This window comes from Labrus mixtus, chromosome 3, assembly GCF_963584025.1.
Source record: "Labrus mixtus chromosome 3, fLabMix1.1, whole genome shotgun sequence".
NCBI classification, from domain to species: Eukaryota; Metazoa; Chordata; class Actinopteri; order Labriformes; family Labridae; genus Labrus; species Labrus mixtus.
The window spans coordinates 24,624,198-24,694,968 of NC_083614.1; the positions used below are offsets into that span (position 1 = coordinate 24,624,198).

Here is a 70,771-nt window from a genome sequence, read left to right on the forward strand (position 1 = left end):
GGGTGTCAGAAAGAGTGATTAACAGCACGTTGCATGTTTCGGTGCATGCTGGGCTTTTGTAAAAATGACAGTCAAGTTAATCTGTAGCTGTAGGTGGTAATGTAATTTTAACTTCACGTATAGGGTATAGGGTCTCTCTTTTGTGTCTCTTCTCTTGGTATATGTGACCTGATCAGCCCACACGTGCTTGCTTTCTGTTTCTGTCTCCTGATAGCTTCACCTCTCTTTCTCTATACTCTAGGTTTGTTCAGTTTCATTTCAATTAAAGTCCAAATCTTCTTCAGAAATATGTCTTCCTTAAAACATCTTCATAAAAGTGTATGACACAGTTAACGTTAAAAAAAAAAAAGGAGGTGTTTCCACGTTTATCCTTTGAAGGGGAAAGTTTCTCTCTAGTCACATTGTTTTTAGGACAACTAAACAGACAAGCAGGATTTTGTGACATCCTGACGAGGTAATAACAGGTGTGACATAGAAAGTATAGAGGCATGTATACTGCCTGCAAACTGAAAATAGACTACATTCACACAGTAGTCATTTTCCCTCAGGGTTGGAAGCTCCGCTAGTTATGTCATAACACAGCTGTGTTTTTGTAAAAGAATATTATGAATCCAGAGAAATATCAGGACATATTTCAAATTAGAGCAACACAATATCTCATATTAAGCTACCTTCAGACAACAGCTACGCTAGCTCCAGCTACGCTAGCTCCAGCTACTTTCTATTAATCAGTCAAACAAACTGTAACTTTGTAAAGCACCTTTCTGACTAATTCAATTGTAAAGTGCTTTACAAGGAAGCAGACAAGTGATTGACGAAGCAAATATATTCTTGTGAGTTTGGAAGAAACTGAATACAAATTCAATAGGAATGGGCTAATGTGAGCTGTTGTCAGATGGTAGCTATAGGGGAATAAAAATGTGGCTTTAACTTAAAAATGTTCCCCCGAGGTCCTCTAGATTTTCAACATAACATTGTATTTTGAGTTAATGATCAATTATGAAGTCAACTATTTGTCCTGCTAGTGATAAGGAATTTAAAACCAGGAAAACAATAGTTCAACATACTATATATACTTTGACCTTTCACCCTGAGCTGGAAGCCAGAGAGCCATGGCTGCAATGTGAATATGGTGAATGTACAGATTTCCATTGGCCTGACTTGAATCAGAACTATCAGAAAGAGAATCAAGAGTAATTTGCATTGCCAATTGGTCTTTTAATGGGACGGAGGACATTTATCGTCCATCTGTTTAACTGTTAAAACAAACAACATCTGTATAATCACAGGCTCTGGATTCTACTGTGAAGGAGAACATTCAGACCGTTTATTAATTTCTGTCTTACATATTTAATTTGTTTTCTCTGAGGCAGGTCATGTTTTGACCAGCAGGTTTCTTTGCACAAATCAGAAATAAACCATCTGATGACATTCTAAATATATTGTAACGTGTGGCAGTATTTTAACTACAAGAGGAATCAAAACTGAGCTTTGGAAGATTTTTTTGTTGCATCATGCTACAATGAAGATCTTTAATGCTGCTGTTCGTTCACAGAGAACACATGCTGTCGATACTCTACTTGGCAGTAGTTATATTTGCACTATACCACTGTAATGATCACCACTCCTATATACATTTTCCATTGTTTTGTCAGTAAGTCTTTTATTTTTCTTTGCTTTTAGGAAATGTTCTTCATTATCTACTGTTGGTTAAATGTCTGAGTGGTTCTTCTTAGTCCTGCATCTTCTTCAATAAACCAGCATATTGTATTGCTTTTGTGACATCAGATCAGACATCTCCAAACATAACATGGTTGTGAGAACTTTCTTCAAGGACTCAAACACATCAGATACAGATCATACACATGTACTAACACACACAGTGAACGCAGCTGATGTAATTCTTGCTTAAGGGCTACTTCCTGATTTCAAGAATCTTTATTCTCAGAAGTGGAAATAGCCAAATACCCTGTGTTTCACAGGTCTGGGAGGAAATCCATATATATATATTAATTCTTAAAATATGCGCGATTTTATCGGAAAAACTTTATGTTGCTAAGTTTCCACTTCAAACTTGTTTCCAAATGAATACGGAAACAGTTTTGTAAACTGTTGTATCTCTTCAGAATAAATACAATGCTTTAAAAATGTTTAACTTGATCGATGTGTTCTTGACCCAAATTCATAGACTATATACAGAGTCACATGTTATTCTCATCCTACCAAACAAACTCTATTGTTGTTTTAACTGCTTTAAAATGGTTGTAGTAGCCTCTACAGGCTCAGTTTCTAACCTTTCCAAACTGTCAAAACACAAACTCACTCACAACTCTGCTTAGTTTTCTGTTTTATTTTCTTATTACTGCATGAAACAGCTGAGTGTGTTTTCATCCAGATCCACATCAGCTCACCACCCAGAGTGTGAGTCTCACTCCCCAGAGAGTCTCTCCACTCCTCTCCTTCCTCTTTTATCCCCCATTTTCTTGTGTATGTAAACAGGAGTAAAGCATTTTTGAGCTCCGAGGCAGAGCACGATGATCAAACAGTGTGCACGATCAATGACTTTGAAGAGATCTAACATCCCCTTATAAATGAATTTCACACAGAAGGAACAGCAGAAATGAAGAAACTCACTTCTGGAGCCAGTGGCCACATGTTTTCTCTCTCCTTAGACTAAAAGAGTGACGAATAAAAAAACAGAGTACAAAGTTTAAGAAAGGAAAGACTGCATCTTTTTTTCTCGCACATTGCAGTGTTCGCCCTTCTTTTTTTTCTATGGCCCAGCGACTGCCGGCCTGCTAGCTTTAGAGCAGGGAAGAGTCAGTGAGAAAGAAGTTGGGGATCTTAGAAGTCTCACTGGCGTACCTCTCTCATCTTGTGTGTCAATTGTCTCACGTAGCGTTGTTAAAACAGTTTAACAGAAGCAAACAAAACAGAAAACTACAGTTGAAGGCCTCAACATGTATTGACATGATAACTGATCAGTTTGGGGTCTGTTAAACTTTGAATTTAAGAGCAGCAATGTATCTAAAGGCCTTACATAATAAAAATCTAAAAAATAAATGTTCCTTGTCTAAAACTGAACTTCATCGTTTTTTTTTAAATAAGTCTGTGGGTTTTCACACTTGAGCAAAAGCACGAGAACATTGGATGAGCGAAGACTTCCTGTTCTTGGTGGCATAGCTGAAATGAAACTTCCTGTCTCTGAGGCATTAAGGTAGTGGCAGGCTTCTTTTTTTTTTTTTTTTGGTGTGACATCACCGCCACTTGCTTGACTTGACACCAGAGGCGAGGTTTCAGGGTTTGGGGAACAAGTCCAGGAAGCTGCGTCAACCGATAAGACAGAAAAACGTATGTAGCTTTAGAAAAAAAAACAAAGTTTTTGACATATTTCTCCTTTAGAGTTAGTTATTAGGGAAAAAAACAGCAGGACTGATCTGTATGGTGTGTGGCTGTACACACCCTAACTCCTGGACATGGCAGGTCTTTTTGGTCTGAAGATCCTGCTTCTCTGGGCTGGTATCATCGGTTTGGCAAACTGTAAGTAATAAATGTAATCTTAATGAAAATAATGGGGAGAGGAAATGGTGTTTTGTGAAGTTTTCTCCTCGTGACTGTTATCTGAAAGTCTTCAAGAAGACAAGAAATCTGTTTAGAATGCATAATATGAAAAATAATAACCAACTGTAGGTGATTAGGTCTCTTAATCTAAACTCTTAACTGTTTTTGAAGTTGTAGCAATCTGGTTGTTGAACATATGATCATGTTAAGGGAGAAAAAAGTGAAGCACCTGAAGTAGAGAGATTCAGATTGGGATAGAGATGTGAATCCGTCAGCTCAGAAAACCATAAATGTAATCATTTCAAGTAAAAGCTGAGGGCAGAAACGACAAGCTACAGTATATCATGTCTTTGAGCCGTACCGACTTCATGTTTCTTAAACTTTCCAAAGCCAAGAACACAAGACATTAGAGCGCACAGCAGTGATGTGAAGAGCTACAGAAGTGACAGCTTTGTGAGGCCCTTTGGCAAAAGAATAAACACTTATGTTCAATCAAAGACGTCTGTTAATAACAAGACGCTCTTTAAAACGGATCCTTTCATTTGTTTCACAGCTATGGGAATTTTTGCAATCATGTTTCTGTTCTGCTTTGACATCGTGTGTGTGTGTGTGTGTGTGTGTGTGTGTGTGTGTGTGTGTGTGTGTGTGTGTGCTTGTGATGTGATGGTGCAAGTGAATATGTGTTCGTGCCTGTCAGAGATGAGAAAATTAGTCGGGGTGTGTCGCTGCGAGCGCTTTGCATCAACCCTTGTGGCTGTGTGTGTCTTGTATTTGATACATGTGTGTGTGTGTGTGTGTGTGTGTGTGTGTGTGTGTGTGTGTGTGTGTGTGTGTGTGTGTGTGTGTGTGTGTGTGCCTGGGTGCATGCTTTTGTGTATGTGTGTTAAGCCAGACCCACCTTGCTGCCTCTTACATCATTCAGAGTTCTGCTGCCGATCAGAACATCAAATCATTTCTGTTACTTTCAGCTCAGATGTCTCTATATATCTTGAAATAAACCCTCCTCTCTATTTATACCACTCCCCAGTCAGGGTCAGTATTTGTCATTAGTTTCTTTTATTGAGTATTTCTCGGCGAGTGTGCAAGGTGATCACTTTGGTGCACCACAGCAACAGACAGTCCTCATTTATATCACACCATCAACATGAAGAGTGTTCTTTAAGTAGCAACCATCTGAAATCTATGAGCCTTTGTTTTTCATTTTAGAACAATTCACTTTTCTTATACAGTAAATAAAAAGCATTTCATCCGAGGTAATAAACATCCCTGTCAAGTACTCACAGGTACTGAACTTTAGTATTCTAGTGTTATATAGTACATCGCACTTAAACGCCATTATTCCAGAGGCAAATATTGTACATAATATAAAATCCCATTCTTGAAAAATAAACCCTAAACACATAGAATACAGCACATTGTTATATAGTATTTGAACCACCAGGCAAACAGATAACACCAACAATCAGCTTCACATCAAAACTCAGTGTAAATGTAAATCCCCAAATGTAACATCCTTAAATAAATAATAATAAATAATAAAAAAAGTAATATCTCTGATAGATTTTTGTAAAAAACTTCAGTACTTTCACCTTCACTTCAGGTGAAGTTGATTGATTCAAGCTTCTACTAAAGAGACTTTGTTGCTGCCTGTCTTAGCCAGGACACTCTTCACACTTCAAAATAGATTTGAAATTTCAACCAAGACTTTTAAGTAAAATTGATGTAGGGACTAAAAGATTGAAAAGTGTTGCAGAGAACATAAGTTGGTGTGAGCCCTGACTCGTTTGTTACCAAATCACATCAAGGTCCATATAAGTTCTAAACGTTTATTCAACAAAACGACAAAAATGATTGTAATGATGGTTATAATGACAAAGACGATAATCACGACGACCCACTCATCTTCTTTGTCTCCCTCCCGCCACACAACTTAGCAGGTCAAAAAAAGGTTAAGAAAGACACGCCCAAGTGCTAATGAACAGAAATATCACTCCCATTGAAGGAACAAATAATCAACACAGCTAAAATACACATTAAGACTCCTGCAATAGTCAGTCTGCTATTTCTACCCAACATGGTTAGAAATTCCATGTTATTCGGGGCGGCAGTAGCCCAGTCTGCAGGGACTTGGGTTGGTAACCTGAGGGTTGCCGGTTCCAAAATATGGAAGTTGGACTGGTGAAGTTGGACTGAGCAAGGCACCAAACCCCCAACAGCTCTGGTGCGCTCCCTGCATATAGTGTAGCAGCCCCACTCTGACATCTGTCCACTAATGCCAACCTGTTAGCAGGTCCTGGTTGTGCATGTGTGTACTTTGGGCCTACGTGTGTGAGAAGCATGTCTCTCAATAACAGAGGATAAACTAGAATTCCCCTCAGGGATTAAAAAAGTATGTAAAAAAATAGAAAGAAAGAAAATTCAGGTACTCTAGTTATGCAAAAGTTAAAATACAACAGTATGAAACATACTCATGTCTTAGAAACATACTCGTGTCTTAGAAACATACTCATGTATTAGAAACATACTCGTGTCTTAGAAACATACTCGTGTCTTAGAAACATACTCATGAATTAGAAACATACTCATGTCTTAGAAACATACTCGTCTTAGAAACATACTTGTGTCTTAGAAACATACTCATGTCTTAGAAACATACTTGTGTCTTAGAAACATACTCATGTCTTAGAAACATACTCATGTCTTAGAAACATACTCATGTCTTAGAAACATACTCATGTCTTAGAAACATACTTGTGTCTTAGAAACATACTCATGTCTTAGAAACATACTCATGTCTTAGAAACATACTCATGTCTTAGAAACATACTCATGTCTTAGAAACATACTCATGTCTTAGAAACATACTCATGTCTTAGAAACATACTCATGTCTTAGAAACATACTCATGTCTTAGAAACATACTTGTGTCTTAGAAACATACTCATGAATTAGAAACATACTCATGTCTTAGAAACATACTCATGTCTTAGAAACATACTTGTGTCTTAGAAACATACTCATGTCTTAGAAACATACTTGTGTCTTAGAAACATACTCATGTCTTAGAAACATACTCATGTCTTAGAAACATACTCATGTCTTAGAAACATACTTGTGTCTTAGAAACATACTCATGTCTTAGAAACATACTTGTGTCTTAGAAACATACTCATGTCTTAGAAACATACTCATGTCTTAGAAACATACTCATGTCTTAGAAACATACTCATGTCTTAGAAACATACTCATGTCTTAGAAACATACTCATGTCTTAGAAACATACTCATGTCTTAGAAACATACTCATGTCTTAGAAACATACTTGTGTCTTAGAAACATACTCATGAATTAGAAACATACTCATGTCTTAGAAACATACTCATGTCTTAGAAACATACTTGTGTCTTAGAAACATACTTGTGTCTTAGAAACATACTCATGAATTAGAAACATACTCATGTCTTAGAAACATACTTGTGTCTTAGAAACATACTCATGTACAGTATTTGTCCTACATTCAGTAAATTTAGTTACAGTGTAGTCACCGTTCAGCAGATTAAAGGGCTCCTGTGACATATATATCAAAACCCCAAATAATGTGCTATGAAAGAAATGTTTGTCCTCTACATCCTGCTACTGTGCTTTTGAAATAATTTATATTTGTACTACGAGTATGTATATGTTTCTTTTCTCTTTATACCAAATAGAAAGTTGAATCCTAAGAAAAACTCGACCCTGCTTGTTTGTCTTGAAATCATTTTTAAAGAGGTTAAGTGAATATATGATCAAATTATCCCTACACGCCAGAGATCATGTTAGATTTGGATTTTGCTATGCAGCTATAGCAACTATGTCTCCATTTAGATGCAAATAACGAACTCTCTTCAACTGCAGCAGCACACAGTTGTTTGATCTGAACATCGACCACTTCCGCGTTTCATTCTGAGTTTCCTTCATTTCCTGTCAGAGGCGAGCAGAGTGCTGTGGGCAGAGCACGCTGAGACAGAGCATGTAAATGCCCTGAGAATTCATGATATATAAAAAGGGGAAGTGCAGTGTCTAAAATGAAGAAGTGGGGTCAGAAATGTTCAGAATGCTGCACGAATACCGCCTTCTCCGGGGAGGTGGGGGCGTCGCACAGAGCAAGGGACGGTACCGTGTGATGAATGCAAAATTTGAGGGAATAAGGAAGAAGAGGCAGATTTAAAAATATATCTTTTAATCTGTTGAACACTGATGAAGAGAAACTGATGGATAAGAGACAGCTGTGTTGCAAGATGATAGTGTTGTGAGGGGTTTGAGGGAATTGGTTCTGTAATTGTAACATACCATAAAACTTCAAATAAAAACCGTCCAAATTTAAGGCCCAGTTCCTTTTACCAGCCTAACAAACGAAGAACTAAGGCAGGTCCCAATTATAGGCCCTGATGCATTAAGTGTTGAAATAGTTTGTCCAAGAGAGACACAATAATGTTAGTATGTGATTCATATGTGAGTGTGTGCGTCCACACAGTGTGAGCGCAGCCTCTCATCGAGAGTCTGCTGCATGACGATCTGGAAAAAGGCTAAAGAAATGTCCACCTCATTGAGTGACCAGAGGGACAGGGACGACTCTGCTGCTTGTGCTGGCTTGAAAGAAGGAATTAGTCTTGACATTTTGAAAACAAACATTTTTTTCATCGCTCCTGAAATTTGAACACCATATCATGTACTGTGAACAACTACAGACATTCTGACATGTTCACACAGATCCACAGGCCCGCACAGCACTCGTTAGTGATTGTATTAACAGGAGTCCCTCTCTCTCTCTCTCTCTCTCTCTTTCTCTCTCTTTCTCTCTCTTTCTCTCTCTCACAGTGCAACAGGTTGACATTGATGGGCTTTCAAAGCAAAATCAAACAAGTGATTAGTGATTAAATTTGTTAACAATATCCTGATTTTGTACGCAGTTAAATATTCTTTCTGGATTAAATTTAGAATGTTAAAGTCTTTCTTATCTTTGCTATGCATTGTTAGTTTTGTTTGACTCATCTTGTATTGACTCCTGTTTTGTGATACTGTAAACGGTCTCCCGTCCTCTACCTGTACGTCTCCCTCAATTCTTCTTCTCTTCCACTTAAGACCTTAAACAGGCTCATATAGCAGTTTAAACTTGACACCATCATTTCACACTTTGCCCTGAAGACATTGAAAAAGGAAGTATAACTGGGTTAAACTATACACACGTTTTTTTTTTTTTACTTGCTTCTTGTTATAAGGGTGTGGCTTCAGCTTAAAATAAAGTGAGATTGGAAGCAGTTTGTGATCAGTTATTAAATCTTATTAATCTCTAGAGAGAGAGAGAGAGAGAGAGAGAGAGAGAGAGAGAGAGAGAGAGAGAGAGAGAGAGAGCGGGCGAGCAGCTCAGCTCAGTTTAGTAAAACAAAAGTGCAAAAAACCACATCCTGAGACTCACTGTTTCACTATCCTCTACCTCATCGCTCCGTGAACACCACTGTTCCAATAATAGGACCAATGGTCTAAAGTAATGTCACATTTAAAAGAAAATAGTTTTTATAGAGACAGAACGGTCAGTTCCAATGAGAGCCGGCAGGCTGTCCAAACTGAAACAACTTTTCTAAGTACAGGGAGGTTTTAGGTTTCAGTGCAAAGCAGGAAATAGTGGTTTGCCTTTTAAAATAGCAAGGCCGCATTGTCATGGCAACCAGGTTGCACAGTGTTGCTTCTAACAGAAGTTCGGATCAAAATGGCCGCTTTTTCCTCTTTGTGACCTGATAATGCCTCAGCCCTGCAGGAACAGTTTCATTAGTCTGATCATCAGCAGTTATCCTTCATGAACACACGCTGAAATGGTTCTAATGTTTTTTTTTCTTTTGTAATTCCAGGTCAAAATGACGCTGGTAAGTAGAAATGAACACAATAACACTTCAACATTCAAATACATCATAACTGTTTGATGAAAGAAATGTTTTATTTCACTTCACTCTGTCTTTATGCTGCTTCATTTCTCTGCTGTCATCGTTATATCATCATATCTCATGATATAAGCATGCTCACCAAGTGAAAATATGATATTCTGTGCACAGTGAGAGACAAGATTTCATCAATCTTTTAAAGAAGTTAGGTTGACATTAGACTCCATTTTGATTTCCTCCCCTTCCAGGTTTTAATATCAGAAACAGAAGGAAACAACATGCAGAAACATGACAGATAGCTGCATGATAAGCAGACAAGACTGGTGTGAACCTGTTACCACTTTCAACATGTTTAGGTTTGCCTTTAATCTTTTGAAATGGATGCTGGGACTGCATTTATTCTTACCTACACAGAGTCCTTGGCTTTTTCGCCCAGCTTAAGCAAACTTACCTTCACTGCAGGCTTTATACCTAAATTCTGTTCTCTGATATGAGGGTACATAGTGTTCAGACATATTCATTTGTGTTAATGTGTTAAACGTCAATTTAGTTTTTATTCCAATGTGACCTCGGCCCTTTGCTGCATGCCATCCTCCACTCACTCCTCCCAATATTTCCCGTTTCAATTTAGTTGTCCTATCCGATAAAGCCAAAAAGGCCCCAAAAAAATGTACAAAGGGTTGATGATTTTTATTACTATTGTATTGAAGTTGGCATTGGTTATAAATGGACTTCAGTTCATCGACAGGAGCTGAGAGAGTTGTTTAAATGACACTTCCTAGTTAGGCTAGTTTTAATTATATTTTTATTTCTAGTCAGTTAAAGGTTTTAATAAAACAGAATATAATTTAATTTTTGAGAAGATAAGCTAGGTAGCTATTGATACAACATTATGCGAACAACTGATACAATCTTTAACTTCGTAATGTTCAAGCTGAATCAGGTTTCACAACCAGGAACTATTTGAACTCAGTTACATGTAATGCTCAATTCATTTTATTGTATTTTAGCCCCGTGCTGCTAAAGCCAACACTGTGAGTGGGACATTGGCCAAGAACCTATTAGTGTTGTAGGAGCTGTGATAGTGATTGTATGTGTGGCTTGACTAATGTTTTCTTGTAATGCAGATGTTTCATCCCCCATACTTCCAAACACCACAAACACTGCTGCCCCTTTGGTCACCAGCTTGTCAGGCAACTCCTCGCCTCCACACACCGTGACAGTAGCTCCTGTCATGTCTTCAGACACCTCAATCACTGCCACCCAAACCTCCACTCACTCTTCACTTATTACAGCCACCATGTCTGGTAATGTATTAAGACCCTGCTCTGTGTACAGCTTCAGAACAAATATAAGCATGGAAATCAGCCTAATATTCTTCTCCTGAAATATGAAATAGATATTATATCAGGTAAGACTCTTGTAAGTAAAGTGATTCTACTTGAAGATGACTCCTCCTGCTCTCCATCTTACAGCCACTACCTCTCCTGCAAGCACCTTACCCCCACCCACAACCAATTCAACCAGCGAGAAAACAAACCCTCAAACAACCACATCTCAAAACCAGATCTCAAATGCAAACACCACCTCCAGCACAGTGGCTCCGCCCACCGCAGGTTGGAATTTTCTCATTAAAAAGTTCCATGTTTGTTCTTGTACAGGACTGTGGTAAGATTGTTATATCCTTTGATACGATAACTAACTCTGAAAAGATGAATCCAAACACAAGCTCCCTTCCAAGCTGCTTTGGAAAAGTACTTTAATTTTTCATAATCATGCATTAATATTTTGATGTTGTATTTTCTTTTCTCATGTGAATCTTCTCCAGCCACCACAAAAACACCTCCACTATGTAAGTAGCTTAGTTCTTTTTTCTAAATCGAATAAAATACCTATTTAGTGGTAATAATAATAACTATAATTATAATAATAGCTTGAATTAATATAGCACCTTTCAATGGACCCAAGGATACTTTATGTCAGAACACACAAACAAAGGCAACACAATTATTGTAGCTGAGTTGAACACGTTGGTTACAAGAGTTTTTTTAAATCCTCAACTCAGAGCTGTGTTGTTTTAGCAGCCTCTGCCATTAATGTGTGAATGGGTGTGAATGATTAGGTCTGACCTGCGGTGTAAAAGAACTTTGAGTAGTCAGAACAGAAGACTAGAAAAGTGCTACACAAGCTCAAGACCACCAAATGTGTCCGTGCCTGAAGTGACTTTTTTTTTTAATGAAAGATGGTGCTGGAGTGGAGCAAGAGGTTGGCAAATGTTAAGTTATCAAAGCTAAATGGTCAGTGTGGTTGATTTATTAGCTGGTGAATTGGCTCGCTTACCCTGCAGAGAGTGAGACTCTGCGTTGTTGGTGGCTGAGCACAGCTTTTAAGACTAAAGAAGCAAAGAATGGACTCGTGTATCTCTGGTGATAGAGAGGCTTGTGACCAACACATATCATGGGCCTTCAAATATCTGTCTTCTCGTCACTACTGTACGCCAAAATCTCTCCAGAGAAAGCCCACAACAATCCTGACTCCTCTCCACTTGCTGATAAATAAATAAATGTAAAGTGCATACCTGGTCAAAGCATTAAATATCAATATAATAAAACAATAACTCATTAGAAAAGCTTGAGTCCAACATGATGGCCAGTTAAAGTCATAAACCACACAGATAGCCATATTGTTTGTGGATGAAAGATCCGACCAATGACATCAACGCAGCTAGGAGGTAAAGGTTAGTGACTGAATGAAAGCCAGCATGCCCCACCCAACTCTCACAGATCCATGCCCCATTGATTTAAAACTTACCATCAAAATGGAGAGTCATATAATAATGAATCCCCTGCAAGTTTTTATAAATACAAAAATGAGCTACAAAGACCAGAACGTGCTTTCACCCAGCCAGGATGTAAACATTTATTTCCGCTGTAAAAAGGGTATTTTAAACGGGATCCTATCATGAGATTGTTATTCGTTGTAATGTAATCCTGGATCCTCCTATCAGCTATTATCTGACAAACTTTTAACTTAAATCTCTTAAAACAGACATCTGTAGCAGTGCAGCTAACAATCTGGTTTTTAGACTCTCTCAACCCAAATTTCATTCTCCCCTCTCAAGTTACCAATTGGATTGTAAAAATTCTCACATAGAAAATAGTCTTGGCTGGATGTCCTTTATGGCTACCAATAAGTTTGCTGTTGCTCCCAGAGGTTTTACGACTGTATGACGATGGGTTTAAAAACTACTGTAGATTACAACTCCAGTAGATTTATACAGTGAGTGCAATCGACTCTGTTCATATCATGTGCAGGTTCTTACGCTGTCTCAACCATCAAGTTTGGCTTCAAGATAACCATAACAAGCTCTACCAATGGTATCTACGCCATAAAGATCAACGAAGAGGCCAAGCCTGAGACCAGAGTGTTCCACTCCAACCAAACCTCATCACATGAGATCAAACAGCTGAAGCCCTGTACTCAATACGAACATGCTGTGGAATTTAACAACAGTGCTGGCAACATGACGCTCTGTAGCTACACTGGAAATGAACCTTCTGAACTCACAACTCAACAAATGGGTGAGTGTAAATAACTACTATCTAATAGCATCTTTTTTATTTGTAGTTAAGCACTGAGTTTGGAGAGACATTTGTGCATCACTTTTTTGTTTCAGAACTGAAAGACATTGAAGACGGTAGCTGCATCCCAGGATATGTTTGTTACAGGAGTGATTGGAACATTGGCTCTTCAATGTCAGCATCTAATAATGTTGCAGTAGAGCGATGCCTCACTGACTCTACACAGTTTTGTATCAAACCTGCTATCAATGACATTTGCACAAACTTGACCACAACCTTCACTTCAGGAAAGTGTATGAACTCAACCTTCAAAATCATCAAAAGCATCCCTGTTGGTATGTATAGTAGCGTCCTACCATATTTATAGAATAACATCAATCCGTCGATCGTGTTGCATCATGTATAATATTTTGATTATTTGACTTTACAGAGTATTTGAATGCAAATGAATTACAACAGGAAATACCAACTGAACTTCCTGTAGATACAATACAAACAAGATTACCTCAAAACTGCAGTAATCTCGACATTGTATACACGTGTCTGGGTAAGTGAGATGAAACTATGTCTGCCATCATTATGAATTGATTTACATTGAAACAGACAATTTGCTATTGAATACTTACACTGTAGTAAGAAAGAGTTGAAAAGGAATTACAGCTTCAAGTAAAACTGAAGCAATCTGAAATGTAGGAGCAGGTGGAGATATTGTTGTTCTAAATCCTAAAGAGAAATGCTTACAGGCACTAAGGCACAAACAGCAGTGGTTGAAGAAATGTTGTCATTCTTTTGTTTCCTCAGATATGGATGAAAACAGTGAGCCCAAGCCATTGACTGAGCTGGAGCCCTTCACAAACTACAACTGTACGGGTCAGATCAAGGAAAACAATGTTTCCTTAAAGAACACAACTGCTATCAAGTTCAACATAGACTGTGGTATGTTTACTCTACTTCAGTTTAATCAGAGCAACAATCAGCTTGATGATGATTTCATTCTTACAGATGTCTAACGTTTCCTTACAGATCTTACAACTACAATCACAAAGACGTCTGTGACCAACACTTCTGTTACGTTGAGTTGGACTACAACCAGTCAGAAATGTAAAGATGTCTTAACCAAGTCTCCAAAGTTGACTTTTCTCTGCAGTTGTGTCCCTCATCATTCCACACATAAACGCAGTAAGTAAAGCTACTCTCCCCAATTTTCTTATTAAGTCAACATGAATGTAGTTTTTGTTTTTTTTGCAGGTTCTTTTAATGGTCAGTTCACCTGAATAGTTAAATATGATTTGGAAATGTAAATGATGCTACATGCTAACACTTTAGCATCCTGAGTGATAAAAGATGTTTGTTACCTGAGTTGACAGGTCGAATCAAAGTGTGTTGAAGATAAATCCTGAAGTTAAATGTCAAGTCGTGATTTTAAATATCATTAAAATTATAAAGTTTGGATAGTAATCTCGAAGAAGAATTTCCATTGAACAAATGTCTGTTCATTTTTCACGTATCATCAGATGAGTGACACAATGGTAAATTAGCCAATGGGTGCTCAGATAGAAGCTCTTGTATTTGCTGAAGGAACTAACTGGGTGTTAAGTCAAAATCTCAAGCTATGCACATTTTGTGACATGTTCTTGATCCGCCAGCAGTAGTTGGTCCCCAAAGAGGGTAAATAGAGCTAACACTAGTGTTTTACTATCCTTATAAATCCTCACAGTGAACAGGATGACTTTGAACATCAAATAAAGAGTGAGGATGTGACCGACAAATCAGTGACCTCACAGAAGCGCCACTGTTTGGACTTTGGCGTTTTACCGTCGAACACATTATAACTTTATACAATATATAGTAAAATGTCAAACATATTGATATTTGCAGCTTAAAACTGAGTCAGTAAATGACTGGTTGTTCACTTAACAAGCCAAAAAAATCATGAACTTTGATGAGTTAACTATAAGTTTGTCATGGGGTGTAAAGATATGAACTGGACCCAAAGTGCAGAAACCAAAAAAATATTTATTTTAACGAAAAGGCAAACTCAAAAACTTAAATTCAAATCCAAAACGGTCAAAAACTGGTAAGCACAGGTAATGAGACACTGGCAAACAACTGACATCCAACAATGATCTGACACAGAAGGGAAGGAACAATGGGTGAATCCAAATTGCAAAGTGCCTACACAATCTTTCAGTAGTCAGTAGACAGTAGGCGCGCACAGTAGGCAGATATTTGTTCCTACTTGGGTCTGATTCATTCAGTACGGAAGTGGCGTCATTTGCGTTACCCGAACCGGCCGCATCCATCCTCTTTTTTTATTTGTATTTCTTTAGCTTTATTCAAGAAGAGTAATGCACATATAGGCTACAGTCAGTTAAACGAAAAACAGTATCGCAATGTAAATCAAGTAAAAGACATTTGTTACAGTTTTTGTTAATTAAAGTAGTGATTTCAGACCGGACTTTAACTCTAGATTAGAAATGTATTCAATTAATCCATGCTCTTTTGTTTTGATTTGGAGGCGCACGTGAAGTGACGATTTACGTTTAATTTCGCACAGCATTGTGGGTGATAAAATACAATTCATTTCCTGAAAGGATGCATCCAGTCCATACTGCATAAAAACCAGAAGTTAGTATCCATGCTGAAATGTTCAGTCTACTGAGGTGCACCCAAAAAATGTCTACTGAATGACCACAAAGGTTCAGTCTACTGAAACAAGGGAAACAAGCAACACTAGGATAGACAGGATAAATCACAACAAGGAAACCTGAACTTTGAAATAGACAAAAATACCAAACTAACTAAGACCAGTACCATAACTAGTGAATATTAAGGGGCTTTGGTTTGCAGTGCTAGATCTGATGAACTTCCACTGACAAATAAAGATTGATTTGTTGATTGACAGACTGATTGGTCTTAGATGCCTTATTGTTCAGTCAGATGTTAATGATGAATCAATAATCGATTAATAACGGTTTAGAATTTCTGAAAAGAAGAAAATCTCTTTTCTTTACAAATTTACCAGCGTTCACATGTAATAGGCTTCCATTTAATAAACATATATGGAGATTAATGTATTTTATATGCTCACAACTCATGCTCACACATTTTCTCAAATAGTCAAACCAGGAGGATTCTGTGTATTGTGAAGAGGGTCGATGGTTTTATAACACTTTATGTTGATTTTAAAAAGGTGTTTCATTTGGTCGGCCTTATTAGTTTAGAAACGGCGGTAGGGCCACGTTTGGCTTTGTGTTGTTACGCAGCGCCGTTGAATAAGGACAGTTAAACTCTAAAAATAGCGTTGTTTTCAAGAGAGAGCCTTGTTTTTTATTTATTTAAATAGTTTGTATTTAATGAATTCATGTTTCATGTAACTGTCGTGATAGTATAATGGTGTCAATTAAACAAACTGAGGAAAATATGTGTGTTTTGTAGCTCATTAATTATTAATGATTTATCGATTATTGATTGTTAACATGTTCAACTATTGGTTAAGAGAAATGACGAAGATGAAATTTGAAACCCTACAGTTACAGGCGAACCTTCAAGCAGAGGAACATGTTTAATTAAAAAACTGGAACCGTACACCATCTATACATGTGATGTTGAACCCCACTACAAGAACAAAGATTTGGACAAAAGAACTTCAATAAAAGATGTTGAGACTGACGTTGGCAGTAAGTTTAAAAAAGTTTATTTTGGAGTCAACATGTTGATTAGAGTCAACATGTGTAAAATAATAACAGACTATCCGGGTATGTATAAAGGTCATGTATTGCACGTGTTGTTGAATATTAAGTTAAGACAAATGTTCATCAGTCAAAGTGAATGTCTTTCTGAAAGTCATAATTCTTTAAAGAGAAGACTCAAACTGTGACAAACTATACTTCATTTACTCAGTCTGGTTATAAAACAGACTTATATTTATACTGAAGCCTCTTTATGAGCTACAAAGCAAAAGAGTCCACCTGCAAGAAGAAGATTTCAATGAAGTGATTTTCTATTCCTGTAAACACTGCTGTTGTGAAGGTGTCAGATGATTAGACCATTGACTACATCCAGCCACCAAAACAGCCTTTTTTTTCTTCTTCTCATTCTTAAGAGAAAAGGTTTCACAGTGAGTGATACTGTTAAAAGACAGCAGGATGAGATTAAATGTAGCGTTACATCCAAAAAGGTCGCAAAAGTTGACACAAACAGAAAATTCCTCACAGGAGCTATAAGCTGTAATGGAAATTACAATGAAGCTGCAATGATCAGTGAAGAATGAATAGTAAACATATTAATAATAGACTTCTGATTCAAATAAAAGTGGTCATTCTCCATGTTTTTCTCTGAAGCTTTGTGAAAGTTAGAGTCTTGTTTGTAAAGTAAAACGTGTTGTTTTTTTCCGACAGTACCAGCTAATATCTCTGATCCGGAGGTGTTTCCACTAGGGCATAATGAGATAAAAGTAACCTGCACTCATTCAAAAAAATTTCATGGACCTGGAGGGTATTACTTTGCACGTCTTCGTTATAACGGTGACATTAGGAAGCTACGAAGTGAAACATGTCATTTTATATTCAAAGATCTGAGCTACTCTACAGCATACATCCTGGAGGTTTGTATGATCCCAATATTTATGTTGTCAAGATTTTTTATATATAATATAAATGTTTTCTCTTTTTCTTCAAAAACTACAATTCCTGATTAAGGTTATTTTTCTGTTTAATTCCAGGTGTTTGCTGGCAATGAACGATTTGAGGGAAATCTGAAGCACAGAACAGTTAACACTGAATGTAAAGAGCTGTTTATATCAATATGACATTTAGATAATTTTTTCACATACAGTGTAACTTTAACATAAATGCTCCCTTTGTGGTATCATTTCCTGATTACTTTACAGATAATGACAAAGCCGTCATTGGGTTCCTCATCTTCCTCATCATCCTCACGTCTGTGGCCCTGCTTTTGGTTGTCTATAAGATTTTTATTCTCAAGCGCAGACAGTCCCAGTAAGATTCGCTCTCTTTTCTCCTGCATCAGTTTGAGTCCGACTTTGCTTTTCGTTTTGAATTTTCCCTGTAATTCTTACAGCTTCTGTACTGATAAAGGCAACATCTGAAGTTACAGTCCATAATTATTTTCATTATTAACAGTGGTTCCCTGGTCTTATTTTTTAAAATCTATAATTATTCTACATGTATAGTTTCTGAATCTGTGATGCTGATCTTTATTATTACCTTTTCAGCGATATGAGTGAAAACATCAAGCTCATTACAACAAGTGAGTTGACTTTTTATTGACTGTTCCTCAATCTTTACTAGAACAAAATGATCAATCTATAGAAGTGTAAAAATGGTTCTCACATATGGCAGCTACTATTGCTAATATTTTAGATAATCAGAATATAAAGATTTATTTCTATACATATATATACTATACTGTTCATTTGGAGTATTAGAACATTCATAATTCTCCAGCACTTTATTGTTACCATGTCTCATCCCCTGCCTGCGTTGTTCTTGTAGATGATGAGGAGAACCTGCTGCCTGTCGAGCCCATTACAGCTGAGTTCCTGCTGGAGGCCTACAAGAGGAAGCTGGCTGATGAAGGGAGACTTTTCCTGGCAGAGTTTCAGGTAGTTCATGTTGTTGTTATTGGTTTTTTGAAAAAGAAAAATGAATGTGCATTCTGCAAAAAAAGTGTGAATGGTACTCTATAATTGTTGTTTGATTTCTCTGACCTGAGTTGCTTCTCTTTTCAGAGCATCCCCAGAATCTTCTCGAGGTACTCTGTGAAAGAGGCCAAGAAGCCATGCAACGCCCCGAAGAACCGCTACGTGGATATCCTGCCATGTGAGTCTGTTGTGAGCTAAAGGAGATCTTAGCACTCATGAGATGTATGATATGTATTTATTCACAGCTTTTACCTTTTTTTTTTAAACCAAATGTATCATTGGTCAGTATCCAAACCAGTAACTGTAGTTGGGTAGTGGTTTGCTCTAATATTACTTCAGTATCTGCAATTTATTAAACATGTTGCAAGTCGATGAATAGGTAAGTTTTATTTTAAAATTGTATTCACACAAAGTTTCAATCAGGTTGACACCTAACCAGAAATGTAGTTCAAACTTTTTAGGATCATATCCTTTAGTGGAGGACTATGACGTCATCATCTGTAACTGTGGCTTTACCTGTTCAAACATAAAAGCTAACAGTCTCTGTTTGTGTGTGTTTGGATATAACACAGGAGGTGGAAGTGTTTTTAAGCAGAAAGTACATTAAGTCAAGGCATTTTTTGGTATTTTCTATATTAATTGATCTTTTGGCAATACAATTGTTTTACACCAAACAATTACACTGATTTTATATTTGTATAACTAAACATACAATCCATTTAAGCTCCTTTGAGATGTTTTGTTTACTGGTTATGAAACTGAAATTAGTTCTAATGCCTCTATGACTTATAGCAGTATTTTTCAAGCCCCTGGGGGGTCGCCAGAGAGCGCCAGGGGGGTCGTGAAAACTTGGAGGGAAGAGAGAGTAAAATGGAACAAGAATAAAAAACATATTACAGTATTTGTGACAATAAAATAGTAATGTGTCTTTTTAGCTGTTATCAATCAATGCATGTTGAAAGATACATTCTTTTTTTATGACAATCTTTCAGTAAAAAAGAATAACACACACATTAGTTCAAGGATTTCAAGAAATGTTGCAAGAGGGGGGTCACCGTCTGAGGTTAACGCGATATGGGGGTCATGTCATGGTAAAGTTTGATAAAACTATCAGTAACATGATTGTTTATTTCTACATTATGATTATTTATGCCTTAAGCCTCTGCTGCGGGGTAGCTGTAAGATGAGGTGGTTATACACACTCCTGAAACTGCCAGTCTTTACAATTATCAAGGGAAAGATCCTCAATGAGTGATACACTTGGAACTGGAGAATTCCTCAAAGGGAACTTTAATTTTTCCAATTCAGCACCTGTTCTTTCAATCCCTCTGTTGGTCTCTCTTTTTATACATAATAACAAGCAACATTTGGAAGTAAAAAAGTATCTGTTCTCATCACAATATTTGTAAAATATTTTTCATATTTACACACTGCATCTTTATTACATTTCTAATACATTCTGACATACAGTACTTTGATGAAATGTTGAAGAACTGTTGACATGTTTCTTAGATTTATTTTGTTATTGACATTTTTTTTGTCTTGACACAGACGACCACAACCGTGTGCAGCTGGCCACTGGAAACGGAGAGGCAGGATGTGACTATATCAATGCCAGCTTCATTGATGTATGGAAATATTGTAAACATACAACTTCTACTGCTACACTCTTACTTATTGTCAAGCTTTAAAGAGGACATATTATACCGGTTTTTCCACCTTTTAAAAACATCTGTGCTGTGCTTTGGTCAAAATCTAACATGAATCAAGCACCAGAGGAGGTTTGTGACCCTGTATAAACCAGCTCTATGAGAACGCTCCGTTTTGGTGTGTGTGTCTCTTTAAATGCAGTGAGCCCCCCCTGAGTTTCCCGGTAAACATCACTCATTCGCTAGCGAGAATAAAAATTGATCTAGTCTGGGGGTGGAGTCCATGGGTGGAGATCCCAGGGGAGGGGAGGGGATTTTTTTTTACCAGAATCCCACTGTGACGTCACAAGGAGAGCACATTTGAAGCGGGGCATTTTTCTCTGTGTTGTAAGATGTTTGCAGACCACAAACAAATGACTGGATGTGTTTATTTCACATTTTGTGGGTCGGTAGACACTCAGGTTACCCAAATATACTGTATGTTCAAATCCCCTTTAGTAAACTACACAAAACATTGAACATGGAAGCAGTACTTGTCTTGTAAAACGTTCGACTTAGTTAATTTCTTGAAAAACCCACAACGTCTTAAAAATCATTTATTTCCCTGCTGCAGGGGTACAAGGAATCCAGGAAATACATTGCAGCTCAAGGTAAGATCAAACCCTCATATCTATCAAATACACAGCAGTATGTTTCTGGTTGATTCAAATTGTGCATGTCTGTTAACAGTATTTATATATATTTTTAATAATGAAGGATTTGTGTTAAAGGGCCAAAGGAAGAGACTGTGTGCGACTTCTGGAGGATGGTGTGGGAGCAGCAGTCCTCTATCATTGTCATGGTAACACGTTGTGAAGAGGGAAACAGGGTAAGTTCAGGGATTTTTTTTTTTTTACTTATTGTAGATATCAATGTTACATTGACACAGGGTTACAATTACAATAACTGACTGTCTTGAGTCTGTCATAACAAATCTTACATCACAGATATAAATAAATCTATTAGGCCCATAATTCACAACTACAATGTCTGGAAAGCACTGTAGTCCTTCATGGAGAATGTCTTCTTATTTCATTTGTTGATGTGTAAACTTTTAACAGACATCAGCTCCTTGTTGCCCTTTGAGGTTAGAAGGATTAGTGGACATTGTTAGTGATGATGAGTTACTCATGTGCAAAGTTAGTGTTTCACTTTCTATCTCTCTCCTCTCACTTGTTGTGTTGCAGGTAAAGTGCGCGCAGTACTGGCCGTCTGTGGTGCAAGAGGCCGAGATCTTTGAGGAGTTCATCGTGAAGCTGAACTCAGAGGACAACTGTCCCGATTACACCATCCGTCGTCTCAGCCTCATTAATGTGAGTCCTAAATGATGAAAATGTACAGTGTGTTTTTGGTGTGAGCCATATGCAAAGTGTTTATCTTTACTTTTTGAGTATGCACGTGCTGTTACAGCCAGCATATCTGTCCCCATACAAATATCTATATAGATACTTTTAATACATCTGGGTATTTATATTTTACTCTGTGCAAATATAATTCCATCTATGTCTTGCAGAAGAGGGAGAAGAACTCAGAGAGGGAGGTGACCCACATCCAGTTCATCAGTTGGCCCGACCATGGCGTCCCAGGGGAGCCACATCTTCTCCTGAAACTGAGGCGGCGTGTCAATACGTTCAAAAACTTCTTCAGCGGCCCCATCGTCATCCACTGCAGGTGAGCATACAGTCTTACTCTGGGTGATCTAACATTGACTTCTTATTGAAGTAAGAATCAAAATGCAAAACTTTTAATCCTCTCAAAATGAAGCTAACTCTCATATGTCACTGTTATCCTTTGTTATCTCTGTATTGTTGTTTTATTGGTTCATTTTTTACATTTGTTTCCATGTGAACATTAACTAATGTCTCACTACATGGTTGGATGTTAAACTGATTTTTGTATTTGTACTGATACAGTCTGTGTGAAATGACCACAATGTTTAATCTAATCTATTGTAAAGCTGGACTTTCAATTTGGAAAGGCAGCTTGGGAAACTTTTTTGTACCGTCACCAAAGTTAGGCACATTTCTAATATCATCTCTCAATTTCTCAATCTTTATGTGAATAGTGCCAATTCATAACAAATGTTATCTCAAGACACTTAACAAAAGAGCAGTAAAATACTTATTACTCATTGTAGTATTATTTGCAAAGACTCAACATGAATCCTTTACTGAAACTTGGAATGTGTAATAACCCATATATTATCTCAATGTCATTACCTCATGAGCAGCGCAGGAGTCGGCAGGACAGGCACATACATTGGCATCGACGCCATGATGGAGGGTCTGGAGGCGGAGGGCAGAGTGGACATCTATGGTTACGTAGTCAGACTCCGCAGACAGAGATGTCTGATGGTTCAAGTGGAGGTAAGCTATCAATTAAGATCATGCAGCTTAACAGAGATAATAAAGTGGAGCAGGGTGCACAAGCTTGGGTAGAACTACTAGGAACTGGAAGAAGACAATCAAACAGCTAGACTACACTAAAGCAGTGGTTCTCAACTGGTGGGTCGGGACCCAAAAGTGGGCCGCGGAGCCGTTTGCAGTGGGTCGCGAAGGTGTGCCTGGAAGAATAATTGTGTCCAAAGGTCTATGGAGCACTTTTTTTAAACAAGATTGTTTACTTCAGTTTCTTTGGTCTATCAGGCTGTGTACCATCTGAGGTCCAAACTGCACACTTTTTTATTAAATACAATCTGATTGACTGAAGAATAGCTGAAATTCTGGTTGCGATTTTTCATGAAGCAGTTGGTGGTGGGTCCTGAGGCTCGACCAGTTGAGAAACACTGCACTACAGTATATATTGTAAAAGACTGGTTTGGTTGGTATATAGACTTCCCGAGGTGGCTTTATATCTAAATGTGTAATTAGTCACAGCTACAATAAGTCAATGAATGTATTCAGGTTTGTAAAGGGATAAGAGTTTAGAATAATCTGAAACTATAAATACTCTTTGCAGCTCACCAGTATGATGCTCTGAAGTGGAGTTATCAAATAACAAATATTTTATTACTTTCAATTTAACTTACATATATTTAAGTATTAGTATAAATTCTTAATAATTAATTGGCATAGATCATTATTTTAGCTTTTTCAAAGGTTTGTTTTTGGGCATTGATGCCTTTATTTAGAGATAGATCGTGGATAGAGCCTGAAATCAGGGAGAGAGAGAGAGAGAGAGTGGGGAACGACGAGGGGGAAAGGCACCACAGGTCGGACCCGAGCCTGGGCACCACAACCTCTGAACATGGGGTGTGTGCACCAATCACTGCACCACCGGCTCCCCAATTTGAGCTTTTCTCATTTTTTAGAAATACATTCAAATTCTATATGTTGCTGATGTCAAGTTATACATTTCAGACATTTTAACAGTACAATATAGTAGAAACGCACAGTACCAGATGTGCTGACATGACAGGTTTATTAGACGATAACTACCCTGAGATCTCACACGGCTGGTTTAATGGTTCATGTGTTTGATGTTTTATGAGCTGTAACAGGTTGTGCAAAGAATGGATGTGACATGGGTGTGACAGGTTACATTTTTGTTTTTATATTTGCATTTCTTTATATATATATATTTATATTTCAATATATATATAAAAGGCTGACTATTTTCATAAAGAACATGGGTAATGTTAGCACAGTACACCACTAGCATCTTAACCAATAACAAAGGAGGATGACAACTTGTATACGATTGGATGAGTCTGAGATGTGGATTGTGTGTGGATAGCAACATTTGTGTTCCTTTTTGACAGTTTGATTAATAAGGTAAGAACTTTTGTCCTCTCTCAGGCCCAGTACATCCTGATTCACCAGGCGCTGCTGGAACACAACCAGTTCGGAGAGACAGAGATCACTCTGCCTGAGCTGCACAGCTCACTGTCCACGCTCAACCACAAAAACTCTGATAACGAACCATCCTTATTAGAAGAGGAGTTTGAGGTATGAAACTCAGTCATTCATCCTTTTTAGAAGTCTTGAAATGATCAGAAAAACGTTCTTCTATTCTTTTTTTCCCCCACCCACCTCTCATAACCAAATATGGAAGAGAACAAACTTATGTATATAACTGTGAATTAATTAACAATTAAAATAAAATCTCTTTTGCAATTCAGAGACTCCCTACCTTTAAAAACTGGAGGACATTTAAGTCTGGGATCTCAGAAGAAAACAAGAAGAAGAATCGTACTTCTTCTGTCATCCCATGTAAGTGTCAGCTGAAAACTCATACTACGTTTACATTGTACTACTTATAACAAGGGGCGCCGTATGGGCTAGAAAAGTGACTTATGAACTTATTAAAACATTAGTTCATTTTTTTTCAATATCAATTAGTTTTATTTTTTTCTTTGGTCCCAGCTTGTAGAATAATTTTGTGTATGTGGTCTGTTAGTCTGTGAATCTATTCATATACCTGAACCTTAACAGATGACTACAACCGAGTGTTGCTGAAGCTTGATGAAGGACACAGTCGTGACAGTGAACATGATGAGGATGAAGAGGAAGAATCATCAGATGAGGAAGACGAGGACTCCACAAAATATATCAATGCCTCACACATAGATGTACGTTATAACTTTCAGACTTTTTCTGCATAACACTGACAGGACATTTCTTATCCTTAGAGTAATTGTTTTTTTTAAAAAGTGTACATACATATACAAATACATTCATTTGGACTTCGTGTGATAACAAACCGATGTGTTTTCTTATCCATTCAGGGTTACTGGGGCCCACGCATCTTCATCGCTGCACAGACTCCGCTGCCAGACACCATGGCTGACTTCTGGTCCATGGTTTATCAGAAGAAAGCCTCAACTATCGTCATGCTCTCAGACTGCAGTGAGGGAGAGAAGGTACTAAATATAGTGTGATGCTGTCTGTACATAGACCCTTTTTAAAGGGAGGCGTGGATTAGATACTTATTGCCAATTAGGAGAGCTTTTACATTTTTTTTCTTCTTATGATTTCTTTGCATTATATTTAATTAATTTTTTCCAAAATGTTGGTTTGGATAAAAGAAAATGTGAAACGAACAACATGCATGAGATTTTATCACGTGTGACGGTTGTACACTTCAGGGGTTCCCAAAATAACCTGCCAGAGACTGGGGACCCCCACTGTCCCTGAAAGTGGTTAAAACACTTGTGGCACACAGTGACACCCACGAAAAGGCCAATCCAAACACTGGCATAAGAACAACACAAACGCCTCAAATATATTATTTCAGTATGTCTGAGTGCATTTTTTTATTAACAAAGAGAAACAGACACCTACATTGTTGCAGTCATGTGCAAAAACATTTTTACACATTACTTTCATTTCAGAACAAATCTCACTTGGGGACTTTGGATTTATTTTGAATTAAACAACTTTTTTTCCTCAATAATGGGTAAAATAATCCATTCAAATTTTTATTTGAACATCTTGGGATTCCCTTATCAGTGTCTTGTGACCCTGCAGGGGGTCCCAACCCGCGCTTTGGGAACCACTACACTTTACTGTCTCAATATAAAGAGAATAAAAAATACTTATTTCATCTTACAAACAAAAAAAAAAACCCATATATATTCAGTAAATGTGTGTCTTCCTGTTTAAATTAGTCTGACTGTGTCTACTGGGACAAAGACAAGAAAACATTCGGGGACTTTGAAGTGGAGGTAGCAAGCACAGACATCACCCCGACCTTCACCACCCGAAACATGCTGCTGCGCCATGTCAAGGTAACACAGCAACAACAAAAAAGTCTGCTCCGTCTGTATCAGGATGTCATTGCTGTTCGTTTCAGATCGCAAGCTCTTTTAACCCAACATGGCTTCTGTCAACAGAGGAAAGAGAGTCGGCCGGTGAAACATTTCCAGTTCCTGAAATGGGAGAGCGAAGAGCTGCCAGAAAAACCTCAGTATCTGACCGACATGATCAAAGACATCAAGCATAGCTGTGGCAGCGACAAATCACAGCAGAACAATTCCACCGTGGTCCACTGCAAGTAAGACAACATCTCCAAAAATTAAAAAAAAAAAAAAGTAGTGTGTATACAACCACAACTTATGCTTATATGTTTGCTAAAGAATGGTTCAAGGCTCGCTAACTCTTTTGAAAGAAAACAAAACGATTTTCATATAGCCAAATCATAACAAACAGTATCGCATGAAACTTCACCTATAGAGCAGGGTTAGAACATGTTCTTTATTATATTATTTATAGAGAACCACCTAAGCCAACGTGGGGAAGCACTCAACAACAGCAGCATGGAAATTAAATGTCTTAAAACAGCCAGATACCTCAGGCAGAAAGGAGCTGTAGGTGGACATCTTCCTTGATCAGTTCAGACCTAAAAAGCCTGACAGAGGCCAAAAATCATGTAGCACATCTTACACAGTTGCCTTTGTGATGAAAAGTATTTCTAGAAAAAGCTGGTCAGTTTTTAGTCTGGCTCCTAAAATCTCCAGAACTGAGTGGAAAAAAAGTAAGCATGTTACTCATTTAAAAAAAAATGTGTTAAATAATATTCTCTTTAGTCTAGAGTGTGCATGTTATATTTTTCTATTTTAATGGCTCAGAGCCTAAGTCCTCCACAAGTACAATTTGGCCCATATTTTCAAACACATTGAAGTGAGAAAATGTCTGCAGTAAGATACATTTATCAAGCTTCTTACATTAATGCCTGAGAGAAACATTTCCTTGCATAATGATGGTGGTTAATCACATTTTAGGAGAGCAGAGCAGGAATAGCCAATCAACCCAGCCATCAATGAAACATTTTTATCCACTATAGATAGATAGGAATTATGAAATAATGAAAGTTACGTAATGGAAAGAAGTCAAAAGAGAAGTAATGTTCATGAATTATTAAGATACTGCAGCCCACCATGACCTAAAAAGGTGTTGTTAAAGGGATGAGTAGGTGAATAGTGTGTCATCATAACCTGTGTGTGTGTGTGTGTGACTCCTCAGCGATGGCTCGTCCCGCACTGGGGTTTTCTGTGCTCTCTGGACCTTGCTGGACAGCGCTGAGACTGAGAAGCTGGTGGATGTTTTTCAGGTGGCCAAAACTCTGCGCAAGGAGCGACAGGGCATGCTCTCCAGTCTGGTAAGAAAGAAGAGCAACTCAGAATCTGTCAGTGCAAAGTTACACAACCTAAACTTCCAACAGCGCTCAAAGTGAACAATTGCTGATGTGTTTCACGTATCCCCCACCACATTTCAGCCTTGTTCTCCCTTTGGGAATAAAAAATATATTCCCCTTTTAATTCAGCCCTTTTCCTTTGAAAAAAGAATTAAAGGTTTAAGCTGATGATAAATATAAAGAGATATCTTAAAAGACCAAAATGATCTATTATCTAGTTCCTCTGTAAGTATTCCTGGTTCTGTAGCTCTCTGACTTGACACTGTTACTTCCTACTTAAGATCTTACTGAAAATCAAGACACCCACTTGTTTTGGTACCTGCCCAGAGAAACTTACAATTATGATTATTATCAAACAAAAAATATATAATAAAATAAAACCTCTAATGAGTACGATCAAATTTAAAAAATAAAAATAAAATGTAAAGAAATGTATAGAAAACAGTTTTATGATGACAATATAAATCTGTGGCTCAAAGGAATCATCTATAATATATCAGGCTATAGCTACCTAAGTGTTTATATGACACATTCAGTGTTGGTTTTGTTAATTTCATGAATTTCTTTGTTGGAAAGAAAAGCATGTCATCATGTGTGATTTAAAACCTGATTTCTTGTGCTCTTTTTCTGTGGTGCCTTTAGTGTGAGCCTTAACGCCTTCATTATAGCACCAAACCTTCATGTTTGACTTAATTCCACCTCTGTCTCAAACAGGAGCAGTACCAGTTCTTGTACAACGCACTGGAGGGGGTCTTTCCTGTTCAGAACGGGGACGTGAAAGCAGCACAGGCCTCCGCGGCCGACTCCGTCCTGATCGTTAATGAAACCAAATCAGCAGCAGAGCCCGATGAGCCAGCCAGCACTGCCAGCAAAGGCCAGCAGGGGGCAGGAGAGAGCACTCCTGATGTGGGTGATGGAGTAAAGGAAGAGAAAAAAGAGGAGGCTGAAAAGGTTCCCACCGAGACAACACCCCTGGAGGACAGCAGCAACGGTCCTACGGTCACTGCTGAGGTCTGAGGAGGGGTTGCGTACAAATTTCTGCCTACTACTTTGGAAAATAAGCGCTTTAGCTTAATGCTTTCTCATATTATACTTAATGAATGTAAAAAACAATGTAAAGATGAAGCTCAGAATGGCTTGAGATTTGTGAAAGAATTTGATCAAATGTTTAATGTCAATTTTTAAAAGTACAATTTAAACTAAGTTATAAATATCTTAGAAGAGAACGTTTCACATTGAAGAGAGTGCAAGCAAATTTTACAATAATGCTGTTGTCAAACTAGAGTCCTTTACTGTATCGTGAGGCACGGGAAATTCTAAATATAAAGTGGGTGCAATTTTATATATCCCACTTTAAGTGCATGTTGTTTTGAATTAAGTTTATATGTTTTTTTTCTCTTGCAAAATAACCAGAAGCTGTGTTACACATTTCTATATTTCTAGTGTAGCAGAGTCATTATGATGTTGTGTTAAAGATTTCAAAGAAGTTTAAGGTATTACTTTGCTGTCTGATTAAAGGAGACCCCACAAAAAAGTCTTATTAATGTTGTCTTAGCATAGTTTGGTTTAGATAGGCTTTATTAGGATTGACTCACCAAGTGCAAGGCATCCGAAAATGCCATAAACATTTTGCCTTCCTCTGGGCATCTTTCAGCCAGAGTTCAAACAGAGAGGTTTAAGCGCTCTCCTTACTGGTCTGAAGTGAGAAGAGTCCTTCTTACTGGTCTGAAGTGAGAAGAGTCCTTCTTACTGGTCTGAAGTGAGATGAGTCCCTGCTGCTGTACCCTTAAGCAAAAAAACAGGAACACCAGACTGCTTCAAAGCCCGTGGTTTAACTACCAGGTGTGTGAATGTGAATGTAGCTATTTGTGAAAAAGAGAGTTTATGGTAGCAATATGATATGTGTAGTAAATTAATGTTAAAATACAATCATACACGTGTGATATAAAAGACAGAGGACAAAACTGTTTAAATTATTTTACAATTATTTACTTTGATACAATGAACATTTTAAATCTGTGTGAAGTTATTGTCCAAGGCAAAAAGTTACAAAATGTAAGACACAAGATACAACAGGAAATAAGTACAATGATATAAGAACACAATCATTTGTCATTTAGAAATGATGAGCTCGAGTCTACATATCTGTAATATTTGTCTGATCAGAGCTGTTTTAAATTTGGTCTATGATTCAGTGCTGCAGCAGCATTTTGATCTTTAAATATCCATCACCAGTAGAAATACAAAGTATAAAAATCCCTCTTTCTCTCTCGCTCTCTCTCTCTCTCTACATATATATATATATGTACACTTGTGTATACATGTTTTAAATAAAACTGAACAAAAACAAATTCTGTTCTGGATTTACATCCTCGGCAAAAAGATATTTTAAAGTTACAAGCTGTGTTAAGAGTTGTGATTGTTATATGAACTACTGCACCTCTAAGAACATACATGCAATATTTTAGTGGTTAAAAAAAAACAATTGCTTAGTATTCAGTAGCTTTCTTCTCTAAATGTTTGGCCTGTGGAGATGCAGCACAGATGTCAGCAATAAACTTTTAGAAGGTGTTTGTAAATATAGTGTTATGGGTTACATAACTGTTGGCATTTAATGTGCATTCAGTTCAAACAAACGTCAATACTAAGAGGTTACTGAAAATACATTTGGTTTATTTCTGATACATACATACGTATACAATAGAGCTTTATTTTTGCTGGTTTAAAAATAACATAGTTTGGACGACAATAAATGCCACCAACGTTTATTGACAGTTATTCATTTTATGAAAGTCTCACAGACAGACTTTAACCTTGACATGTTCAAATGTTTACGTTTTATGTTTGGGGCGGCAGAAGCTCAGTCTGTAGGGACTTGGGCTGGGAACAGGAGGGTCGCCGTTTCAAGTCCCGGCACGGATCAAGTCCGGAAATTGGTCTGGTAGCTGGAAAGGAGCCAGCCCACTTCCTGAGCACTGTCGAGGTGCCCTTGAGCAAGGCACCCGAACCCCAAAACTGCTCTGGAGCGCTCGCTGTGGGCAGCCCCCTCACTCTGACATCTCCATTAGTGCATGTCCATAGGATCCTGTTTGTGCATGTGTGTATTTCAGCCTGTGTGTGTGTTCATGTACATTAAACAGAGTGGAAAACTGAATTTCCCCTCGCAGGATTAATAAAGTATACAAATTATTTACATTATAATTAAATTAAATTAATAAGATTATTCTGTTATATTAGAAATTACAATATCTTTAGAGATGCATACATGTTGCTTTTTCCGGAAGTAGAGCAATAATCAAAGCTTGTGCATTCAAATACTGCAGGAGAGATAATAATAATACCTTTTGGTGACTTGAAGTCAATTGTTGTCAACAGGAAGAATTCAATTCTTAAAAATGCAACATTATGTATTAGCGGTTATGCATTGGCCCTTTGCTGAATGCCATACCCCACTATCTCCTTTCAACAATTCCTATCTCTCAATAAAGGCAAACATGGCCCAAGAATACATCTTTTAAAAAAAACACACACATAACCATAAGGGGCATGAATACTCTGAAAAATGCTTGTTGCTTTTTTTTCTTTTTTTTTTTTAAAGTGTAAATGAAAATAGAGAACTGTTGTAACGTTTGAGGTGAATTTTTGGATTACTAAACTTACTTTTGCACTTTTCTTATAGACTTAACATGACCAAATCATTCAGTCACTTCAGTCTGTAAAATATTGAAGTTCATTAAGTGGTATGCTCCATTTGCTATAGTTAGAGTAAGCAGGAAACACATGACTGGTCACACTTTTCCCTGAAATCTTGGAAGCGGCAAGTTGACTTTCACTTCCGTCTTCACTTTCACTGAAGGTAGAGCTACTTCTTGTTTTGTTTTTTGGTTTTTTTAATAAAAAAACATACTGAAAAACTGTTCTGGTTCACCTCTGAGAAGCGTCCAACAAAAGCATAGTGTAAAATAAACACTGTGTGCTCATTTAAATGTATCACTATGTTCCATTTAAATATCTGGAGCGAAAATACTCAACCAGGCCAAAAGATTAGGCTAATTCAGCTGGTTCTAAAATACTGTCAGTTCTACTGTGTCTTCACAGCAGATACAGTGTAACAGGTAATCCACCAGGAGCTTTGTTTTGCTTTTCTTCTCCATGTGACGGGCAGAAGCCAGAACAGGCAATCACCTGTTATCTTTTCTCAAATAGGTGTCAGTGTGGCACGTGTTTCCAGAAAAGTCAAATGCGTCATTTTGTTGATAGATAACTGTTTATTTTGCGACCATGCCTGTTTTTGTATCTCTTTCAAGTCTTGCTCCAACTTCCCTTGCATCTTGGAAAGCCTTCACTTCAAGGCACAGCTATGTCTTTCAGTCTGTACAGGAACAGGAAGCTGAACGCTGAAGATTGGACCTTCTGAACCCAATATTTGAGCTCCTCCTCTTTGTCTTTCAGCACGGCAGCTGACAAAACTAGAATCAAACTTTCCTGCCGTAAGCTGGAACATTTCAGATAACCTGGCTAAAACCAGCTCAGCTTGTCAGGACCCTCAGAGTGCATGGCCTGCTCTTTTACAGTGTAATAACAACCACTGGAAGCTTCAGCTGTGATCTTCAGGCATTTCTTGTTTTAGCTGCCTGACTTTTCCTCTTTGATGCAGTTGGGCGAGGCCTGCCGAGCTGTGGCAGGTCGGACCTTGGCAGGGTCAGTTGTAGCCTTTGTGTTGTCAGAATGGGTTTTGGCAGTCTCTGGGCGTGTTGTGGACTCTTTCTTTGGCAGAGGGACAGCGGCCGGCTCCCAGAGGAAAAACTCATGGAGGAGTGTGTTTACAGGGTCCGGACACTCCATCATGATCATGTGACTCCCGTCCTCAAGGACCTTAAGGAAGGCCATCAGAAGGATCTGAAAGGAGGTTAAATGCAAAAAAAAAACCAAGTTAGATTGTAACTCTTTATATCTTGTACTAAGGCATTGGTTCTGGTTGCAGACCTCTGATTAACAGCCAACATCTACAAACTTTTTCACAGTTCAAAGAGTAAAATAAAATGAAACAAGCTTATTATTTAAATGCAGGAGTACATGAGGAAATTAGGCTTAACGTTAAAGTGTCCCCTACGACTTTGGAGGAAGGTGGACCACCTTGAGTTGACTGAAATTAGTAATTTTGACTTTTAGTTTAGCATTTGTCTCGTCTTTCCTTCCAAAATACCTTTTTTTTTCCATTCACTAAAACATGGTAGAAAAATAACAATAGTCTTTGGTAGGGTCTGTTTCCCAGGGAACTGGTTGATGAAAAGACTTTGCTCACCTCTGCCATGCGCTGGTCCTCCTCTATGGGGACAAACTTGTCGTGCATTCCGTGAATCAGCAGGATGGGTACTGTGAGTTCAGCATGGTAGACCTCGTCCCCCTCAGGCCAGTACTGTCCACTCATCATGGCACGCAGCACAAAGGACGACACGTTGAAGGCATTGTTGTCTTTCAGCAGCTGTTTTTCCCTGGCACCCTGTCGAGCAAAGCCAGCCCTGCAGGAGGCAGAGAGTGGGAGATCAACCTGAATTACAAATAGTTTGAAAACAACATAAAACAGAGGATTGGGGTGATAATTAACTGCGGGTTTAATGAACACACTGGGGGCCAGAATTAGCAAACTAACCCTTCATAAACAGACAGCAGCAGAAAATGTTTTTAAATCAGTTGCATCAATCTTGTCAGCAGCAATTTTTCTAATTCTAGACAGATCTACCAAATCAATGATTTGTCTCTGTTACTGTGTACTCTTTTACTGTTGTGTTGTTGTGTCTTACTTGAGAAAGCTCCAGGCTAGCAGGGGGGAGAGGCAGTGAAGCACACAGGTGGGCAGGTTGAAGATGGAGCAGAGGCTGGGCTCCAGAGCTGTGGGACCACCTCCATTGATCATAACCATCTTGTGAATTTGCTCTGGATACTCATGGGCCAGGAAGGTACAGAACGACACACTGGGAGAACCGAACAGAAAGCCGGGTGGTCACAGGACAGACTACAGATGTCAGACTAACATACATCTGTTTGTTTGGAAAATTAGTTTTTGCATTTAAGTTTTTGGACATTGTAGAGCATATGCTTAGTCATTAAAGTCCAAATTGTAAGACTTGACTATTAAACAGCTGCTACAGAAAAACAAAAGCTGTCAATTAAATATCACATTCATCACTACTACTTAGTCCAGTGGTTCTCAAACGGTAGGTCAGGACCCAAAAGTGGGTCATGGAGGTGGGCCGAGAAAAAACTAATTGTGTCAAAAAGTCCACAAAGCCCTTTTTAAGCCTATTTGTTTTTTGTTTTTTTGCTCTGTTAAAAAAAGAAAATTCTGTCTGGCGGTTCAAACACGAGAATTTTTCATTAAAAGAATCGTATTGGTTGAAAAATATTTAAAAAATGGGTTGCAATTTTTATGACGGGGTTGGCGGTGGGTCCTTAGGGAACCACTGCCTTAGTCCACTGTACATCATTTTACATTCAGTTGTGAAAAATGTCTATCACTCTATTAATTTACCGGCATCTTTTTTTTCTTTGACCAATTCTCCAAAACATTAAACACCTAATGTAGCTTTTGATAAGTTAGCTAATGATGCTACACGTTTTAAAAATGCAGATACAAAGTACATCAGTTAAAAAAATAACTTGACCCACTTCTTACTCAAGCTTTTAAGGCAGTAAACTTTTCCCGAATTAGTTTATGGTCTGAAGTTGTTAAGTTTCTTTGACTTTTTCACTTTATTAGTGAAATGTATTTTCTGCAAAACCTAAAGACCATTAAATCCCCTGTTGCCCTTCCACTATACTCTTTGTGGATGTAGTGACCTTGAACTTACCCGTAAGAATGCCCTATGAGAATATTCCTTTTGCGTGCATATCTCTTAAAGATGAGTCTCAAATCCTCTGCCAGGGCATAGAAAGTGTATGCAGCAGCTATCTGTGGTGCCGAGCTGGCTCCGTGTCCTGCCAGGTCTGGGGCGATCACCTCATACCCAAGTCTAGAAAAGAAGTCCAACTGGCTCCCCCAGATGTCCAGTGACCCCCCTACTCCATGAATGAAGAACAGAGCCACGTCTGAATGTGTCCCCCTGCAGGCTGATATCATCCTCTCACAGTCAATCACCACAGTGCGCTTCGGTTTACGCCTGCGCCTCCTGGGAAGCTGCGACTGCTCAGCCTGAGCAGCAGCGGGAGCATCTCCTCCTGCTGCTCCGTCAGAAGTCCCGTCTTTTGCAGACTCAAACATGGGCTCAGGCATGGTGACAGGAGGTGAGTTGTCTGTCAGCTCTACCTCCACAGTGCTGTTTGGTTCTGTATCCCCATTCTGGTAGTTTTTCAGCTCTCCACTCGCCCTGTCACCCAAGTTCTCTATGAATAGTTGTCCATTGCGATAAACTGTGATCTTCCGTTTGCAGCTGGCACTCCCACCCTGCCCGGTGGGTTCCTCCACCACCGGTCGGTCAGGGATGATGTGTCGAACCCGCAGAACACGGCCTGGTTTCACCTCCACAAACTCGAAGCCATCAGCTGGTTCTGACGTTTCTACAGGAACTACCACGTTGGCAGACTTTGAGGTCAGGCAGCAGAGTACACCCTCTATAAAGCTGGTCAGCATGGCTGCCAGCCTGTAGGAAATGCATGCAAAAAAAAACAAATTATGAATAAAAAAGGTTACAAACAATGTTTGTTCTATATTAAGTTTTTTTCATACAAACAAACCTTTATATATTGTATGAATACTGTTTTTTTTCAACAATCTGTCTCCAAATCCCTGATAGCGGAAGAAGTTATTATGTAGCCTACTAATGATGCCTCGATATGAGCCACAAAAGCAAACCAGACCATCGGACAGAGAGATGATTTTTTCTATCATTGTTTTAAATGCCTGTAACTGCTGCCATGGGGTTGGATTAAGACCATGTATTTTCCAGGAAGCATCCCGCAAGAGCCTTTGTTTACATTACAAGTGTCTCAGTGAGTAGTGCGTAAGAGAGTTAAAAGGATGAAGGAGATTTCTCCGTAATGAATTCTACACACGGATGTACAGGACAAGATCAGTGAAGATACAATACATTTGTCTGCAGGGGGCGCCAAAGTCAACACAAAGTCGAAGTTCCTCAATTGATTTAAGTAAAAGTCAATTCAATGATTTTGATTCAAATGTATATAAAGTTAAAAAGTATAGAAGTTACTTTTGCATTAATCATATCACTCATGTCACAGCGGGTAAAAGAGGAGTTAATTTCAATAACTCTATCAGCTAATTATAATCAAATACTGTTTTGTATTTATAATCCAGATCCACAATATAACAAGCAACTGAGATTATTTAATAAGTGGAGTGGAGAAGACGGAACAATATCTTCCTCTGAAATGCAACGGAGTAAAAGTTAAAGCTTGCATGAAATAAAATGAATGATATTAAGTAAATAATCTAAAAAACTACAAGTCACTTTTCACCACTATTAGACACTGTATTATCACTTTATTGCTTTACAGTATGATATCATGCATTTTGACAAAACAATGTGACTGTTGTCATCAATCTTTGGAACAACATTTGAATCTTTCTATTAAACGAGTATGTGCGAACCTTAAACGTACCGGTAAACAACTTCATCTGCCTTTACAGTCTGGGGACTAATTACAACTGAAACCCTGGACACTCTCTGTCAGAAGTAACTGAGCAGAATCCTCCCTCAGCGCGGACTCTGGTGGTATTAATAGCCGGGGACAGTAATAGCTCCCTGCGTTAAACTGTCCACCATGTGACCACTGCGCACCGGCACGCGCTGCCTCACTGTCATTTAAAAACACTAAACTACTCCAAGTAATCAATGGTCCTTTCTGAAGTATGGCCCAGTAAATCTGAAGAAGAGTTAGATCATTACCCTGGGGACAACTGGACTCATATAAAGAACATGTGAACTCACTCAGATCATCAAAGTCATGGAAGCCCTCACATTTGATGGAAAATCACATCATATCCATAACTCCATATTTGAAAAGTGTGAAAAACATACCACCTTAAAAGTACATTTCTAAAGAATAATTAAGACAACATATATTGCAAGTCTCAAATGTACTGTCTACACAGTACACAAGATTTTAGGCTGTCAGTTGATTATCGTCCATGGCAACAGCTAAGCAGCCGAGCAGGGTCTGCAAGTCTCTCTGCTGGTAGTATTATCCTGCCTTCCTGTTACTCCCCTCCCTGCTACGGGGGATTATACTCTCCGTCTCTCTGTCTAAGTCCACACAACACAATCTGTCTGTCTCCTCTCTGAATAAAAACAGTAAACAGGGGACGATCTCACCCTCCGTGTGATTTGACATCTTTTTTTTTGCTTTGCAGCTCCTGTTTTCATCAGGGGTCTATGGACACATTTGAAATACAGATTCCCTGCTTTGCTGTCTATTCTCACACCCTTTCTGCTTATACTTGCACATCCATTATCCAAACAGCAGTGTTTTACAGAGCTGTATGTGAACCAATGGAGGAGGCTGTGCAGGCCATTTAGATATCACTCCTGTATTCACCTTTAATATTTTCCCCCGAACAGAAGGCATCCATTATTAAGGCAGAAGGTGTGACTTATACTATTACTTTTTTTGCTTTCCTGCAGCCTCTTTGATGACAATATAGCCAAGGTTTTTTATACTGATTCATGTAAGGCTGGCTGCAGTGGGCCTATGGCATTGGGTTGTCTCAAAGTTAACCATAAACGTGACATACTTTATTATGTTGACCAGGAGGATGTGGGTCACTTGTTAGATGTTTGCCTCTAACACAGGACAACTGAACACAAACAACTGTGATACATCCACTGACAATATCACTCCACCAGTCTATTTAAAGCTACTGTGAGGAACTTTCATTTTTCAACCATCTTGGTGACCCCTGTGGACAAAGTGGTACGTCTTATCTCCTTGCTGAACTTGTCCTGTACATAAGTTCTTCTGCAACAACAAAAAAAAATCCCTGAACTTTTAGCTGTGAAACGTAGTTCTCTTTTCTGCAGAAATGTTAACAACGCCACTTCTGGTTTGCCTGCTGTAAAACACCTCAGTATATTCAAATATTCAGTCTTTTGGTCTGGTTTGCTTTTGTAGGCCGTATAGACGCGTGCATATTATTTTAGATAGTTCCATAAACAGCTTAAAACTCCACATAGGTGCTTTCAATTATGCAAATGATCTGAAAATAACTATGTGTCTTCGAGTATACCTAAAAAAATATGTAAATAAAATGTATTATTATTATTAATATTATTATTGTTATTATTTATTATTTTCTTATTTTTTTAAGAAAAATCATTTTTTCTTGAAATGAATTTTCACAAAAATAAATCTCATTACATAAACATTCACCCTTTAGATTCATTATGATCTCCTTTAAATTGCCAAATCCTAAAAGTCTGCTTTGAAGTTATAACCAAATTTGGGGGTGTTAGTTGAAGTCAGACCTGCCAAACATGCCCTATCCCTCTCATTCTATCTGCCCTTTACATCATAATCAAGTCTTTACATAAAGAAAAAGGTGGTAAGAGCATGGGCTGCTTGGGTTTCTCACAAGGTAAAAACTAGCACAATAATATTGAATGCTTTCATGAAAACATTGGTTACTTGCAAATTACTAATGGCTCTAAGACTTGACTGCATCAAGCTTTTTGATCTAAATTTCAATTGTTTGCATATCACACATCTTTTAGTTAAGGGAAAAAACAAACAGTCTTGGAATATATCCGTGCTTGAGGTGATAAAGCGTCACTATTGCAAAACCAGACCATTTATAGTACCCAGAGAAGGACACAGCCTTTGAAAAGGCAAACTAGATTTTTTTTTACCTGCTTAAAACTACGACGTTTCTTTTGCGGGTCACTGAAGCAGTCAGGTGTTAATTGACTTGTTAAAGGGCAACTCATGGCAATCATTAGGAAAAGGCAAAGGCTGCCTTTAGTCGCATTTGATCACTCTGGGCCAGGGATTGAACTGACCACCTTGTAGCCAAAATACTGTGTCCCTGACTGAAGGTTCAGATTAAGTGCAAAGTAGGTAAGTGCGTCTCTCTTTAATTGAAATGTTTGTGCTGTGCTTTGTTATCGTGTGAGTTTGCCTGCCTGTGATTTCACCTTCTATTTGGACCTTATTTTAAAGCAATGTTTGATCTCTCTTGCAGTCGGTGCTGTTCAGCGGCTGCAGGAAGCTGTTATATAATGACTAACGTAGATCAGACAGAATCATAGTGGGGACTGATGCCCAGAAAAGAGCAGAGACTGTCGTGAGGATTTAAAAGAACAGTTGGTTCACCGTCCTGCAGATGAACTACACTAGTCACTGGAGCTGGTTTGAGAGACCATCACCTGTCTGATTCTGTGCTACTAAACACTGAATCTGGATCACTAGTCTCTGTTGTAGTTTACATTTTAATCAATAAATTGTGTTACCTATGTACCTTTGAATTCTGTCTTTCTTTCTTAAGAAAGTTTCAGCATGCAACAACTCGAAACAAAACTGTTTAACCTAAAACAAAGAATCAACTTTTCTGTGCATGTTGCTTTAAATGAAGACAAATGCTTTAAAAACAACTGATTAAAACCTACATTTCTTTACTGACAGCGGACAATCTGAACTAACATTACAATCTCCACCAGCACTGTAGCACTGCATTGTTGTTGTTTATAATTATCACCTATATACAAGTGGGGTTTTTTTCCCAAGGCTGGGGCATTTTCTATGGTAACTGTCATATTTATGAGTGACATTGATTGATTGACTGATTAGTTGAACTTAATTGTCAGGCAAAGTCTGGAATTTGTCTTGCATCACAGCAGCTCTATTTACAACATAAAAAAGACAAGATACTAAGAGACATTTAGCAAACACCAAACAAATATTAAGAGGCCTATAATGTACTTTTGATCTGGGATTCAGCTCCATATTCACTTTTAGAAATGACTGGTTTACAAAGGGTGCTTTAGTCTTATGTTATTAAAACTTGGGGCTGTGTATCTCAGGTGTCATAATAGTTCATACTGTGTTCTGTGTGTGGTAAGAGTCAGAGACTATGCTGTTAGCCATCCTTCACATTTATTTTTATGGTAGACTGATTCATAAACTCTCTGGAGTGGTTGGTCTACAATCTTTGAACAGAATTTGATTTGGTGGAGCACGTTTGATTTAAAGTGATATAAAGACATTAAATCCTGTTGGAAGATATGGGAGCCAGATTTCAGCAGAGTGGAATAATATTTTTAAGTATCAACACCCTTTGTCTATCCAAGTTGTTCAAATATGGTAAAAACAGTATAGAAATAGCCATAGGTCTAAACGATTAGAATGAGAATTCCGCAAAAAAAATGAAGTAAAAAGAAAACTTCCTACATAACAGTATTAGTGACTCATTATAACATAGCCATACTAACTCAGCTTTGTTTCTAATGTTGAATGAAACTTGCTGTAGCCTATTCGGTGCGTAGGTAAAGGCAACTACACCTTTCTATTCAATAATGACAAAGGAGAGAGTTGAAAAGGCCCCTCACTCATTGTCTGATACAACAAATGAGACAAGTAACTTTTGATTTGATCCACTGCAGCAGTAAACTATATTTCATATATGTAAACAGTAGCCCGAGGCTATTTAACAGTGTGTCTTTAACTGCAGAGTAATTTAACATTCAGCGACCTGTTTCGTGTCTGTTTTTAGTAAAATACTGTAACATAAATGACAAAGTATACACTGATGAATCTTACCTTCTTATTTTCTTAAACTCCGCGTCAAATATGATCAGTTAGATGTGGGTTTCTCATGAAGCATTGCGGATGCAGGTGAGCTATAATCTGTGGCAGCCAATCCAATAATCTAATTTATCTGGATTCTGTTGTCCTGAAGGTAGCCTCCACATGGCGGCCGGTATCAGCCGACTGACAGCATATCTTTGTGTGGTACACAGTCAGCTCCAGATATCTGTGAGTGCCACTGATCTGCTTCCATGTTGAATATTGTTGAGGACGTTTGGAGACGCACCGGAGATCATCTGAATGCCATTGCTTTTACTCCAGCGACGGGAGTGCGTTGACCTCCTTGTTAGGTTTGTGGATGTGAAAAGCTGCCCCCTGCTGCTAAGTGACGCCAAACAACAAGTGAAAAAATAACTTCCGCAGGCTATCTACAAAACAGATTAAAACAATAATAATAATAATAAAAAAGCGACTCAACAGGTCTACTATGTGCCACATATTTATGTTTTATAGAGTTTACGGCCAAACGTTGTGTTAAGAGACACATGTTTGAATTTTTAAATAGGCCTATCTGAAAAAATATTTAAAAAATAACCAGTGAAAAACAACTTCTTGTGCAAAAATCCTTATAGACCTACTCTGTGTTTTTAAATGATAATCCTAGTAGCCTATATTTGTCAATTCTAAACCTTTGTGAGATATAGCCTATTGTCCAATTGAACCAAGCTATAGTTGGTCACTGTCTGCTTTCTTGTTTGTTTGTATAAAAAAAAGAAATATGACTTGTTTAATGTTGTAAGCTATAGTTTATCTTGTGATGTATCCACGCTTGAATGCTTAAAATTGTTTCTTCAGCTGTTGGCCTAATTAACTAAGTTTTAGGATTATTATTATTTTGCTGAACACTCAAAGGCATCTTCTCCCTGTACTGTCATTTTTTTATATTCATATTCAATTGTAATCATATGTTTAACATAAATTGCAAATAATTTCCCCTTCAGTTAATCAGCATCCCAATTTACATGCAGCACCCCACAGGAGCTGGTGCTGTGGCAGTTACCATGGCAGGTTGTTGCTAGGTAACTATGTGTATGGTGTCCAGAAGACAGATGCCAGAAAATTGAGATGATGACTGAAATCAAGGCCCAGCAACCATGGGCTAAAAATGATATAGATCGATCAGCTAAGACAAAAAAAAAAGGTTAATTTAAAGTTGCATATATTTTTAATGTCAAAAACAAGATAACAGAGTCAACTAGTTAACAGATGACATAGCAGCTAGTTTAAGTAGGCTGCATGTCAATATTTCATTTAGAAAAATATCTGCCAACTTCCATCCAACTCTATTCTTTACAGAAAAAGACAATGCCTTGCCATTGTTATGTTTAATTTGCTGCAACCTTTCTGGTAAGAGATTTAATAGTCTATTCATCTATTATAATTGCAAACAATCTTGAGCTTGAAAATAATTTTGAACAAAAAAAGGAAGCTATCTTAGCTTTTTCATTGGCCTTACTGTGTACAGAAGTACATCTGGACTGTAGAAAACAGATTTTAGTAGATTTTTACTTAATTTACAAGTAGATATTGATAGTGGGTCGTTGTCAGGCTTTGTTTGGGCTGAACTTAAGTTTCATTCTCTGAGCATCAACAGGAGAGGCACTTGACGCGTGTCACACCCTCTGTTGATTGCAAGCTGAAAATCTGGGGCGGGATTTTCACGAAACTCCAAGCTTAAAAGAGTCTGAATCCGAAACTGCAGCAGAACAAGCTCTGATCTGAAAACTAGAAAGGTCTTGTCAGCTAGGTGGGTGAATCAAAACTTGCTTTGAGTAGATATTGATAGTGGGTTGTTGTCAGGCTTTGTTTGGGCTGAGCACCTAAATTTCATTCTCTGAGCATCAACAGGAGAGGCACTTGACGCGTGTCACACCCTCTGTTGATTGCAAGCTGAAAATCTGGGGCAGGATTTTCACGAAAATACAAGCTTAAAGGAGTCTGAATCCGAAACTGCCAGCAGAACAAGCGTCTGACGCTTCAGCGTGGCCACAGAGCCCGGGCATCCACGACTACTGCTTTGCCTATTTCCTCTGGTCATCTGCTAAACGCAACATGTGCTACAAAGAAATCTCTGTCACCCTCTGACTGAGGATTAAGTCTCTTGCTTGTGCTAGACTCTCGGCCCACCACCTGTCCTCTGGACCCAATACCATCAAGCCTCCTGCAGACCATTTCCTCTTCGCTTAATGCTGCACTTAAGCATATCATCAACTCCTCTCTGTCAACGGGTGTGTTCCCCACCGCATTCAAGCAAGCTCGGGTCAACCCTCTGCTCAAAAAACCCACACTAAACACAGCCCAGGTTGAAAACTACAGACCGGTTTCTCTTCTGCCCTTTCTGTCAAAAATACTTGAGCACACAGTCTTTAAGCAAGTCTCTGAGTTCCTGTCCAGAAACGATCTGTTTGACCCAAATCAGTCAGGCTTTAAGCGGGGCCACTCTACTGAAACTGCACTACTGTCAGTAACAGAATCGCTACGAGCTGCCAGAGCTCAATCTCAATCAATCTTTATTTGTATAGCGTCAACTCATAACAACTCATAATAAGTGTTATCTCGAGACACTTTACAAAAGAGCAGGTAAAAAGACCTTACTCATTGTTATGTTACAAAAAGCAGGTAAAAGACCTTACTTATTGCTAGAGCTGCAGGTCAGTCCTCAGTTCTATTACTGCTAGACCTGCCTGCTGCCTTTGACACAGTCAACCATCAAATCCTCCTATCCACGCTCTCTGAACTTGGCATCTCAGGACCTGCCCTCTGCTGGTTCGTGTCCTACCTCTCTGGGCGATCCTTTAGAGTGTCGTGGAAGGGAGAAGTGTCCAAAGCGCACAGCTTATCCACAGGGGTACCTCAAGGGTCAGTGCTTGGTCCCCTTCTCTTCTCCATATACACAAGCTCACTTGGTTCAATAATCCGCTCTCATGGCTTCTCATACCACTGCTATGCTGACGATACCCAGCTCTTCCTGTCATTCCCGCCAGACGATGTTACAGTCTCTCCAAGAATCTCGTCATGCCTTGCTGATATCTCTAAATGGATGAATGAACGCCACCTTCAACTCAATCTTTCAAAGACTGAGCTCCTTGAACACCTGGGTGTCATGATTGATGACCAGTTAACTTTTAAGGTTCAAGTAGCCTCGATTGCCCGGTCATGTCGATTTGCCCTGTAAAACAAAAGGAAGATCAGAACACGCTACACAGCTCCTGGTACAGGCTCTTGTGATATCACGCATCGACTATTGCAACTCTCTACTGGCAGGTCTTCCTACATGTACTATCAAACCTCTGCAAATGATACAAAATGCAGCAGCACGACTGGTCTTCAACCTTCCTAAAAGAGCACATGTTCATCTCCTTACACTGGCTCCCAGTTACTGCTCGCATCAAATTTAAAGCTCTGCTGCTCGCTTACAAAACATCGACAAAAAAACGGCTCCTCCTTACTTTAACTCTCTGATTAGAGCTCTCAAGAACTGCCGTCAATGTTGTGCTCTGCCTCTGTGCAATGCCTGTCAGCACCTGTGTGTCCAATCCGACTCAAAGCTGATCGTTTGCTCTTACTGACATTGTTCCCTTTTTTCTAGATCCTTGCTTGTGTTGTACTTACTCTCTGATGTACGTCGCTTTGGGTAAAAGCGTCTGCTAAGTGAATTGTAGTATTGTAGTAACTTAAAAACTGTTGTGTGACTAGCTGTTTATGTTTAAATAATGAAACTCATCTTGTAAGAGAACTAGACAATTTCTTGCATTTACCTGTGGAAAATGCGTGGGAATGCTGACCCCTGAAATGTTCTGCAAAACACTGCTGAATGAAGAAGAATTAGCAGAAACAACTGAAGGGTTAGTAGATGAAGAAAAGGTAGATTTAGAAGAAGAGGAAAAAGTAAAAGAAGAGTAGTAGTAGAAGAAGAAAAAGTAGGAAAATCAGAAGAATAAGAAGTAAAAGGAGTAGTAGAAGAAGTATTAGTAGAAGATGAAGAAAGTAGTAGAAGTGGTAGAACAAGTTGAAGCTACTGCATAAAGAGAGCTTAAATGCAGTCAGACAATGAGAAAAAGGGGAAAACGTCTCCCTATTGAGTGCTCATTGCAAGGGCTTAAATTAAGAGTTGGTGGCTAAATGATGATTTTGTGAGCAAGAGGACAAATGGCCGAACGCGTTGATGTGATTTTCATGTCTGGGATCCAAGAAATGTGGAAACCACAGCGATCTAAAAAGTTAGTCACAAGAGGTTTGGTCAGTGAAGTTTTTGGGAAGTTTACCATTACCCCAGATGGAGATTTATCTGGACCACCTGCCACTTTGAAGCTCACAGTGTAAAAATCTTTGCCCCGTTTGTCCTGGAAACTCACTGTGTGAGAGAGGACAAGTTTTCCCACATTTTGAGGGTAAATTTATTTGTGTGGGGTGAACATTGCGGTCAGTAGAGCAATTTGTTCGGGATATTTTGAAACTATCTCAGAACTCTGTCCCACTCTAGCGATGATGTCACGCACTCTAGCCCCGAACATTCCACCACACACACACCCATTCAAAAAAATGTGAAAGCAGTTAAAAACATCACAAAACAGTTGGAGGTACAATTTGAAAAGTATAAAAGGTAGCAAGTAAAATGAAAGTAGTATAAATAGTGGAAAAGTGTGTGAACGTTTTAAAGTAAAAATGGAGTCTCTAGGCGGAACAGAGCCAAAGTTATACGGCTGGGATGAAAGTTAAAAAGTGTAAAAAATTTGTAAAATCTTGTAGAAAAAGTGAAATAACAGCTGTATTACAGAATTCCCACTAATAAGATTTCCAGTCAATGTTTTAGGGCGGGGTCAATGACTGCTGTGCTTTTGATTGGCTGTCCACTCAAGCTACAACCACGTGGTTGAAAGAGTATGCCAATGGGCGCCGTCGGGGCGTGGTCAATGAAGCATCGTTACCATCGAGCGATCATGCTAGCCGAAGAAGTCCTGTGAAACTCGCTTTTTCTAACTCAAACAATGACAACGTGGGTTATTTTTTCCCGGCTTTTTCATTGACAGTGTGGATATAGAATGGATATAAGAATAACGTGTGTGTGAGGGTTATTGTCTTCTTTACGGCGAGGAGCCGACAGGACAGCTGCCTCGGTTTCTATAACTAGTCAGCAAGCTAGCGCCGCTCACCGCTACATGCTCACACATCCTCCCAGCACAAGAAACACCTAGCTAGGTAAACAACTCAGCGCTGGACAAACGCTTCCACCATCATGGAAAAGGTACGTACTCCACACACCCAACACCAAGTATCTTGAGCTTTATTAACACCGCTGTTCACAGAGGGCATATGGTAATACGGAGCAAGCTAACTAGCCTTACTGGTAACAGATAACTACCAGCCACACCTGCTTCTGCTGCTGGCGTTCATTCCCCACAAGGCCGAGCTGTTCTCTAAGCTGCTCAACTCTGACTTGCTATTTTGAAACCAACATGCTGTATACTGTGACTTAGACTATCTGATACCAGCTCCTGCAGCCTGGAGGTGACCGGGGGGTTTGTGCAGGCCTGTTAGCATGTTGCTAAGATGATGTCCGGCTCATTAACTCTGATCTGTAAACACTTCTGATTTACATTTGTGTTGTTGTTGTTTTTTGCGACTTTCTAACATCTGTAGCATTAGAAAATCCATGCAAAAGTCAATACACCTGTTAGTTTAAAGAATAATCATGTTGGGCAGGTGGATTTTGGAAACTCACAGTCTTAATAATCAGAATAAAAACACAAAGACAAAACTTCATTCACTAAAACCAGAGCTGTTGTTGTTGTTGTTGTTATATCTACCTCTTCCTTCCCACAGGCTGATTTCTTAAAAGGACTTCCTGTCTACAATAAGAGCAACTTCAGCAGGTTTCATGCAGACTCTGTTTGTAAAGCATCTGTAAGTAGCCTGTGATTATATATGAATCTGTCAATATTACTTCTGGTTTCATGCTGATAAATGGAAAAAAAAAATGTTTGCTTAACACTTGGCTTAAATGTGCACATGAAATGCATCACAGAGCAATTCCGAATGTCATTTCTTACCTTTCTCTGTACTGTTTTTTTTTACAGAATCGTAGACCCTCGGTGTACCTTCCAACACGCGAATACCCCTCTGAGCAGAGTAAGTGTCAAACCTTCACAGCTCAAGATCGGAGCTATGGCAAAAGTGTTACATTTGAAACCGTAAATAAACTTTAAAGAGCCCATATTATGCCCTTTTTGGGGTTCGTATATTTAATCTATGTACCTACTTTTGTACGTTCTCAATAGCTAAAGTCTGAAAAAAGTGTCTGTTTTCATGTACTGCTCCTCCTTGCTCCCTCTACACTCTGAGTCCGCCAGCTGCACTCTGTTGAGCCCACACTGTTAGACCCCACGTGGGCCAAGTCTGCACTGATTGGTCTGCCGATCCGCTCTGTCGTTATTGGTCAGTTGCTCAGCACGCTTCTCGGAAATTTCAACATGAGCTGCTGGGCTTGCCACAACGAGCCAATGGACTTAGATCAGTGATCTCACACTGACAATGACGCCGCACTGACAATTTTTTATCAAGGGGGGCTAGAACCGAGCGTTACATGCGGCTAATGCTACAGCTAACAGGAGGACGTAGGAGAAGCCGCGTTTCCGAGGACTTTGAATTTTTGCACATAGATGTGCCTAAACATGCACAGGACACTTGGAAAACACACTAAAGGGCATATAAAACCAGAAAAAGCATAATATGGGACCTTTAAGACTCCAAAATTGAAGCTGTTGTTCACTGAATGCATGTAAACAAAGGCCAGTTGTGCTTTAAACCGAGCAGCCTCAAAAACTTGATTTGTCAGTAATATGCTAACTGTGCTTGCTTAACAGTTATTGTAACAGAGAAAACCAACATCCTCCTGCGTTACCTCCATCAGCAGTGGGACAAAAAGGTGCGCAATGTACATTTCTTAGGAGTTATTTCTTAAAGCAATTGTCAGAAACAATCTGAATATGCAAAGTTTAATTAGTACGAAAGACATGTTTGATTTTACTGACTGCAGTGTATTCCTCTGTGTCACACAGAATGCAGCAAAGAAAAGGGAACAGGAACAAGGTGAGGGTGACAGTCCAGCACCCCCGAGGAAGATCGCGAGGACAGACAGCCAAGAGATGAACGAGGACTCATAAGTGTGCTGCTTGTGTGTGTGTGTGTGTGTGTGTGTGTGTGTGTGTGTGTGTGTGTGTGTGTTAGAAAGAGTGAGAGATAATGTGTGTATGTATGTTCGCCTATACAGGGAACAGCCAGTATAACTAAATCAAAGGATAGTTCCCCCTGAATAAGACTTCTGGCATCAGCATAATGGAAGGAAGCTTTCCCTGGACTAACTTAAGGGTCATTGTATGGAGAATTGGGAAAATTCATTTCAGCAAAGTAGCAGTTTCTTGAGCAAAGTTATGCATATGGTATGCATAATGATTGTTAAACCAGAAAGATTGTTTAGTGTCTGTCTGTTGGTCTCCAAAAGAGACAGGGAGGGAACTTTAAAGTTCTGCTTGTCTTATTTATGTTGGCTAATCCCTGTGTAGGTTAGTAAACTTGTATATGTCTGTATGCATGCTGAGCTGCAATTGTGCATTGTAAAGAACTGTGTGTACAAAGTGAATGATGAGTTGAAAACATGTCAGAGTAGATAAAAGAACAGAGATGGACTTGTAGCCTTCTGTCGCCTGGAGAGACTGTCCTGATTTGTGATGATGTTTTGTTACCGTTTTAATTTTATTATAACTATTATTGTTTATGTATGGCAAAGAGCTTCCTGCCAGCCACAGTGCCCGCCCTCTCAGTTTCACTGCCCACTCTGCAACCACACAGGGGTATTGTGACGTTTCTCCACACTGTTTGAATCAACAGAACCAAGAATGCACTGTGAAGAACAGCACAAAGTAGAAGCAATTCTTCCACAACCCCCCCTTAGATGTTTGTTTACAGCAAATATGCGTACTTTCATTTTATTCTGGGACTTGTGCTTATTGGATAAATGTTGTGCTGATGTTTCTAAAAAATATATATTTACGTTTTGCACCATCATCTGACTGATTGAGGCTATTTAAATAGGAATTCTTGTGAGATTTAGCTGCTCATTCAATAAAGGATGTCAAAGTTGGGCTAAAATATGGAGCTGTCCAATGTTGGATTGTCAGTTGCACATCAACGTTACAGCACAGATACTTCAGAAAAATATGTGAAGTTGCCTGGAAAAGATACATTATGATGTGTAAATAATTGCCAGCATCAGATCTAGTTCATCCCATGAAGTATCTTTCTGTCTGCCTTTTTGGAAGAGAATACATGCCCATGGTAAACAAACAGACGTTTTTGAAAGAAAAGAGCCCTGGTTGAATGTGGCCTTGGCTTGCATGTTAACACCTGGTTGTTATATTCCAGGACCAGTAATAAAAGGTGAAGGGGTTTAAGATGTGTTATCTGTGGAAGGTATTAGTCTGTAGGCCTTACAACCTGTTATCATGGTTTCGACCCTTTTTCTCCCCCAAGTGCAGTGTCGGTATAGCTGTGCTGTTCGCTCTGTCTTCAGGTCAACTTTGGATGTTTTTTTTTGTCTGAGGACAGGCTGAGGTTAAAACAGCCCACAAAAGCATGCACAGCACAGTGCAGTCGTCATCATGCCTTGTCCCTGAGATTCAGTTTGTATTGGTGTCATATACTGTACAACACTGAATAAACCTTCTTTTTTTTTGTAAAAACATTCTTGCCACTGCCCAGCAGAGTCACGTTGAAGCGTCCTGCCCTTCCCGTTCTTTTCTTTTGTAAATGCTGCAGTGTTGGTCGACAGTGTGGTTGGTCTTCTTCCTACCTAAAATGTATATACCGTCTGTCTCTGAAGCGTAAACACATGATGCTTCTTCTCATTTAGACTGTTCTACACCTAAGCCTTGCCCCATCTCATGGCTGTTTGATCACATTTGTTCTTTTTAGCTTTGCCCAAATAAAACTGGACTGAAACTGGGACTTATTTGTCATGTGATGCTTCAAGTTGATTATTTGGAAGTCTTTGATATCAGATAGTTCTGAAATGTTTGTGTGCAAGAAAAATAATGATGCCGGATTACTCATGTTTTCACAGAAATAACTTCTCGACACATCAAATGCATTTGAAATAGTTTTATTAACTATTTTTCAGGTCTTACAAAAATATGACAAAATAAATTAAACGAAATAAATAATCCCATTTCCCAGTATTTCTCTTTAAAAGATCTTTTTTTTTTGTACAGTGGTACATTGGAAGAGCGTATGATGTTCAGTTAAGTGAGGCTTCCATGAAGATGTCTTAATTCTTAAACTTAGGTTCAGGGTCAGGTTTAAATGTAGCTGTGGGGAGATTTCTACCTCCTCAAATCCACTTTGAAAGTCCAGAAGAAGACCGTACATTTACTAAACACAGTCCTTTCCCCTCGGCTTTCACATGAAGGTGCTTGTAAAGTGTGGATAAGCCCTAAACCTTAAAGGAACTGCTGTTTCTTTGATCATGAATCACAGACGGCTGATGAGTCTCAGCTGTCTGAGCTGCTGTCCTTTATGCAAGCGTTGCAGTGCATGGCCCGATTTACTTCAACCAAAGCTTATTTAAAGACCTCCATAACATGCAGTATTTGTTGCTGCTGCCAAGAGTGCGAGGATGGAAGCAGTGATAAGTTGGTTAATGCTATCCCTTTCTAGTATATGAAGTTGTACTGAGAGTTTTCCCTGAATAAAAAGGAACTACACGTGAAGGAATGACCTAAACTACAGATTGATGCCTTTCATTTCTGCCTTTCTTCATGTAAGCCATCTCTGCTATGAAACCGGCTTCTAATTTAGTACACAAACTATCAAATGATGAATGGAGTCTATTGCATTATGGTGTCACTTGTCCCTGAAATCAAAATGCTGCAAGAATAAAGTAGTTTTTTTTGTTTTTTTTACAAGACTTTGCTCAGCTACACTTACCATCCTGATCTCTCTTCTGTGTCCTTTAAACAATGAGACTAATGCACATATCACATTTCAACCAGCCTTGCTCTTCTTATTTAACAAGTATCAATGATTTCAAATCTAAAAAAGAACAGACTGTAGCTGGACAGTAAAATGACACTGTGACCACACAAACAGATATCCTGTCTGTTTCCTTATTGCGTTTAACGCCCGTAAGATCTTTTTGTCTATCTGTGGAAGTACAGTTTTGTATTTTATTGAGGCATGTGACTGAGAAGATGGACTATGTTTACTGTGAAGTTGTTACAGACAGGAAAGCGGCCACATATGATGAAAACCTGCATGAAGCTTAATGTCAATCAATAACCCTAGACCAGACAGATTCTCTCCAGAGAGAGAGAAAGAGAGAGAGAGAGAAAGCAGAAGTTAAATGGATGAGATGATTGGTATTAAAGTTGTAAGACCATAAATAAAGGACAGGGAAACAAGGAAAAGATGCATAGCATCTGGCTGAGAATAATGCAGAGCGATTGGTGCCTAGTGATGGGATGTTCATGTAGACGGATGTTTCAAAAGGTAAGTCTCCCAAAACTCATCGTTATTGCAACAAACCTTGCCAGGTGGTGAAAGTGCATAGTTGATGTTTCAGTCTCATCCTACAGAAAGAGAGCCTCTTACCTTTTTCGCTGTACAACTTTACACATTTTTCCATTCAAATAGGTCTTGAACTGCAGCCAAACACTGTAATTGTACTGCTTCTGCTGTATCCTGGCGATTAAACACTGATGTTAAGGTTTTAAAGCAGTGGATCATAACAAGGAGTTCAAAAACACTTTTAGCTATGCCCATAAACTCTGGCACCACCTTCTGGAGAGCCTGCAGAAGTGAAATACCTTTTAATAGTCAATGATGGGCTTGTTGAGTATCGTCAACATGAACGTTGTTAATGCACGAGTAACAGAACATACAGAGCAACCATCCCGGGTTAACAGTGTAATCCGAGATAATGCTGCTTTGGTTAAAAAATAAAGAAAAATCCCATCATGATTTTCAATGCAGTACAGCAATGCAGCAAATGGTGCGTATAAAAAGATAAGGAAGTTGAAAAAATTAAGAGCATATATTGTAAAAACTGATCGTTTTTTTCAGCAGAAAGCATGTTTTGTGTGAAAGGTGGAAAGAAAACCATCCAGCTTTTGCATAATGTTATGAGGCAGGCTGGTGTTTCCATGCACGGCGAAGGGATTTAGTGCAAATGATAACTTTAACTCAACGCTCGATTGCAGAGTCTGGTTAGAGTGTGTGTCGGATGGAGCACCATCTGTGTTTACATGGCGCTCTACAGCCTCGGATGGAGACCAGCACTCAACAGGCTTGCTGCTCCTTTTTTTCTCAAAATCACCTTCTTCTACTACTGACCTGCTTTCCTCTTCTCTTTTCTCTGGTCCATTAGCTCTCGTGAGAAAAAAATACTGAAACATGACATCTCAAACGTACTCAAATCTTTTCTTGTGGCTACGGTCACAGGATGGGCTGCAGTGTTCAAGGCATCACCCCTGCTTTGAAAATAAAGCTGGTGATACATTAGGGATGTTTATTAAGGGAGGGGAGATGTGTGATGATAGATACGAAGAATCAAAACACTGACTGATATTGCTTTTCATTTTTTTCCACTTCATTATAAAAGTGAAGGGCCCAAAAATTCCTCACAGCTTAAAATGAGACAGTATCTGACTATCAGGTGTTTCATACATTTCATGTACAATCTGTGATCCTTTTAAACAACTTTTTTTTTTTTAAACCCTTATCCTCCACTGTCACGTCTTGAGTGGGAGGCGAGATGCTTACAATTTATGACTGGATGAAATAAAAAAACACAGCTCTCTGCTTTAAAGGCTTAAAAATATTAGAAACGCAGCTCATGCATTTCTTTATGTATTGCAGACAAGGAAGGATTCGATGTTTGTGTGTGTGTGTGTGTGTGTGTGTGTGTGTGTGTGTGTGTGTGTGTGTGTGTGTGTGTGTGTGTGTCTGTGTGTATTTTTCATGGTAGGAGGGCTTATGCCTTTCTTACAAGCCTGTTTTTTGTCTCTCCGCATAAAAGCAAACCAAAGAAGTCCTCTTCAAGTACCTCTACACTGATCCTGTGATCACACACAGCACGTAGGTCACAGTACCCACATGTCTTCTTCGGTTCAGGTAAAACCAACAACAAGTTTGTTTTCTACAGAGCTACTAGACTTTAGAGCCAGCGGGGTCCAAGTCTATCGAATGTCCATTCTCAGACCCCTCCCCTCCAGGTGAGGGGATCTCGTCTGGAACGCCGTTCAGGTCAGACCTGGATGCTTGTCTCTCTGAAATCTGTGACGATGATGATGTTTCCCCGGATCTGGGCAGCGGGGCTCCATTCACACACCCCTCAGATTTCCCAAAGTTAAACAGTTTCCCAGGGTTGAAGGCTTTGCTGGGTGACTGAGAACGCTCCTGAGAGCTGCTACCTGATGATGAAGATGCTGTTGCTGTGGCGTTAGCTGCTGTGGCGTTAGCTGCAGAAGAAGCCGCAGCACCTTCCTTCTTATTCTCTGGTGATTTGAGGAATTTGAAGCTCAGGAAGCCGGGCAGCTTTGGCTCGCTGCCTGTGGGTGACTGAGGGGAGCGGGCGCCCGCGGAGGAGAACTTACTCTGCAGGGGGATGATCTGCTTCAGCTTCATCACATTGTTGTTGGCCAGCAGAGAGCTGGGCCTCTTGGGTTTGTCTGACCCGCCGCTGCCCCCTCCTCCTCCTCCTCCCCCAGTACGAGATTTACTGCTGTGACTCTTGTCGTGGTGGTGATCCCCGGAGGAGTCGCCCTTGCTGTCGTCCCGCTCCCTCTCCCTGCGGGCCATGTGCTCCGCCTGCCTCTGCCGCTCCTCCTCCTCTCTCTTCCTCCTCTGCAGCTGCTGGTAATGCTGCTGCGCCTGTCGCTCGTGCTTCTGCAGAGGAAAGGGGAAACATTCACACAATATGTTTACTACAATCAGCACTAAACCAGCAAACCGTTACCATACTGCAGCAGACAAATCCCTTACTAAGAATTCTGAATTACTACTGCAGCTGTCTCTACATGGTTGCTTCTTTAAGACTTCTGAAAATTGTAGAAACACTTTTCTTTAAGTATAATACTAAAAACATCTCCTGGAGGGAAGAAATCAAACAATTTACCTCCAAAAAGAAAGTTGCAGTCCTGCACTACAGCCTATTCACAGCACACATTTTGGTAAGAGATGGTTTCTGTTATTTAACACATGCGCCCATTAGGAGTCGGTCTTTTGAGGGCTTCTCTAAACTGGTAATACCACATACACATCTTGAGCATAAACGTCACCCCTTCTTCTGCATTTTTTTCTATTAAACAGAAAATGTTTCATCCTTTTGTCATTTACCTTGAAGGCCTCCCTGCGCTGATAATCCAGTTTTGCCATCTCCTCTTGCACCCATGTGGGAATGTCAGGGATGGCAACATGGATGACGTACTTTAGCAGGATGGCAAAGTGCTGCAGATAGAGAGAGAAAATGATTAAAAAAAAAAAAAAAAAAAAAGAACAGTCAGATAAAGTGCAGGACTCCTTAATGTGCCGTTACTTGAACTTATTCCTGCAAAACATCAATTAGGCCATGAAAACCTCCTTGTGATAGGCTTGACTTCTTTATCAGGCCAAGACAGAGCTGCAGGCTGTTTACCTCTTTCCTAATATAGGCACACACAGTTTGTACAGCTAACAGAACCAGCATCCAAACATGTCCCAAGAGGAGATTTAGCTTTCATTAAAAGTGGCATTTTGGGAACCCATTTTATACAATTAAACTGAATCAATCTTTACAGCATTATTGTGAAATACTCATACAATCTCCTTATGCCATACAATCCCTACAGCGTTTCTGCAGGTTGACAAATACATTAAGTAGGAAACTAGCAGTTTGCAGCATTTATACCTGGCACTCTTTTTTTGTTTTGTGATGCATAACAAAATCCTGAGCAAACATTTGGTTGGTACTTCACCGAGAGATTCAGATAGGCCATCAGGGACGAGGCGCATTTACCTCAAGGATGACAATGGAAATGATGGCCATTTCAGGGCTGAGCCACGGAAAGAGACGCTGCAGCTGACCACACTGACCAATCAGGTAGCAGTTCACTATGATGGCAATCAGGCCCATAGCTTCCATTGCAGTCTGTGAAGAAGAAAGAAGAACAAACAGATCTAAATCTCTTAATTGGGCTTTTTCAATTATTTTTTGACATTTACGTTATTGTCTGCAGTCTTTAACATGGCTGTACATTTGGAAGCATTACTGTGATTCTTTAAGTTGTCGCTATAATTGAGTTCAGTCAGTTAAAAGCCAAAGCATGATCCTGTGTTTCTGACCTGCCACTGGCCGATGCTCTCCACTCTCAGTCCAAACGGCCTCTGCAGACCAGTGCAGAGCTTGAAGGCATCACTGCGGATCTCTATGATATTGTTGATTAGAGCGCACATGGCAGCCAGAGGAAAGGCTGAGGAGAAGAGCACCACGTAGCCAAACTGGACGAACATCTCCTGGTAGTCCTGAAAGGTGTCCTGAGAGAGGCAAAGAGGAGCATTACACCATAACAGTACAGATAAAGGAAGTACACACAGAGAGCTGGTATTTGTCAGCTAGAGGACTAGAGTGCATTTCTGTATTCGTAAAAGATGTTTGTGCAGAGCTCTGTCAAATAGTCATTTCTTCTCTTTTGTAACATAACTGTGTGTTGTTCACGTTACATCATGACACTTGGGGTGTCATGTAAGCACCACATGCATGAAACTAGACCTAAGAATGAGAGGAATGACAGTCGGGTTCCCCAGCCGGCTAAGCTGTTTACTCACTACTATACAACACTTTAAAGTTGTTCTCTTTCCATTCTATATTACACCAACACACATTTGTACCACTAATAGTCTAGTTTCTATCTACTTTGCCTTTTTGGTAATGATAAAAAAAAAATCCCTACAACTCTACATCAGTCAAGGAAAATGGCACAAGTCACTTACAGCTTTCCAAGTAATGATACATTGAAGGAAATTGATCTCAAAACTAATTTTAATCTAACTTTAATTCAAAACACACCAGAAAGTATTCACCCTGAAATCCCCCTGGCTGTTGCCATTAGCTCCTCAGACAAGCAGATCTACCTCTGTTTCCACATCAGCTGACTTATTTTCCATATCCACACACATACCATTGTTTTTTTTTAACAGCAATACAAGGATATATTTGTGGTGGAGCTGTATCCTTCATTGCCCCCCATACACAACATATTCTCACTGCTCCTGAAAACTGACTGATAAGCACTTTACGTTGGACAATTAGCGTCAATGTTTGCACTAAACAGTCAAATAAAACACTCATCCAAAATTGTTTCCATGGAAATATTTCTTCAAAGGCTGTTTCTGCAGCGTGCTGTTAATCACTTTGTCTTAAACCGACCCCGTGGCAGCTGTTTCAGGCCTTAATAATAACTATATAGGGGCGCGCTGGTGGCGCAATGGTTAGGGCGCGCGCCCCATGTATTGAGGCTGTCGTCTCAAGTGGGCGGCCGCTTTCGCATCCCGCCTGTGGCCTCTTTCCCGCATGTTGTTCCCCACTCTCTCTCCCTGGTTTCCGACTCTATCCACTGTCCTATCTCTACATTAAAGGCACAAAAAGCCCAAAAAATAAATCTATATAGTAATACTCAGTTTTTAATACCGATCGTCATGTTTGTTTTTTTAGGTCACAAAGAGACATCAGTATTCATTTCAGTCTGTCTCATAACCAGCCAAAAACTCCTCACTAGAGCTTAAAGCTTGTATGCATACAAGAGCTTCTTGCATAATGTGTTTATCGTTTTTTAATAACATCGGTTTCATGCCCTGTACTTATCTGATAGTATTTTTTTGCATTGATCTCTATAATGACATTGCTTTTCTATTAATATTCTAGATTTGCTGTTGTTTGATGTTGTCAATTGTGGTTCGTTTTTGTGCTTCATTTCTGTTCGTTTGTTTCTACACACATCACACTGTTGGTTGCATGTTCACATGAATATAAAGCTGAGTTTACAAAGGATATAAAATTCACACAAAAAAGATTGGTAAGTTACACACGGTGCTATGCTCTGCCTGCCTCTATTTGTTATTTAAGGTTTATTTTGGGGATTTTTATGCCAATATTTAGAGATAGGACAGTGGATAGTCATAGAAGATAGGAGAGTCATAAAACAGGGAGAGAGAGATTTGGGAATGACACGTGGGAATGCAGCCACAGGCTGGATCTGAACCTGGATGAACGAAGCCTCGGCACTAACCACTAGGCCACCAGCGCCCCTAGCCTGTCTCTGTTTAATGAAGAGATCTAACAGCTGTCTTATCACTTTACACACTCAGAGACTGTGAGGTGATATTGGTTTAACTAAAGTATTTTACTTCTTGCCCTAATCAACTTCATTATTGCATGAGTTTGCACTTCCAGAATCTCTTCAACAGAGGTGATTTATAAACTGCTAACATGGTCATTAGTTGTAATTAGTCTAAATTGCCTTTAAACCCAGGGGCAGAGTGTACAGGATAAGTATGGTATGTCTTTCTTACAGCGTAAGTCTGCATGCAGCTCTCCATCTCAGCCTGAGTGAGCAGGTTACTCTCTCTCTCCTCTGGGGGGTCCATCCATGACTCCCTTTTTGTCTTTTGCTCAGGTCTCTCTACGCTCCTGCCTCTTCTTCTGTGTCGCAGTGACGTGCCGCTCTCAGACCCAGAAGGCACCGGGGCAGCAGAAGTACCAGCAGCAGCATTTAGTCCCTCAGCTGCACCTGTCCCTCCCCCGCCCGCCTCCTTCACATCATGGATGCCGTTATCGTCGTCGTCATCGCATAATTCAAATACAGAGGCGGGGTCCATTCCTTTTTCCACCATGGTGGGGCTCCCCTCCTCCAGGAAAGTGTTGTCTATGGGAGGTCCGCTGCAGGCCGGCCTTCTGTCAACCTTAACAACGAAACACAGATAAGCAAAACGACACTATTACTGATATAACTACCAATACAAACTGTATCTCACTGTTAACACATAGGTATATGAACATCTAATACATTTATATCATCGCACAGCTTTACCTTCTCTATGAAGCTGACTTTTCTCAGCTTCAAACCACAGTCGATTAGATTCTCCTCCTCCGTCTCCCCTTCACTAAACCTCCCGCTGTCTGCCTCGTCCCTCTCACCTCCCTCCTCTTCATCAGGCACCCCGCATCCGCCGTTCAAACACTTCTTTTCCCTGAGAGAAGTCAAAGAGACAGATAAGACGTCAGACAGAGTGCGTGTGTGTTAACTGCTGCTCAGTGTCCAACTGGCATGAATCATAACTGCATGCAGCACGCAGACCAAGATCAAGTGAGCATAATGAGGCATTTCATTTGAAACCATGCCAGTGCGTTTGTGGCGACTAATACTTTTAAGTGTCGGTGTTTATGAAAACTGAAAAATCCGATATGTCACTCTTCATCTGACTGATCTTTTGAGAAAGTGACAGTTTCTTCTCTGTGATGGTAAACGATGATTTAAGTGTTCATAGAAGAAACCCTTCGTGTATGTTTTACACAAGTGTTAATGTACTGAATCAATACATCTAAAAGAGTTGTTTAACCTTCTTTCTGACTGCCCCAGCCCCGGCCTGGTGCCCCTCAGACCTGGCCCTGGCATGGCCTGGTCAGTTGGGGAGACCTGTGCTTTTCCAGCAGCCAGCCGGGCGTATTTCAGCAGCACAGAGAGCAGCAGGTCCCACACAGCTCGCAGCGTGAGCTCGCCCAGCTTGTGTCGCTCGTACAGGTAAGGCTGCAGCACCTCCTTCACATTTTGAAGGAACTGTCGGATGATGAGAAGAGTGGCCAGCATCTGACAAGAACACAGAAGAAAAAAAAAAATCACAATTAAATCAGCTGGCACACTGAGTAGGAACATAATGTTGGCAGACTTTGGAAATAATCAGAGCATTTAAGAGAAATGCTTCCCTGGAGAAACGCAAAAAGTTTAGGTTGCAAATAGTGTGAAATAGGAGGATGGGCGGGAAGAGGAGAAGGACATTATCACCGACTTAGAGAGCAGAAAGATACACCCTTAACACACAAATACAACTCATCAATCAAGACATAACCATGTCAGCAGACTTCATCCACAAACAAATCACATCAGGCAGAAAAACCAATGCTGAAGTATTTCCTGTCCATTAAAATGCTCATCACTGATTGGATGGAGTCCAGAAGTGCAACTGTGGTTTTCTTTCCAATATGATTTGATGCAGACATGCCTTTTCAGAACAATTGACAAACCACATGTCAATGGCACATCTTACAAACATGGACACTCAAGGCCTTCCAATACTGCAGAAGCTTTAAGCGGACACTCACCCATACATCGTATTCACTCTGGTTTTCATGTGATAATATATTATATATGTTTTCACAGGATTTCAACTAATTTATCTCGTACTCCCAGAGTTAAAAAGAATTCGGCCTAACTCGCCTCATTATTGTGGGCAATGGCAGCATCACATGTCATGGTCCGGCCTATCAGTGACCAGCCTATTGCTTTGTATTCTAGCACAAGAAAATGATCCATTTATCACGAGAAAAAAAGCTTTGTTATCTCGAGATATGAAGAAAAACTAGTCTGGATCTGGAGAAAACAACCAGAAGTTACTTATCACGTCAAAATTAAGTCATGAATGGATGCATGTCCGCTTAGGGCTTCTGTATATTACTACGGAAACAAACGCAAATCACAAGAAAACATAAAAGTACGAAGAGTTCAGACTCGAAGGATAACTCAGGTTTAATACAACTAGAGTTTGTTTTGTGGTAGGTTGACTTTCACTTCTCCTGACAGCGTTATTTATTGGTTAATGCTTAAAACCCAAGTGACGGTCTTTATCGATTAACCTGACAGGTATAATATATTTTCAATACAGATTTAATTGTTTGCTAGATCTATAAAAGAGAGATAGGTCGTCGATAGTCTAGAGTTACGCTGCACGCCCAATGTGCAGAGTCCTCATCACAGCGGCTGTGTGTTTGGATCCGACCTCCGCCCTTTCCTTCATGTCATCCCCCTCTCTCTTCTCCCAAAACACCCCCAGAAATGTTCTTAAAAAATATCTATCAAAGAGAAACTAAGTCGTTTTAAACCAGAATAATCCATTAACACTTCAAACTGAGCACTGACTAGTCTTTAGCCTTTAATATACACTCAGAGGATATTCATATATCGATCACAGAATCTATTACTACAATACATTTTCAAGCAACTGTTTCCAGTCAAATCATGTTGATGCACAACACACCATAGCTTCGATCTGCAGCACACTGTTCTCCCACAGTTACCTACAGCACTTCAGCACAGATATGTCACAGTAAGACAGATCCAGCTTGACAACACATGATGGTACTCACTTCAGACACTTAAAAATGACCACAACAGTGTTTATGCATGTTTAGCTTTTCTCCCCTCTGGGACAGTCAATGGTTTCTGTTTACTTCACTACAGAATGGAAATGAACTAAAGACAGCTTGTGTTGTTCAATATTTCAGTGCAGTTTTAAGGTGACTGATGTTGGGGGAGGTTAAATGTACTGTCACAAATATTTATAGACATTTGGACATGTTGGTTAGTAATCAGACATGGGAAACTATGAAGCCAGGTGACGTTGACAGATTTTGAAAAGAGGACCGAGGAGGCACTCGGCACTGACAGTGAAACAGAAACTGACAGACAGCGTGAGTAATTGATGCACCAGGGCGGACAGTTGAATTGGAAAAAAACAATTCCCACACAACAGCAAGGAAGGAAAATACCAATAAAATAAATAAAAAATATTAACTGCACATCCCTACGTCAAAAAGAAAAATCTGGTGTCACAATAGAAGGAAAAATATATATGAAGCAAAACACTGATCATTCAAACAATCAGACCACATCTTCTGCTCCTCTTTTCATTTCTCTATCACAGCTGAGCTAACGGTCCAGCTATCATTTAGTTCTTGTAAGAGCCCTGTCTTAAAAATAAGGAGTTTTTTTAAAGAGCAGCACAAACTGGATTATGAGGCCTTAATGGTATTAAAACAACCTGTAAACTGCAGCTGTGGCAAGTTATCAGATCCTTAATTGTTCAAAGGGAACATATCAAAATTCAAGCTCTTCACAAGACAAATAAAAATGCAAAATAAACAACAATAATTATAAAGAGGCACACTGGTAGCTCTAGTTCATGTCCCGAGTGGCACGGAGCATGCACAGTTTACACTGAAGAGGTCTGAATTGCCCAGGCAGTGGATGTGCAGGGATCATACTTTAGACCTGAGTAAAGCCCTGAAGAACCAGGGAACAGAGACCACAACCATCTGGATCCTGAAGAGGAGGGAAGGCAGCACATTGACCCGGACCTGCCGCTGCAGACTCCTTAACAGAGACAACACCAGCAGCATCTTCCACACGGGGACAAACGGGTGGATGTGAGCATGGATGGTGATGGTGAACAGTACATGTAAGCAAGACAGCGTTAGGCTTTAAGGATGGGAGTTACCGACAACGATGGATGTTTGAGGCAAAATGATATGAAATTATGAAGCTTATATATGACAGGGAAATATGAGGAATCGAGGTGTTTCTCACCTCTTTGAGACGCTCCATGTCTTTGAGGTAGAATCCAATGTAAAAAAGGCTGAGATAAGAATTTACAAACTGAAACTGCAGGAGAAAGGAGCAGAGTTTCAATATCTTAAATCACAGGAGCAGTTCGAATATGATGTAATGAAAAAACACTCACTAGAACCATTTTGATGATGAGATTTTTCTCATAGGCACTCTGGAGTCTATAGTTTTCTGTGGAAAAATAACAGAATCATAATTTATTGCATCCACTGAAGCACTCATGAACAATGTGTTCAACGATCTGAGCTGAAAGCGTTTTAATGAAGCCCGTGCTCTATGAGAGACGCCCTGCTCTAAATTGGAAATCTGGAAGCTCGACGCTCACCCATGTCGTTAAGCCAGCAGGCGATTTTCCTGTACACTTCGTCACATGCAGTCACAGTGATAGCTAGCATGATTTTAGGGATGAAGCGCGCCAGACGAGGCATTTCCTTGATCCCCATCACAAACTCCTGAGGAGACACAAGAAAGGAAAAGTTATTTTCTCTGGATTTACTAAAGATGAAGATTCTAACCAACTATTGTTATTGCTACATGTACTCATGCAAGACAAGAAGCTTCCAGTGGACTGACCTGCAGCTCAAAGCAGATGAGCATAACCAGGAAGACAAAACAGAGACAGAGGATACAGATGGGCAGGCTGACCAGCCACCTGAACACACGCCTCCGCCACGGAGGATAGTAGAACTCCTCGCAGCCTGTAATGGGACTGCAACGCTTCACTCCCTGCAGAGAAAAAGAGGCAGAGAGGAAAAGTATGAAGGGTCTGAAAGAGAAGTCAGACAGATGGAAGGAGGCAGAGTTTTACTTTCTCTCACCCTGAACTGAGGCCGAGGCTCCTCCAGGGATTCAGCAGGTGTGTCCAGTGTTCCCCACTTGTACGCCAGCTCAGCCCCCCTCCTCTTCCAGCGCTCCAGAAACAGAGTGGCCCACACCACGTTGAACAGGGCGAACACCACACAGCAGATGTCACGGCTCGTCTGAGACAAAAACAAACAGGCACATGTTTCTGACTGTGATCAGGCGATGATGTCTGGAGGCGTAAGCAGTTTGAGGTTATGTCGCTCCTGTCCTCACCTGATCGGACTCAGTTAGCATCCAAAGCACGAAGCCGATCACAGCAGGATATAACATAGAGGTGGTGTAAAAACCCAGCCAGGCAAAATACATAGCAATCTTCACCCCAAAGTAGTCACAGATATCATCTGTAAACAGCAGTGGAACAATACAGATGAGAAGGAAAATATGACACAGTAAAGTCAGTGATTCACACTTTATCAAAATTGTTTTAGTCAGTTGTGAATTTTCTTTATCTCTTCTAGATCTCTCCAACTAGGTTCCCTTTGGCAGAATTCATCATTTTACTCCCTAAAGTATTAAAAACATTGGACCATGAATTCTTTCTTCCAACAACAGATGTTACATGTAACATAGCTTTACAGAGATCTTTGATAATTAGAGGATAATCATCAAGATAATTAATATGTAAACAATTTAATCAGTCTTCAGTTATAATGGTAGTGGAGCAAATAAATACTTTTTTTTTCATTTCCCAGAGTGTCTGTGTAGCAGAGGAAAGCCAAATTAATTTAAAAAAAGATGTTAAACGGAGTGTTGTGTTTATTAAAACCACAACCTACTTCTTTTCTAAGGTAAGAAATTGGTGTGCCTTGATATCACATTTGGCTTATTAGGTTAGACTTAGAAAATGGAAATGTCTCGCTCTTTGGAACACTTGATAAAAAAAACGTATTGAGACCTGATGAGAGAGTTATGCACATGTCCTATGGCAGTCTTTGTTTCTACTGACCTAAGGGTTGTTTCTCACAAACAGCCTGGACCCAAGACTTCATGAGCTGACTGAGGATCCTCTGCTCATGGAGAGGAAAAACCTGCTGGATCACACCTCGCGCACTCAGCTCTGGGACTGCAGAGAGTCAGAAGGCAAACAACAAAGACAGATGAAATTGCAGTTCATTTATTATTTCAGAAACATAGAGGAAATCAAATTCATAAAGACAAGGGTATTATTGACTAGACTAAAACATCTAATCCATCCCAATTTGCTGCTAATAGAATTAAACCCGAACCAACAGAGGGATTATTTCCAAAGCCTGTGAAAGAAAACCAAATTTCTAACAACAGCACTATGACAGAGGATGTGACTCACTGATTGGCTGGCCTTCCAGGAAGTTAATATTATGAAGCACCTCCCCATGTTTGGCACGTAGATTGTCCATCCAGTATTTGATGATGCTCTGCCTCTCCTGCAGTGAACAAGAGGAGGAGGAATTCACATTTGCTTTCGTTTGAGCGTTTATTTTTTATTTTTTTTAGGTACATTTGTGTCAGTGTGTATTTGAACGCTGACCTGTGAAGTGAAGAAGCACAGCTCGCTCTCGATGTTCTCGTATATGTAGTCCTCCTCACAGGAGAAGCTCCGTGTTCCGCCACCAAATTCAGGCTTCACACCTTTCCTCAATCCCATCTCCTCTGCACCTCGCAGCAAACTGCAAGACAACGGAAAAAAAATCAACCAAAAAATCCCTCCTCTGGAAGTGTTACAGAGCAATAAATGTTTTAATTCTTCAATACTGGAGAGAGCTGGAGGGAGGGTAAAAGAAAAGCAGATACTGTAAGTAAAAGAAGTTTGCACCTCCCCATTCCTAACAAGATCTTTTTCCAGTTTGATGCAAAGTGGTCAAAATGAATCAACCTTTTATTTTTCACTCCGAGAGAATTTAATTTATAAAAGTAATTTACTTAACAAACAGGATTTGGTTTCAACTTGTCAAATTTTAGGACTTGCAGCTTTTGAAGGTAAGATGAGTTTTGGTAAGACAATCCAGCCCTGAAGACATCTATTAGAAATGTTTGTAATGCTATATATGCTATATTTGCATGTTAAACTGCTGAATGGTTTTCAAGTACCACCATCAAATTCTCACACAATCCTTAGACTTTGAAGATGATACGGCTAAAGCTTTAAACCCTGATTTATGTGTTAGACATGTGTACAATGTCAAGACATACAAAAAACCTTTTGGAGCTTCACCTAAACCTGATGACAAGTTAGCCTTTTTAAGTTGGTGTTTTTAATCTGTGTTTAATAGCTGTTCAATCTAAGAGTATGTTTGGCCATTTACAGGAGTCACACATTTGCTGTAGAATATCACAACGGTTTTTGTTTTATTAAATATCTATAAGGTAATTATACATTTCTCATGAAGAATTATTAGCAACAAATCCATTTTGAAATAACTTCCTAGTCGTGCTCATATTGCAATAGCTGAAGAAATTCCCTCAAAAAGCTTGAGATGCATTAGAAAATAAATGACCCATGGTGCATTCGGTCCGTTTTTTTCACGAGATGAGGAAAACCAACAGCAAATATGAACAGTGATGGATCGTCCTTCATAGTGTTAAAGGCAAGTGAGCTCTCCTTTGATGCTTTACCCTCATCACTCGCTCTCATCATTTCATTTCCCAACAACCCCTCCTCCATGCCGCCTCTCTTCCCCTCCCCTTTCACTCTTCATCCTTCTATCTCCCAGAGTCCTTTCCTTTGTCCTCCCCCCTGCCCCCCCCCCCCCCTCTTCATCATCCCTTCCTCCCCTCATTCTGCCCTTCCCAGCAGCTTTGTGCTACAATCGCAGTAAAAATGCAGCACCATGCTCTCTGTTGTTACAGCTCACCTTTCTCTCTCTCTCTCTCTCTCTCTCTCTCTCTCTCTCTCTCATCCCGTGTACATGTATATAAAGTTCATGCACACACATACAGGAGCAGAGTCTAGGAGGTTCTCCAACATCCATCCATCATCCAGCTCCGGGCACTTTGAGGAGCACTACAGCGAGGTACGTTCAGCACCATGATGGATTATAGCAGAAATGTGAGCTGTAAGCTTCTGTATCACCGCTGAATACTGCTTAGTGTGCAGCACTTTTCACAATAAAAGGTCCTTGCCTGAGAACAGAGACGGCTGTATCTGTTTAAAACAACTGTTTAGTAATCTGAGCCAATAACAGCGAGGCCTTACAGGGTGTGTGCTGCTGCTGCTGCTGCTCCTGCTGCTGCCAGGAATCTTAATAGGATTCCTCCTTTTCTTGCTCAATCAAAAACTTTATTACCTTTTACACTCTCTCAGCCAAAATACAATTAGTCTTCATTTGAACTCAGAGCTGTGGATAAAGCTCACGTTGTGAATTACAGAATACTGCAGAGGAAGAGCACTGCATGTTAGGTTTAGGTAGTTAAGCAAATATCCATCAGACGTAATGTAGAAACACAGCATAAAAGGAGTGGAAACCTTAATCTGCCCAGTCAGAGCTGAGGAACAAATAATGCATCATACTGTATGTCAGGTAAGAACAGAAAAAGGAGGAGTTTTATCACTCTACGTTTGTCAATTAAAATGTTTCATTATGCTGAAGCAGACTTTCAGAGAATAGCACACAGTAGCACAGTTCAGTGACAGTACTGGTCACTAATGACACTGTGATCGCAGTGGTTTCAGAGCTGATCTCTTAACTGAATGTAAAAAGGAGTGGACGTAGCCTCTGGATCTTGAGAGTACCGTTAAACTGCAATCTTTCTAATAGTCAGCAGGGGTTGACTTTGCTTATTGCATAAAGTCCAAATGAATAGAGGAGAGATAGAGATAGAAGTCTATATATATACTCTACATCTCACATGATTTGTTATTGTTTTTCTCAGTGAGTTTATGGTAAGTAAGTTTTATGCAGGTATTCAGACAGCCTGAAATGAATTAAACAAATATTTTACCTTCAAAAGCAAACCAGACCACTAGCGACCATATTGACTTTTTTTAATTAATTTTTTTAAGATGTATTTTTGGGCTTTTTATGCCTTTAATGGAGAGATAGGACAGTGGATAGAGTTGGAAATCAGGGAGAGAGAGTGGGGAATGACATGTGGGAAAGAAGCCACAGGTGGGATGTGAACCCGGGCCGCCCGCCTGAGACGACGGCCTCCATACATGGGGCGCGCGCACTAACCACTGTGCCACCAGCGCCCCGACCCTATTGACTTTTTGATATGTACAAGACAAGTTCAGCTGGAGAGAACTCATCCTGTTTTGTCCACAGGGGGCGCCAGAGTTGACAAAACCCGAAGGTTCCTCACAGGAGCATTGAGAATAGCTGGTTTCAAGTATTCTGATAGAGCATGATGTTCTCTGTTAAAATGTTGCCCCATTTAAATTTAAATTTAAATTAGGGTATACCCAAGATTGTGTCTATTTTTTGACATTGACAAGTCATTAAGAAATGTTGTATAGAATTAAATCAAACTAAAAGGATGTGATTTTATCTTTGTATAAGCATATCTTGCGCCTGTTTTCTGTTATAAAATGACAATCCCAATTCATATCTTAGTGAACATGAAACAGGTTTTCATCTTGTTTACCCAGGTACAACAAGAATGAGCTGATGATTAATGTTTGCTAACCCTTCATTCTTTCCAGCATGAGTGTCCAAATAAGGTCACTCACAGCTACAAAACCAACAAGATGGCAACAATATACCGACGCCAATAAGCCAAACTTGAGGCCTAAAATTGGAAATCCTGCAATGTTTCATGAGCTGAATCTCTACAGCAGAGGCTCTCTCTTCAAATACACGCTATGCCATTTCAGCTAATGGGACAACTTAATACAAACCAACATACGACAGCAAGCTCACCTGAAGCCCTAAGCTGGAAATGGAATGACTAATGTAGGGATAGAAAGGTAAATTCAAACTGATTTAAAATGGAACGATTAGGATTATTCAAGGTGAGTACGAGCATCTGGGCTATCTTTTCTATCATATACAATGTAGGTCAACCTTTTTAGCAGCAGGTGTGTGTGTGTGTAGAGAGAGAGAGAGAGAGAGAGAGAGAGAGAGGAGAGAGTGTGCTTAATGTCACACAGCAATCATTTTCCTTGAGCATTTCATCAAAAACACACTGGCACACTTTCAAAAAGCACTCTCTCCATCCTCCTACTACATTACCCTCCCTGTTCTTTTCTCTTTGTTTATCTGCATCCCCCTTCTTCTTCTTCTCCTCTCTAGTTCTCTCTTTGTGTCCGTCTTTCTCTGCCTCTCTTTCTTTCTTTGTTCCTTCTGGCCATCTGTCTATTCCTACTCCAATCATGGGTTAAAAAAGGTTGCTTGAGATTTTCAGATTTTTTTGTTGAATGATTTTTCGTTGTTGAATGCACAGTCAGCAAAGTGGATTGCACATTTGTCAGGAGGTGAAATGCAGTATGAGACATTGAGTACCACCCTGATCCCTTGGATTGTATTTCTCAGTATTAATATAAACCAAAGTCATAGCAGAATGAAAATGACCCTGAGCATCGTCCACAATTCCCCTGGGGATTTATTCAAACAAGACAAGAGGCTGTGTCTGGGCGGCGTAGTCAGAGAGAATACGATCCATATGTTCAACCCGACTCTAACCTTCTACAAAACTTGAAATAACCTGCAGCACAGCGTCGGAGGCAGGGCAGTGATGCAGACACACCAGCCATCGTGGCAGCTTCTCTAATGTTTCACTGAACTGAACTGCAGTGCTACTACAGCTAAATATAAGATTAGAAGAAACACGGACAATTTGACACTAGCAGAGAACAACAGCGTTATTTTTGTCCCCAGTTGTAACATTTAAAAATAACTAAACTTCTAACGGATAAGAGAGTAGAAGAAGAATACTATATTATTCATGTTGCAGTTGGTTCATCGCTCTGTTACGGCTGTGGCTTGTTGCCTATTCTCAAGTGTGAAACATGTAGGCCACACAGCTGTTACATCTTTGCAGACTTATGTATCTGCAAAGGTCATAAGTCACAAAATTACACTAAGAGTTGTATTTCTAATTTGTTGTTCAGCTACGTTGGAATAGCCTACTATTCAGCCTAAGCTAACAGTGTTGGCTAAATAAATGAAAGATTTAATTTTTTTACAATCTTTGATCACATACAAGTCAAAACGGTAAGGATCGCTGGACAACTATCAAATCTGTATGTTAAATCTGAAGTCAGGAGACAGCTAGCTTAGTGTAGCATAAAACAGAAGCTCAAATAATAGTAGAATACAAAACCATTTTAAATGATAACTAGTTAGTTTTAGATGCAGATAGGCAGAGTTTATTCCTTTCTCTGCTGACAGAGCTACGCCAGCTGCTGAGGTGTTTTGAGTTTTTGCTAAGCTAAGCTAATCATTAGCCAATCCAATCCAATCCAACTTTATTTGTTAAGCACTTTAAAACAACCACAGTTGACCAAAGTGCTGTACAGAAGAATAAATAAAATATGTAACAGCTCGCATGAGATAAAAGAAAACTACATGTGAAATACAGAATCAAGTTAAAAGACATAAAACATAAGTAAAATGAATAGGCACGCAAAAAAAATAATTAAATAAATAAATAAATAAGTCGACGTCTTACTGTGTGTCAAAGGGAAAAGAGATGGGCCTGTTTTTAAGGCCTCTTCTCTGCCTTAAAAACAGGCAGAGAAGAGGCCTGTTTAACGTGCTGAGGTAAATTATGTCGCTTTATATTTACTGTACAGATTTGCTAACTGCGGTAAGTTATATAAAACCAAAGTATTTTCATAAATCTGGAAATATTCTAACTTCATTCTAGTTAGCAATTTTTTGTTGGTCATCTGGTCATCTTTGGAGGATCTGGTGGTCAGAGTTTGTTATCTTCTCAAAGAGCAAGGCTAGCCGCTTCTCTCTGTTTCCAGTCTTTAATGCCAAGCTAACCAACGATATGCTAAATGTATCTTTATATCTACAATACAGACAAGAGATCTTATTGTCTTCTCATCTTACTCTCAGAGATGAAGAGAAAGTTTTTGAATTAAATTGTATCCCTTTAAGAACACAAGTCACAAACAGCCACTTCAACAACTTATAACCAAAATATATAATATATTATCTGGTCCAAATCTACATCACAACATCTGCAGAAAATTATCTTATATTTACACTTACAACAGATGTTTCCCTGTTTCTGATGTTTGATTTCTCTTCTACTTTTAATTTATCATTTCACTTTTGATAATAATTTGATGACTAAGTACACAACCATCTTTGGCTGTCAAACAAATGGGATGACACATTGATTGATCAGCTGCCAAAGTGAGATGGCAACAATTTTGATGCATCAAATGTGTTGAAGTCAACAAGTAAAACTAATAATCACATGTTCTACCTCCTGAAATGTAAATGTTTGCCACTTTCATTTCGGTTTTGGAGAGAAAGTTAGACATCTGAAGGTTCTTCTTGTATAACAGCGATTAACATGTTTTTCTATATTTTAAAGGTTAGATTTCTCAGCAGTTTAAGCACAGATGACTCGTACTCAACCAACACGTTGATTATAATAGAAAACCTTTGTATGGAGTTCTTACTTTTCATACGTAGCTGTGACGAAGAATGCGTAGACTCGCGTGTGCTTATGATGTCGGATTTGGATGATGAGTTCTGGGATTCCCAGCCGGATGTGGTTCAGTAGCCATAGCAACGTGTGGTCATCTGTACCGTCTGTGGAAGGAAATGAAAGATAGAAATACATTTTCAACCGTACCCACGCATCCCTGTACGCTGGAGCTGCTGAGTACTCCCACAGTCTTGTTATATTTAATCCAGAGCAGCAGCTGGAGGTTAAGTATCGTAATAACAAAGACTTGAGGAAGACTCTTCTGCTCAGTTTTCTTCTTCTCTGATTTCTTCTCATTTGCACAATAGTCGAGAGCCTGCTCTGTATTATCCACAGAATAAATCCATGGATTCAGACTGTTGAAGATAATGTTGTACAATTTCTGGTATGTAAGGATTTTATAAAGAAATTGATAATACGTTAAAAAGATAAATTTAAGGGTATAAATGTGTAGCATGTGTGCATTTGTGAGGATCAATATTTAGACCTCAAGAGCAGACACAGGAAGTTAAGGCGCAAACTGACCATGAATCTTAAAAGGTCGTTAAATAGTCAAGACTTGCTCTCAATGTGTAAAGAAGCTATAAAAACTAATCAAGTGAACAGGAAACTATTTGTCGACTATCTCTCTGAACTAATAAATTCATTTTGTTCACTTTTGCCAAACATTTGCTTCTTCTAGCCTTTAAGATTTGGTGTTTCCTCTTTTCTCAAATAAAACTCAGAAGAAACTTTTATTTGGGAACAGAAAATAACTTCACAAATATCACATATTGGATAATTGTTCAATATTTCTTTGGTCGTCCAGAAGCTGTTTTGATATTTTAGGCATTTCTTAAATAACTTTAAGGTTATTGCAAATTAAATAACCCTAAAGTTGCACCTAGGTTTAGATGAGGTAAGTCATGGATCCATTATGTCAACAAGAGTCCTCCTTAGTATATTTTGTTGTGTTGTCTGATTTTTTAAATTCGTTTTGATTTAGGTTTTACAGTGATGTTGTCCTTGTGTTTCTTGTCTTCTGTGTGCTCCTGCTGCAAAACTAATTTCCCCTTGTAGGACAATAAAGAATCTGAATCGAAAAAAAGTGTAGATTAGAAGAACAAACACAAGATCGTGAGTGAGTGAGTGAGTGAGTGAGTGAGTCTGACCTGCAAATGTCATGAGGACATCACAGTTCTCTGTAGGCACCGTTTTCATCCAAGACTTATGAGACATGATGTGTCTCCCAGCCTGCAGCAGCCGCTTCCCAAATAACT

General features: G+C 39.4%; 4 protein-coding genes and 1 long non-coding RNA gene across 7 annotated transcripts in view; 2 read left to right on the top strand and 3 right to left on the bottom strand.

Moving 5' to 3' along the window:
- The first annotated feature begins 9,738 nt into the window (after nt 1–9,738).
- Nucleotides 9,739–28,905, top strand: ptprc (protein tyrosine phosphatase receptor type C). The gene is made up of 29 exons (XM_061034127.1): nt 9,739–10,782; nt 10,951–11,091; nt 11,304–11,327; nt 12,790–13,056; nt 13,152–13,391; nt 13,487–13,603; nt 13,858–13,992; nt 14,080–14,235; nt 16,590–16,736; nt 17,457–17,662; nt 17,780–17,840; nt 17,948–18,056; nt 18,293–18,327; nt 18,573–18,682; nt 18,809–18,899; nt 20,273–20,349; nt 20,984–21,020; nt 21,141–21,238; nt 21,597–21,722; nt 21,923–22,080; nt 22,640–22,775; nt 24,207–24,356; nt 24,530–24,620; nt 24,843–24,979; nt 25,136–25,270; nt 26,018–26,137; nt 26,243–26,403; nt 27,372–27,507; nt 28,258–28,905. The coding sequence occupies exons 1-29, from the start codon at nt 10,584–10,586 to the stop codon at nt 28,558–28,560; spliced, it is 3,903 nt and encodes a 1,300-aa protein (XP_060890110.1). The 5' UTR covers nt 9,739–10,583; the 3' UTR covers nt 28,561–28,905.
- A 175-nt stretch (nt 28,906–29,080) lies between these two features.
- LOC132967549 (uncharacterized) lies at nt 29,081–31,212 on the bottom strand. Its single transcript, XR_009670822.1, has 2 exons — nt 29,383–31,212; nt 29,081–29,190 (listed from the first exon to the last, which is right to left on the bottom strand). It is a non-coding gene; the product is annotated as an uncharacterized LOC132967549 (long non-coding RNA).
- A 182-nt stretch (nt 31,213–31,394) lies between these two features.
- Nucleotides 31,395–40,645, bottom strand: abhd8b (abhydrolase domain containing 8b). The gene is made up of 5 exons (XM_061034128.1): nt 40,312–40,645; nt 34,395–35,183; nt 33,348–33,518; nt 32,849–33,065; nt 31,395–32,442 (listed from the first exon to the last, which is right to left on the bottom strand). Exons 2-5 carry the CDS (start codon nt 35,171–35,173, stop codon nt 32,170–32,172), a joined length of 1,440 nt encoding a protein of 479 aa, XP_060890111.1. The 5' UTR covers nt 35,174–35,183; nt 40,312–40,645; the 3' UTR covers nt 31,395–32,169.
- Nucleotides 40,646–45,403: 4,758 nt separating this feature from the next.
- dda1 (DET1 and DDB1 associated 1) lies at nt 45,404–49,362 on the top strand. Its single transcript, XM_061034133.1, has 5 exons — nt 45,404–45,604; nt 46,183–46,263; nt 46,437–46,488; nt 47,223–47,284; nt 47,418–49,362. The coding sequence occupies exons 1-5, from the start codon at nt 45,596–45,598 to the stop codon at nt 47,520–47,522; spliced, it is 309 nt and encodes a 102-aa protein (XP_060890116.1). The 5' UTR covers nt 45,404–45,595; the 3' UTR covers nt 47,523–49,362.
- A 2,766-nt stretch (nt 49,363–52,128) lies between these two features.
- ano8b (anoctamin 8b) overlaps nt 52,129–70,771 on the bottom strand; it is a 39,676-nt gene continuing 21,033 nt past the window's right edge. For 2 of the 3 annotated variants that reach the window (XM_061034130.1, XM_061034131.1), the window contains exons 2-20: nt 70,664–70,771; nt 69,484–69,616; nt 63,436–63,574; nt 63,235–63,331; nt 62,875–62,991; nt 62,142–62,269; nt 61,883–62,044; nt 61,638–61,790; nt 61,390–61,516; nt 61,180–61,235; nt 61,026–61,100; nt 60,704–60,838; nt 58,006–58,253; nt 57,477–57,636; nt 56,959–57,348; nt 54,733–54,924; nt 54,407–54,538; nt 53,749–53,859; nt 52,129–53,298 (exon numbers count right to left, since the gene is read on the bottom strand). The exon at nt 70,664–70,771 is cut by the window's right edge and continues 3 nt beyond it. In XM_061034130.1, the coding sequence (XP_060890113.1) occupies nt 52,561–53,298; nt 53,749–53,859; nt 54,407–54,538; nt 54,733–54,924; nt 56,959–57,348; nt 57,477–57,636; nt 58,006–58,253; nt 60,704–60,838; nt 61,026–61,100; nt 61,180–61,235; nt 61,390–61,516; nt 61,638–61,790; nt 61,883–62,044; nt 62,142–62,269; nt 62,875–62,991; nt 63,235–63,331; nt 63,436–63,574; nt 69,484–69,616; nt 70,664–70,771 (3,401 nt within the window). In that variant the 3' untranslated portion in view covers nt 52,129–52,560. The remainder of the gene's footprint in view (nt 53,299–53,748; nt 53,860–54,406; nt 54,539–54,732; nt 54,925–56,958; nt 57,349–57,476; nt 57,637–58,005; nt 58,254–60,703; nt 60,839–61,025; nt 61,101–61,179; nt 61,236–61,389; nt 61,517–61,637; nt 61,791–61,882; nt 62,045–62,141; nt 62,270–62,874; nt 62,992–63,234; nt 63,332–63,435; nt 63,575–69,483; nt 69,617–70,663) is intronic. The other variant, XM_061034132.1, reaches the window with a different exon arrangement.

Excerpts from the sequence above, each read along its gene's own strand:
- ptprc (XM_061034127.1), top strand. The coding sequence starts at position 10,584 with ATGTTTTCTTGTAATGCAGATGTTTCATCCCCCATACTTCCAAACACC. Across the intron at positions 11,092-11,303 it reads AGTGGCTCCGCCCACCGCAG|CCACCACAAAAACACCTCCA; the intron begins GTTGGAATTTTC and ends AATCTTCTCCAG. Across the intron at positions 18,683-18,808 it reads TTTTCCTGGCAGAGTTTCAG|AGCATCCCCAGAATCTTCTC; the intron begins GTAGTTCATGTT and ends TTCTCTTTTCAG.
- abhd8b (XM_061034128.1), bottom strand. The coding sequence starts at position 35,173 with ATGCTGACCAGCTTTATAGAGGGTGTACTCTGCTGCCTGACCTCAAAG. Across the intron at positions 33,519-34,394 it reads CTCATAGGGCATTCTTACGG|TGTGTCGTTCTGTACCTTCC; the intron begins GTAAGTTCAAGG and ends CGGTTCTCCCAG. Across the intron at positions 33,066-33,347 it reads CTAGCCTGGAGCTTTCTCAA|GGCTGGCTTTGCTCGACAGG; the intron begins GTAAGACACAAC and ends TGCCTCCTGCAG.
- dda1 (XM_061034133.1), top strand. Across the intron at positions 46,264-46,436 it reads ACTCTGTTTGTAAAGCATCT|AATCGTAGACCCTCGGTGTA; the intron begins GTAAGTAGCCTG and ends TTTTTTTTACAG. Across the intron at positions 46,489-47,222 it reads CGAATACCCCTCTGAGCAGA|TTATTGTAACAGAGAAAACC; the intron begins GTAAGTGTCAAA and ends CTTGCTTAACAG.